At 41.4% G+C, this 60,948-nt stretch overlaps 1 protein-coding gene across 2 annotated transcripts; it reads right to left on the bottom strand.

Moving 5' to 3' along the window:
• Nucleotides 1–5,914: 5,914 nt before the first annotated feature.
• ARSJ (arylsulfatase family member J) lies at nucleotides 5,915–58,128 on the bottom strand. 2 transcript variants are annotated; one of them, XR_012673636.1, is made up of 4 exons: nucleotides 9,210–9,874; nucleotides 8,166–8,293; nucleotides 6,713–6,824; nucleotides 5,915–6,087 (listed from the first exon to the last, which is right to left on the bottom strand). XR_012673636.1 is itself a non-coding variant. In XM_075150289.1 (2 exons), the coding sequence occupies exons 1-2, from the start codon at nucleotides 57,862–57,864 to the stop codon at nucleotides 13,055–13,057; spliced, it is 1,779 nt and encodes a 592-aa protein (XP_075006390.1). In that variant the 5' UTR covers nucleotides 57,865–58,128; the 3' UTR covers nucleotides 11,879–13,054. The 2 variants fall into 2 exon arrangements, 1 of the variants encoding a protein (XP_075006390.1); XM_075150289.1 differs by lacking the exons at nucleotides 5,915–6,087; nucleotides 6,713–6,824; nucleotides 8,166–8,293; nucleotides 9,210–9,874 and adding exons at nucleotides 11,879–14,456; nucleotides 57,488–58,128.
• Between the last annotated feature and the right edge of the window lie 2,820 nt (nucleotides 58,129–60,948).

Here is a 60,948-nt window from a genome sequence, read left to right as displayed (position 1 = left end):
GTGATGGTCAAGGACTTTCAAAGGGTGCAGGAAGGATTCTCCGCCTCCTACCAAGCATAATTTAAAGTAAGGCAGTTTGCCTATGAGGGTAAAGAGAATACCTGTGCCCCCAAAAGAAGCCCATGTAGGTATATCTATCGATATTCTGTGCGGAAGGGGGAAAAAACCTATTGCAATGTTACTATAAAACACCTTTACGCCACTGTAGAAGGGATCATGGAGATGTATTGGTTTCATTACACCGGCGCAAAATCACATCAACAAATTATACCGGTACAAAAGGTACATTTAGAATGGGCCGAACAAGTACAAGGTCAGTCTAACTGACCACGAGGGAAGAGCGGAGAAATTTCTCTCCTAAAAATTAAAGGTCTTCCTTTAATGCAAGTATCCTATGTATGCCTTGTATGGCTCAACTTCTGCAGAGTGAAAGCTAGCTATACGAAACAAGAAATACCTCTCATTTTCATTTCTTTTTATCTTTATTTAAAAAAAAAATTGCTTTCAATTTAAGAATTTTATGAAACCATTTGAATAAAGTACGTTTTGATAAAAGCTACTCTGGTCATTCTGGAGAGAAAATACCTTCAAGAAGACAAAACGGTAATCTGGCACCCTTCTAAACTGGAAATCCTTTGAAGAGAATGAGCCAAGCTCTTTCTTTTTCATAAACAGTGCTACGTGTAGGCCTGCGTTGTGATGACATGCGCCAACGGCTGATGATGAGGAGGGATGGGAACTGAAATTTGCAGGGTAAAAGTTACGAGGAGAAAACCAGCACATACCCTAGGATTTCAATTAGGAGTTTTCAAATACCTCCTCATCTCAGTGGTTCTGGGATGAAGAAATAAATGCAGCTGTCTCTGGAGACACGGCAGAAATTTCTGTAACGTCAGTTAACAGTGTTTACCTAAGTCCATTTTTCACTGATTCATCTCCATGCTGCGTTGCTACAAGTTGGTCTCTGCTCGGGAAGACAGCTTGGCAGGAAAAAGATTCCTCTGCTTGCTCAAGGTCTTCTTACTGACTAGCAAGGGCCAAGTTCTCTAGTGGAGCTGGAAAATGTGCCAAGAAGCGTAACTCGGTCTGTTTTTCTTTTCTTTCTCGGTCATAAAAAGGAGTCGCTGCCCTGCACCACAGAAGATGCAAGTTAGGACAGTGTTATGATTCAGACTGGGTAGGCGGAAGAGAAAAGTATGTGCTGGATGCGCAGGGCATGTTGGCCAACCCAGCCAGAAGAAACCAAACGGAGAACGGTTTGCTGACAACATGAATGAAAAGGAAGCCACTCTACCAGAGGAAGGGGAACGAGACCTCCCCTTCCCACTCCTTCCAAGATGAAAGCAAAGAGCTCCAGAGAGGATCTTACCAATTGTAAGGACTCCCCCGACATCCCAGCCCAGAGCTCTCTGCTTCCTCCTCCCCGCCCCCCATTTAATTTAAAATAAAAAGAATGACTTCACCCTTTCTTTGGGGGGGGGGGAATCTACAACGCACTTCAATGACAAATCCTTACTGAGATGAGTAGTTCTTTGTTGGAGAACAGCACCTGAAGTAGGAGGGGTTTGTGTTTGGTCTCAATCTACGCACACCTTCAAGGGGAACACCTGAAGAATTATAATTATGATCTGAGAGCCAGATCATGAAATTAGAAAAAAACGATTAGAAAAAGGGTGCACACTTTTAATGATCTGGGTAATTAAACATTGGAACCATTTAGCAAGATTGGGGCGGACTTTCCATATGGTTTAACATGTTTGTACTTAGACTGCTTCATAATATGGTATCTTGTAGGAAATTTGTAAACACAGTTTGGTAACACAGATTTTTACTTCAACTTGCAGCAAGTGCATAAATAGATTTAAAATCATTAACAGAAGGGTAATAAAAAAAGATGAAATCACACGATCAGCCACTCTGGTAATCCCACCCACCTTTCGTACAATACAGGGAGATTTCAAGCAATCTCCGAAAGGGCAGGTTGGGTTAGAAAAGAGAAGAAAAGTAATATTCATGAGAGATTTATAATTAAAGCCAAAGATTCATTTCCGTTTGAAACAGATGGTCAGGCAAAGGCATTCTGGATAATTTAGCAAAAGCCTGTGCTTCAACTAGCTAACAAAAGCATTGATTTAATCCTCCATCTAGTTGCACAGGGTAACCTGTTTATTGCGTATTACGGATCAGGAAATACCTGCATTGCTTAAAAACTAACAGGCTTACAGGACCCACAGATCCCGAATTATGAACAGCATTACTGCTTTTCATGAAAATAAATGAAAATTGCAAGTGAAGAGAAAGACAAACAAGACTTATAAAATTCTAGAAAAGAATGAGAGCTTGAGCGCTGAGTGAATCAAGAGAAACCTAGCATGGTTACAATGAATGGTAGATACCTAAAATATCACTGAGATGTTGCAGTGGAAGTAGCGTTGGGTGAATGCAGTATATTTGATAGACGATAAAAAGTAAGTTTTTCTTGTTTCTTTAAGGTAAACTAAGGAACCATAATATGACACAGTTACGGTATTGGATGGAGAAATCTCAATGACAGCACTGGAAACATGCTTTCATACCTTGGGAAGTCTTCTACCTCAGGAGACAGTGCAGAAGAGTCTTGATATTGACATGTCTTTTCCTCTGGGAATAAAAGAGAGTGTCGGTAACATTACACCTATGACATTTTTTCTTCCATCTACCCTCCCTGTAATAAACAAATTGCAATTTTGGTTTACTGCTGTCACATCTACCTTAGTAATTCACAAAATGCCCATTTAAGCCCGTAGTTATCTCACCTGGACCTGTAAACGGGAACTACAAACTCTCAGACCTGCCCTATTTTCATTATTAAAGCTGTTAATGTTTTCCAGCAGTACTCATGCCCTTGCAGTGCAACTCTACTTTTGTTTATATTTTCAGAAAGTACACGGTGAAAAAAAAAAAACCAAAAATTAATGACCTTTGGGGAAATCATTTCACTAGGCAATTACAGACTGAATAAATTCTGGAATTAGAAGACAGTTCTACAAATATATTTGATATTGTCGTAGGGAAAATATCACTCATCTTGCTGGATGCAGCAAAAGATTTTAGGATGCAAATTATTAAGTCAGCCTGAGTGTCCCCCTACCCCCGCTCCTCCCAGCTGAACCATGGGCACAGGTAGTTTAGAATGTGACCTTTGCCTCCCCAGTCCACTGGGATGATGCGAGAACGTCCGAATCTGCTCTTTGTCTCCAAACTCAGTACCCAGCAGCTAAACCAGGCAATCGAGAGGCTACCGTGGTACTCCTGCACACTGATTTAAACACTGCAGCTACGAAACTCCAGCAGAGCACACCTGACGAAGTGTTTGAGGAATGATGACCTTATGGTTTAAACATTAGACTCCAATTCAGGACATCCGGGCTTTTGCCAGCCCTTGCCAATGACTTCCTCTGTCACCTCGGAACGACCTATGTCTTATTTTCTGTACGTAAAACGGGGATAGAAGCAATGCCCTGCCCTGCAAACTGTGAGGGGAGATTTAGTAAATGTACAGAAACTGCTCACACCCCAGAGCGTAGGCAGCGGAAGAAATAACCAGGTACGACTGTCACAGTAGTGTTCCGGTGAGATGGAGTGAATTTCACCACTCGGCAGCGAGAAACCAGCATGTCGCCCTCAGAACCAGGAAAATCAGAATGAGGATTTGTCCATAGCGATGGAAATGGAGTAGCTGTTTTATGGCATTGATTACTCACCTACATGACCTTCAACATGTTCTGCTGGGAAAATGCTAAAACACTCCCGTTATGCATGCTACCTGAAGGCTATATCTGAATAAATATGATATATCTGATTTATATAAGTGTGAGTAACAGTGACTACCCTCTGGAATCATGAAATGGGAAAAAGCGACTTTTCAAAATTTACTCCTTAGAGGAAGACGTCCATATTTTTCCTGATTTGGACATTATAGGCACGGCTGCTGTTAGTATAGTTTGGGATATAAAATATAATTAGAGAGTTTATTCTGTATCCTCTTTATTTTATACATTTTCATCTTCTGTTTTGCACAGGGGCCTTTTAGAAGATGGCTGTAAACTTGAGACAACGAACGGAATTGTTGTGAGAAAACATCAAGTCCTTTTTCCAGGACAGTTTCAAACTTGATTATTTTTTTTTTTCCCTGTATAAGAATAAACAATACCTGAGGAGTAAAAAGCCTCACAGGAAACAACAAAAATAAACACAAACCACACAGCTAGCTCCCTGCCCGGGCTCTTGGCTGGGAGTGCCATCCCGAGACTGAAGCAGCAGGGGATGCTCTCGGCTCAGTGCAGCTTGCAGGGCAGAGTTTGAGCATCACCGCTACCTTCCATCGCAGGAGATTTAGGCTTTCAAGACTCCTGGATGCCCAACCGTTTTGCTACTTGAACCAAGCAATCACCAGGTTAAAATAACTCTGATGGCACAAGCAGAGCGTACACCAAATCGCATTAGCAATGGTTACCTGACAGGCCTCCAACGAGACGTCGTCATTAAAAGGAGGTGCTCTCACGGGAAGCGGTGCTGGGTCCGGCCCATGCAAAACGACATGCAGACAAGATTTGCAGGTGACGCAAAGGCTGCTGGTACACAACATGGAGAACAGGGCAACCGCAAAGTGATGCAGATTACCCGAAAAATTCATAGAATCGTAGAAATTCAGCCTCTTCAACAAAATATGTTTTACTGAAACCAGTTACGGACCGATGCAGAGAACACGTGTAACAAGGCATGAAGGCGTACCAGTAGAATGGTTGGAGCGGGGAGAAACCTTAAATCAATCTGAGAGGCACAAAGGACATGCAATTCAGCAGAAGCAGAGGAGTACTCCCTTCTTCTCAGGAGGTGATATTTCTTCCTTTATATAGCTTGAGTGAAACTCATACTGGAATATTGTATTGACTTTTGATGTCCACATTTTGCATAGTTTACTGAAAAACCGGAGAAGGTGTGCAAAAAAGCCTCAGCTCCTATTCAGGAACTGGAGAAAGTGCCATACAATGATTAGACTCTAAGGACCTGACCTGTTCAGCTTCTAAAAAAATTAAAGGTTGGAATACAGATGTACAACCATAAGAGGAAAACATCAGGTGCCAAAGGACTCTTAGTCTTGGGGATAAAGGTAACATAGGGCTGAAATCTGTAGCCAGCCAAAAAATCAAATTAGAAAGACGGCATATATACTTTTAACTCAGATACTAACTATTGCAAGAGATTTACAACGGGAAGTAATAGATTCTTCATATTTTTCTGCTTTACATCAGAACTGGATGCTTTTCTTCGTGTTTATTCAAGTAACAGTTATCTTCTGGTTAAACAGAATTTACTAGGTTTGAGTAATGAAATGGGAATTAAAGAAAAGTTGCCATAGGAAATGGCAACCTGGCAAGCTTGTGTCTTTAGCAAGACAGTGTATCGTTAACAAGTCTACTGTATAAGCAGACAGGATAATAAGAACAGTTATTATTTGTTTATGAATTTAGCTGAATTTAGGATTGCGTTATATGAAATGCTTTCCTGTGCACCTCTGAGGAACAACCATGACTAATAGGAGAAAGACACGATTTTAGCTGGACTTCAAGGACTGTTTTCTAGTACAAGTCCTCATGCTGGTCTTTGCTGGCATGGACGAGAAGGAAACAGATGTCAGTGAGATCTCAGCCTGCTGAATCTGTAGTAGAAAAAATCTTCCACTGATTTTAATATAACCATCCCAGAAGTTTAGTCAGTGCGTGGAAGGAAGAAAGTGATGGGAAAGAAAGGACAGGACCCAGAAAGGGTACCGTTTCATCTCAACTTGCTCATTATCTGGGGATAACTATTGGATCTTGGCATACTCACACGCTGAAAAGTTTAATGACTTTCCTGTTAGTGACTCGGTAGCTGGGGCTGTGGGAGGCTGAGGAGGGCGGTGCGAGTGGAAGCAGCACGGCGCGTTCCTCCTGACGCAAACCAGGCACTTCTTGTTCTTCTCGTGCTGCCTTTCTACACAGGGGGGTTTCCAAGCAGACTTTCACATCCGATGTCGAAAGCAAAATTAATCATTTAGCCTTTTTCCTTTCAAAGAGAAGGAAAAAAAAAAAATCTAGTGGCAGTAAAAACCTCAAAGAAATCATGTTTAAAGACAAAAGGTTGTGAGTTGCTGAAGTCATCTGGGCTGAAGGCCAGGGCTGTGCGCTCCCTCTGTATCTCTGCAAACCCTTCTTCGTGGAGGTTAACGTTTATTAACTGCAGATACTTTCCTCTGCTGTCCAAATGGAATGGAGATGATGTAAATGTAATTTTCAAATCCTCCCTAGCTACATACATAGTAATAAGAGATCAATTATTTAAGTATGTTAGAAATAGGTCTTGCTAAGAGATTGCAATTTGGTAAAGATAAACAACACCGACAAAAAGCTCCAATATGCTCTTTATCAACACTAACTATATTCACTCCATCCAGAGCAATAAAATGTAATGAAATCTGCTAATGAAAACCCAAATAAAACTGGAACCAATCACTATAAAAAAGGTACGCTGTCAGAGAAAGACTTAAGAGGGTGGCCCAAAGGTAAGACATTACTAGTTATACCCTTGGCCTTAAAGTTTTGCCAATATTCAGAGCTTTGAAGGTTGGGTTTTTTTAGAAGAAAAACAGATGATGACAGATGAAGTATTTCTTTAATGACATTCAGTTCACCCTCCCAAAATGTTCCTTTTAAGCAACTTGCAGTTTCTTCATTCCATGCAGCTCACAGCTTCGTCCTCTTCATTTTCTCACAGGGCCATGTTTCCTCTCCTTCTCTAGCCATCTTAAAAAATAAAAATATAGCTCGGTTATCTAAAAGGAAGGAATTAGTCTATCGCATTAGATTTTGGCAAATCTCTCCAAATGTACTGGATTCTGATACTAGCGATGTCCTTTTCCGAACCGCGCTCTATATACTAATAACGGAGAACCGTTCTCACTTTCAGAGCCCCTTTGACCTTCTCCTGCATGCAGTTCTGTGCTGGCTCATCTTAACCGGCAGAAGCAAAGCTTGCATTTAAAGGAGGAATAAATATGGCCTTGCCAAGTAATTCTCCAAAGGGATCTTTCTGAGCAAATCTAGGGAATGACAACAAACATCACGGCCTGCACTAATGTTAGGTGATTAAACACTTGACTTTTACTGAGACTCTGATGTTTATAAGGAATTCTAAAAAAATATTTTTCAGGATATGTTGGTATGACATTTCAGGACCCTGTTCTCCACTCGTTATGGAAATTCACAATAACAGTCATTAATCAGTTCTGTTACTTCAGTCACAAGCTCAGCTTCAGCAACGTTGCCCTGATTATAACAGAAACGAATGGAATTTATGAAATAACTTCTAACCATACCATGGAATATATCTCTGTGGCAACATTAATTCAAATCCAGGCACTTCATTAGATCTTCTTTCATGCCGTTAACTGTATTAATATCTATTATTATTAACTTGCTTGACAGAGGTGAAAACAAGCATAATTCCGGGAAAGGGAACATTTTTCTATTTTCACACTGGCCTGCCTTTTACACAACCTCTCCACTTCATCAAGACCTTGACATATGTTCCACTGAAATGAAATGAAGTACCTTATTGAGTACTCTGCTGAACAGGAATGGAATGCTGAAGTGAAGCTTGTGTTATCTAACTGCTAAATTAAATCTTACGCTCTTTTTTTTCTGTGGGAATATGCATTCTCTGCCTGTTCTTGGAAACAAGAAAATAAAAGATTGAGAGCAGCAAAAGAAATGTTACTGCTGTCCTGAGAGCACAGCTCATTCAGTCAGTAGTCAACAGGTATATTGTATGTTCCAGCGTCTTTCTCTCAGCTAACGTTATCTTTTGGAAAAGCGGACCTAACATTGATAGTATAATTTATAGTATATGCAGTATGAAGTAAGCTAGATTTTACTTGCTTTGCTTCAACATCGCTGATGAATATTCACTGGGTTTCAGGCAAGATGACAAAAGGAACCTGTAGTTAGTTTGTGAATGTTACATACTGAAAATTACCAAGTATTTTTTCCAGGAGTTACATATAATGCACAACAATAGTCAGCAAAGGCACAATCCTTTGTTCATAGATCTCCATATCTGAAAAAAAAAAATCTTATAAAGCATACCATGTGGGTTTTTTTCCCTTCTTTTTCTTTCTTCAGAGATTTTCTGAACCATCTTTGGAGTAGCAGCTGGTAGATCCAGCACGCCCATTTGCACTGAAGAATGCCACTGGGAGGAATTCAGTATCTCCCTGTAGTTTAAGGAGAATTCAGACATACTCATTTCTTTTGTCTGACTGCATTGTGGAAACTACTCTTATTCTTTGCCACCAACCAAATCTGAAGCTGCTTCAACTTAAAGAAATTTTAACAGCAAGTCCATTCCTAGTTTATTCCCTAAATGCTGCGTCTGACCTCGCATGTTCTAACTTTTGCTGCTGTCTCACTTTCTGTGGCAGAAAGCTAATGCTCTTTATAAAAGGCAACTTTCGAAACGTGAATGGCTGTGTAAAATGTGAGTGTTGGCTGCTGAACGTGTAGTACGTGAAACACAGAGAAAGAAAAAGTAGCTTATTCTGTGCAGTGTGATCACAAAGCCCTGAGTTTCGATGTAGTCTCGACGATACCTCAGATAACCCGTTATGTATAATCCTGCACAGATGGAAACAGAAGTGCTCGTTCATCAGCTCAAAATCCCATCAGCACCCATTACTTCCAGGGAGAAAGAGAAAGATGCTGGGTTTAATGGCCTAATTCACTTTCCAAAAAGCCTCATGTCCCAGCAGATAGAGGAACCTTTTGGTTGTCTTCAGACACTAATGACTCCATTAGTTATGATAATTCATATTCCACGACTGACCTTTACAACCGCATGGACTTTCCCTCACATCTTACAACATGACCCATGCATAAAGACTGCCATTTTAGATTTACTTACCGTTCTTGGCGCTTCCTTCCACTGGTCTTTATCTGTAGCCAGGATAGTGTTTTGTCTCCAGCTTTATGTCAAACTAAATAACACCACCACCACCACCACCACCACCACAATAATAATAATAATAACTTAACACGATAAAATAATCTAACCATTAGAAAAGTAATTCAAAGAGCTTTAGAATAAAATTGAGAAAACCTGAAAAGGACAACACAAATATTTTTCACACTTACACGATTTTAAAAAGCAATTCAGCATGATATACCACGTTCAGGGAGCGCAGATCACAAGGCAAGGCTTTCCTGCTTCTGATTTGTTTTGTTTTGTTTTTTTTCTTTCTTTCTTTCTTTTTTCTTTCTTCCTCCCTTCCCTGCAGTTATCCTTCTCACTCTTCAGGTTGCCTTGGTGTAGAAATAACCATCCAGGATCACAGCTATCAACAATACATGGAAAAGGAAGAAATATTGTCTCCCTGCTCAGGCTGGTCCTCCCAAAGGTGTGGATGTCACCAAGACCGGATCAGACAGTCACTATCAGACCTGCCTTTTTCTTGTACTCATATAGCATGTGGAGAATAGAAGGCTTGAGACAACTTAAAAATAATAAGTAAATCCTCCCCGCCTTTCCTCCCCCACCAGTCTTTTTCTAGATCGCTTAAAAATGTGGGTAGAGAGACCAGTTACTGACTTACACCAAATATCGATTGGTTTTCAATTGCACAAATATATCAGCCTGAGTAAAGTGCTAACTCCCTCGCTATGCCTGCCCAGCAATTAGGACAACCTTCAGAGTATAGGAGTGTGGTTTCAGTAAGTCTAGTAGCCTTTTCTGAACTGTTTGCAGTGTTTACCTATCACACCTTCCCTGAGACCGGGCACGTAACACATTCTGAGACATAAATATCTTGTGAAATCCTGCTGTGAGAGCGTACGAACTACTTACAAGTCTGTAAACAGCAAGTCAGGTTTGAGAGCTCTGCGGTATCACCAAAAACTAGAGACCATTGTATTGTTGGAGTGAAAAAAGTAGTATTGCATGAGAGGAGACAGGGAAATTGCAACACGGTATTTTCACATCAGGACCTTTTCAGCAGAAGATTCAGGAAGGCTTCCAAATTGTGAGTATTTTCTAACCCACTCTGAATCCAACTTTTGCCCTATACCAGAGCAGAGTATCAATTTCAAGGGGGAATCAGCCTAACTAAGAGCCAGTGCAGCCTTCGAAAACGTACTCCCATTGCGTACTCTACAATCACTTGCTCTTACGGCACATTTCTTTCATATACAGGCATGCAAGAACTGATCCACTGTTCTGTTTTGCACTGGCTACTTTCTAGGACTCCCATTTTGCCTGAGAGAGAACAGATATAAATAATTATAGAATAAAATGTTGTCAGAGAATAATGCTCTCTGGTTGCTTCAGTCCGATAAAAGCCAAAGCAACCATAAAACTTTCATGGAAAAGGGCGATCATTGATTCTATGAGGGTAACACTTTATTACAGTGCCTTGTTTCTATTATGCCAAAATAAAATATCTTAGTCCTTCTTTATGTATAGTTTAGCTTACACATCTGATTTTGGCCTTTTTAAAATAACCTTGGAATGTCAGAAACGTTACTATTTCTTTCTCATGCTGAACTCAGTATGCAACACAGGGGTATTTAAAACATAAACATCATGATTTATGTGTTAAGTTGTAAACTAGACAGTATAACGTTTCAAAATCAGTTCCTGCTTCCTTCACTTCTCTCCTAATGTCTATTACTGAAATGTAGATTCTGTCCCAAACTAGAAAAGGTACATCATAAAAAGTCATCATTTCTGCATTTGTCCAATTTGTACATATACCTGAGTATTGACAGCTGATCCAGACTAACTTTAAAAGTCCCACTTTTTCTCAAAGACAAAAAAGACATGTATTTTCTCAAAGACATGAATCTTATACATCACATTTTGGAGTATAATATCTCAAGACGTTATTATCGTTTCTTTTAAGGACATCAATGGTACGTTTAAAAAAAAAAAGTGAGAAATTAGAGAACATTTGAGTTCCTGATTACTCATTGAATAGTCTGGATCTTCAGTAAAGCTAGACAGATTTCTAAGAAAATTAATTAGTCCTCTTAAGGACCACACAATATGAAAAACAACAGTGCCAATATTAAAAACTTAGGCAGATGCACATCATCCTTTTATAATTATTATTTCTAGGTAACTATTCAAGAAGTCCATTTGTATCTTCTCCCCAGTATATTCATTACAAAAATAACTCTAAAATATGACTAACTCGTTTCTAAGTTTCCGTTAATGACAGCTTTATTCTGCTTTATAGCTGAAAATACAGTTTCCTAGGTTTTGGCAGTATATGTCTGCAGTTAGCTTCTTTTCAAAAAAGGTCAGAGGGTGTTGGAGCATTGAACATGATTCAGATTTTAGTGTGCACTGATTTTACGAATGTTTAATTTTTCAGCTGTTATCCGTTTATATAAATGTGATTTCTGAGTCAAGTGAGATGTAGCTGAAAAGCATGCTTATTTTAAATTTTACCAAAATGTTATAGCTATTTAACAAATGAATCATCAATTTTACTTAATATAATTCATCTTGAAACTTATATGTGCATATGTATTGTATCAATTATCACAGATCACCAGGAATATGCAGTCAGTACATCCATTAATCATCCATGCAGACACCTTGGAAAAGGGCAAAGTTTGAATCATGTCTCAAATTATATACATATTGGAAGTAGAAATTCTGTTTCAGAAGTGAAATGTCATAAAATCATCCGTGCACCAAAAATAATAGTAATAAAAAAGCTTATTGAGTTCATTTAAAATAAAAAAGGAAGAATTGCTAACTTTGATGCAAAAAAGAGGCAGACTACTTTTATGAATGCCATAAAAATAAACTATTTTAATAGATACATAAATAAAAGGTTTAAAGTAGAATTTTCCCCCCAAACATAAAGATGGCCTCGCTTCTGTACAGAAACTGAACAATATTCACGTGACTACTAAAATAATCACTTTGTTACATTCAAAATAATTGGAGACAAATACATAATGAAACGATGCACCTGAATCATTCTCCTTTCTCATCCTAGCAGTGTATACAGTATTTTCTTGTTTTACAGTACTCTGAGGATATGGATCTGTTAAATAAAACTCTGAATGATAGAGTGGAAATAAAATTAAAAATCAAAGGAAGAAAAAACCAAACGACCCTAGCACCTAAAGGGATACCTTGCATCACCCAGTAATTACAGTTTTAATGGAAGAGAAATAAGTATTGTGCTGTAAAATAAATTATGTCTTTTACATACTGTTGTATAGTTATCTTAAAGTGTTTAAATATTACATTCACTTTGGTGATGTGTTTTTGTCTATGCCTATAATAAATTATACATGGCGTGTGCTAGCTGTTCATGTGTGTTGAATAATAACCTCCTGGTTTTCCTACAAATGGGGGGAGCTTAGCACATCTAAGAAGTTTTAAAAATATTTCTGATTTATGTAAGACAGACAAAGTCTAATTTAAAGCAGCTTTCCTCCTACCATGCCCCCCTCCCCAGAACATCTAAAAAGTTACCCTGGTGGCTTCATGTTTTTGCTGTGTTGTATCAAAAAATGTCATAGGTTGGTGACTGACACGTTCTGACCCACAGAGGCTCTCAAGTTTTGTTTTTCCTTTTTCTCTATGAATCATCTATCAGTTTGAAAACATCTGCCATTAACATCTCCATACTCTCCAAATATTCCAACTAACGTAGGCAAGGAACCACCGTTTGTCCATGAAAAATGAGTTTACTGAAATTAGGTGTTATCGCCGTTGTTATCTGGAATGTAGCTGTGATGGGTGAGCACCATTCATCCTGTAGAGGAGAAAGTTTGTCACGTGGACGTTTACGTACACTCAAGGCAGAGTGTTGAGACATCTTGTGCTGGTGAAATCAGAGAAAATAATAAAAGATGACAACTTCCATCCATAGTGCAGAGCTAGCATTTCTAGTATATTCTGTCAGAAGTTCAAGAAAGTTGGGCCAAGCTGACTTAGACTTGGCAAAAGAGCTTAGAGTCTATCCACCAGCAAGACGTGAACGGCAATGTAACGATTGCCCTTTTTTCCGATTTGCTTTTTTCTTGTTCTTGTTCTTCTTTTGCTTATTCGCACCTTTACTTTTATCTGATTTCTTTTTCTTCTCGTCCTCCTTAAACCACGGACCCCAGACTCCTCCATTCAGCTTCGGGTTACTCCGCGGGTCCTTAGGCGGGTATCGAACAGGAACCGCAGTCTTATTGAACTGTGAAAGCCTCCGCAACAACTGCTTCACTACATCTGGATACCTGGCAGAGAGGTCCACTCGTTCATAGGGATCAGCGGTTATGTTGAAGAGCCACACTGTTTTCCCAGCTGACCAAGAAACGCGTTCATTGTGCCAGCGGTTGGGGCCCGCGTTACTGAAGGCCTGTGGAGGTACCCAGTCGCTATATCCTGGATTTCCCGTCAGTAGTTTCCAGTGATTCACTCTGATGGCAGACTGAATCGCAGTGTTCCAGATCCCATAGCCAGCTGCCCAGGACCCGTTTTTGGCTTTGGTGTAAATCGGGTCAATGTTGTGTAAGATGTCTACCCGTGGAGAACGTCTGCCTTCGCTAATGGTTTCCCATATATCATAGCCATCCAGCTGGATATCTTCATCGATCTGCCCTTCTGCCAGTGTGATCAAAGTGGGGAACCAGTCTGTGATGTGCACAAGCTCCTTGCACACAGACCCTTTGTTTTTCAGAAGGGGGCTATGGACAAACCCAACAGCACGGATACCTCCTTCCCAGTAGGTCCCTTTGCTTCCTCGGAGAGGCCAGTTACTTCCTCCGGCCATTGGCTGCCCACCATTATCTGAAGAATATATGATAATGCTGTTCTCATAGTAACCATACTTCTTTAAAGCAAGGGTTACGTTGTTTATGGCTTCATCCAAACAAGCTAGCATCGCAGCGTATCTTCGCCTGTTGATGTTATTTATCGATCGATAATGTTCAAAATACTTGCCTGGTGCCTGAAGAGGCGAATGAACAGCTTGGTAAGCAACGTATAAGAAGATAGGTTTCCTAGGGTTATGAGAGGCTAAGATTTGTTGTACTTTTTGTGTGTACATCTGCGTCGAGTAGATGCCGTTGTCATGATCCCAAGCTGCGTTGTCGTTCTCGTACAGGTCATAGCCACATATCCCAGGGCCGTCACATTTGAAGTGAGTGTAATAGTCGCCGCTGCCTAAGAGCGAGCCGAAGAAAGTGTCAAATCCTCTCTGCGTGGGCATGCATTCTCTGCGATAAAACCCCAAGTGCCATTTGCCAACCATGTGCGTCGAATAACCAACCTCCTTCAGCTTCTGAGGTAGCGTGACGTTATCCAGAGGTAAGCAGTTGGGCTGGGTTGGCCGTATAATGGAGTGCTGGAGGCCGGTGTGTATCTGGTACCTGGAGGCAGGGAGGAGACAGGCATCAGGGGAGCGGGGGAAAGAAATGCTCAGGCATGGACACCCGTGCGCATAACTGTAACAGAAAATATTCCTACGCATGCAGCAGTTCCCTCTGGGAATATTTGGAAGCGCGTACGTCAAAACCTAACGAGGTCATACTATTAAATCTGCTGAAACAGGAGAACGGCATCTGTTTCGCTTCACGCCTGTTTAAGAGCGGTTCCCCCACCTCCTTTGGCCAGCGGGCAACAACACCGCACGAGGAACATGACAGAGCAGCATCACACGCTTCCCTCCCTGCTGGCCTCATTTTTAATGTTTTAATTTCCTTGTAGCTGTGAGCAGCGTCAAAGGATCTCGGAGGCAACGCGCTGCCTGTGAACCGTTGTTTGGGCCCTCCTACTTTAAAGCTAGCGCTCAAACTCACAGACCTTTACGGTGTCGCTTATGTATAACGCACCCCCTAGAAAGCAGAACGCTTGCGTTGTGTTTTCTGAGCACGAGCGAGTCCTACAGCAGTGGCTCGGGACCAGCTCTCTCACGGCATGTGCGATACTGAAGGCCCGACGGTCTGATTTCTGCTCATCCATCACGCGATGTGCATACGGGCTATGACTTAGCAGAGATATTACTAATATTATAAGAACTGAGTCAGTCGTCAGCACGCACATGATGGGGCCTGGCTCTGCTCTCTCCTGGAACACCTACAGTCCCAAGCGTTTAGCTCCTGAGTAAGAGGCGTAAGAATGCGTGGACGGCAAGCGTCCTGGCCAAAACTCAAGGACGCATATGCAGTTACAGTGAAAGAGGTTTCTGAGCCATCACTCCAAAGGAAGTGATAATTTCATCACTGGATCTCTTGTTCAGCAGTCATCTTCTGTCCTTGCCTATCTGTTCCATGAAACGTTTCCCTCCATGAACTGAGCTAGTCAAAATACCTATATGTACAGGAGCACAGACGTTCTGAGGTACTTTTTTTTCCTCCACAGAAAGCTTTCACATGTCCCCATTTAACAACGATTATAGAAAATTACGTGGATAAATACAATTTTTACAATGCCTCATAATTTGCTAGTGGTAAGCATATCTACAGCATGCAAATACGCTGGACTTTCGGCATGTAACAGCAGCATATTTAAAGGATAGGATAATAAATTCTGCAGTGCAGTACAGTCTATGTGTAAAGAATACATATGGCCTCCATATGATTAGAAAATGAATTCAGCATGGGCAGTAGTAAGTATCAAAAATCAAGGACAAATCCATTTATATCAGTTTGACACTAAAAAATAAAATCTTACAGCACATTGTAAACCAAAGACGACTTCTCCCTGAGTGTGAGAATAGATTAAATCCTCAGTCATGAATAGAACAGCTAGGTCCACCAACACTGTGAATCTTTCCCAAAAACACTTTTTCATGAATTTGTGGTAGTAGGAGTTGGGACTTCCTGACACATTCTGCTTGTATTGCCAATCTGATTGGCCTCCTGAGCTATCCAGAAAATTAAAAACATTAGGCTCTGCCTGTCCATAAATAACTTAAAGTCTGCTTTTATATGATGTCTTCCTGGCCAAGACCTTAGAAGGCACCATAGATGTCTTTAATGCCTGCCAATCTGTAATAATTGTGTAACTCCCATTTTGTTCTTGAACTTATTTCCACAGAACCAGAAGCTCTAGTCCAACTAATTTATTGCAGAAGCTTTGGGTGTTGCGCCCCTCTGCTTTGAGCCAGCCTGTGCTCAGAACACTGCAGCGCCGCTGCTTTGCTTTGTCTCTCTGGCACTTCTTGAGAGCATTGTTTCTGGTACCAGTTTGTGGATCTGGAGCCCTCCCAGCCAATTGTCCCCAAACTCACAAGCTGGTGCTGACACAGGAGGTACTGCAGTAGTTAAAGCATACTCTCAAAATTACGGGTTTCTGGGATCTACCCTTTGCTTTTGTGAAAGAAATCTCACCCACACACAAATACCCACATCTTTCCCGTGATTCAAATATAATATTCTCCTTTTAAAACACGTAAACGACAGTAAGGAAACCACGGTGGCTAACGGCAGTGCCCCATACTTCAGTTCACTCCATCTTTGAGAGTCCTCAGGGAACTTTGTTCACAAGACATTCAAATTCCTTCCCCTTCTCCTTCCTCCACCTTGTTAAACTCTTTCAGTAAATTCCCCTTATTTGATCCAACTGAAAAAGTCCTTGCCCTCACCCTGCTATTTTAGTAAATAGCTTCTGCTTTCTTAAACGTTGACCGCCTCCTCTATCTTGAGATCAACCCCCAATCCCAGACGGACAGTTTCTCCCCGTATAAGCTAATTTTGCTGGAAATCCGAATTTTCTCTAAAGTGATGTTGTTGTAATAGAGATCCTTCCAACCTTCGCGACACAGAAGCTGAGCCTGGGGGGAACGGGCGACAGAATTTGCGACACGTTGCAAACCAATCTGCCTCTTGACGAAGCCTACACAGAAAGTATGATATCTACACAAAGTTAATTCTCCTAAAGAATTCATAAACAACACGCAGATTCCCCAGCTAGGGCTTTTCAATTCTATATCCAAGCACGAAATCCCTACACTGTTAATCTGACAAATACTGAACCAAAAAATATCAAGAATTAGCCTGAGTTATACATATTCCTCTTAGGAAAATATCTGGCACACAGCACCGCGTCTTATTTCGGCAGTCCCCTCAGTAAGTTATTCAATATGCTGGCTACAACGCACACAGAGCAGCCCTGCTTCAATTCTCTGCTGCTGTCTTTTTTCATGAGACTTTGGTGTGTTTCCCATATGTGCGTGTGTATGCTATTTATGGCACAGCTATGCTTCTGAATATACATATATGCACACAGACAAATCGATAGGCATTTTTATATTCAGGCGAAAAGGGATCCGCAAAATAATCAATTTTAAGTAAAAATATTTCAAGTGTAGAATGTTTCAAAGAAATATCAACCTCTAACTATCAGACTATTCTTCACTATTACAAAAATGGTCACCATTTGTTCACTTTTCTGAGCCACATGCCTTCCTAATTGATCCATTATGTGCCGATATTACTTTTTCAGTGAAAGTATTTTGTTTTCAAAAGACTTGCAGACCATTCATGGGAAAAACAAAGTAATCTGAGCAAAAGACAGTGATTATATGGAAGTAAATGGCATTAATAGCAATAGGAAAAGTGTCTCAACGTTACTGTTTTGAAACTATTTAGTGCAAGAGAAGAAAAAACCGAACAAGGCAAAACATAAAGGAAATAAGAGGCAGATGCTGATTGAGGGGGAGTTCTCTAGAAGATAAACTCACAAGCTCACTAACTGCCATGAAATGTCTGTGAAATACGTTCTATAGATTTCATCGCTTTCTACCACAAGATTAGCTAATTCTTCAGAATAAATTGGTTGAATTTAATCCCAAATGCAGAAAGCAAGTAATGATCATGAATAGTCTGGAATTCATTATGATAATTACAACACTAGTAACCAGTTAAATATAAGCAAATGCTGACAGGCCACAGAATCTAATTTCATAGTTTTTTAGACTTTGACCTTTATGGACAGTATTTACATAAAGGTAATAGACTGATAATATTCTGTACAAAGTATACGGTTCAAGACTTGTGAATACTTGATACGCAGGTACTATGCTCTCTTTCTCCCTACCCCTCCAAGTTTCTAGATCATGGCTGTCTCTGTTAGATACCTGAAATTTGAAATTTGCAGAACAAGGAACTAAGTCAAATTTACGTGAAATGTTTAGCTAATAATATGCATATTGAAAATTCCATTATCCTCACTACATGGGGATGGCTCTTCTTTGCGCATTTTCTACTCTTCTCTCTGTTTTACTAGTGTGGAAGTTGTTCAGATGTTTACAGTAAAAACACTGTGATAACTGTTCCAGCTAAGGCAGCTGTTTAATGGTGGATGACTGTTACACCGCTTTGTTTACTTGTTTGTAGTGGAAACTTTAAAGGAACGGACTCCCAGTGGGAGTATCTTGATGACTTTATCGGTCCTCTGCTTCCTGGATGCTGAGAGAAATATTTCAGAGGTTTCTTAAAATAAAGAAACAAACAAATAAATAAACAAATAAATCCTCCATCCTGAGGTTGAGCTCATGATACTGCTTTCCAACATGATTTCCCTTCCCGTTATAATCTAGAGCTGAGCCAGTGGCTTTTACATTACTCCTACCTTCAGTCTCAAGGTGCAGAGACCATTAAGTTGTTAAAGGTCAACTGTACGTTCAAGTGCCAGAGTCTTTGTGGATGTACATCACCACGGGGACACTAAAGTCAATTTGACCTGAGCTTGAGGAATGCATTAACATTTGGAGGCTTAATTTCCCCCTCTGATGTCCGTAGTAAAGCTAAATTAGTTTCCCAGTTCTCATCTGGAGAGCAAACCAAAGCAGAGAAGTGGATCAATGACAGTAATCTTTGCACATTTTCACTACTATTCCCCTGAAGCGGAGAGCAAGACTTAAGGTCTGCGTAGTAGAAGAGATTCTCCTGGCATGCCTCACATCCCCAGGATGCTTATGCAGTCTTAAACATATGCAGGCCAAACCAGTTTTCCTTAAAAAAAAGTCTCCCTAAGGAGTTTTCTATTGAGTATTTTCCCCCTTAACTTCAGGGTGGGTTCTGCACTGAGAAAGAAGCTGGGATGGTTCTAATTTTGTAATGTGCCTGTACAAAACTATTGATTTTAAGCTTTCATAATTTTAAAATACTGCATTAATTGTCTTCAAACTGAGATTCTTTTAAGGCTCACTGAAGATTAACAAAGAAGCACAGTTTGAAGTTTCTAATTTCAGGAACTTTTGCTAGCACAGTTCTAGTTAGTACATGTGGAAAATGTTTTTTTATTATGCTTGCACAGCTCGGGATATGTCAAAATTTTTTTCTCAATTTTAAAAATAATAAATTCTAGCCTAGGACTTAGAAAAGAGTATTTTAAATTAAAAAAAAAAATTGCCAGAAGGAGTTGCAAACAGAGCGATAGCACTGAAGTATGCATGCTACATTAATTAACGGGATCATTATTGATGATTATGCATTTCCTTGTTAAAAATAACAAAATACAGCAAGTAGGTACCAGTCTACAAAGTAGGCTTAGGGACTGCTGAAGAACAGTCTTTGATATCTCACCTGAAACTGTTTGTATAACACAACAGCTAGAAATATAGCTATTCCAGATGAGTAAAGAATATAGAAATCGGTGACATTTTTTGCTTGGAGGTTCCTAGTTCTCAGTGGTCCAAGTTAGTGGGGAGAAAAAATCCCCAACATCCCACTTGCTGCCAGCAAATCATTAGAAGCAGGACTCAATGACCAGTAAGAGAAAATAGATCTAATAAAGACTTCTTTATAGCGGACTGAGGCTTTAGCATGGAATCCACAAACTCTAACTGTTTGAAAAAGCTGTTACTTGGGGCAGATATGTTTCCTCTTATTTACCTCGAAGTTGTTTTGAGCTCTGTAAGATGCTTGCGTGGGAGAAAGAAGCTGTCCAGAAGCTCTTCTGCTTTCAGCCCTCCAAACAGGCTGGTGAAGAGCGTGGCAGAGAGATGCAAAGTTCCTGATCACACATGGACCGACATGAAAGAATCACACAAAAATGGTTTTTGCGTCAGATATACTTGCCACAACACCAAAATGTTTTATGCTGAATCTGCTAAGGTTTTTAAAACTAAAATCAGAGAGTAAAGGTGGAAAAGGGGCAGGTTGATACAAGAGACACTGGGGCAGAGAGATAGAGTTAAGCTGATTTAAATGAGATGCAAATAAACCTATCGCAGCCTGACATGAATTGCTGCAAAGCAGACGGTGAGTATCAATTCATAGTCCCTTCAGACTGATGAAACGAAAGCCACAGCCTGTAGCCGCAGCGCTTTTTTCTCATTTTGTATTAAGTAAACTTACTGATAAGCAAAATGTCTTCTAAATTTCCGTGTCTTTTTTATTTCCAGTCTTTTCCTAACGTAGAGACGGATGACAAGTCTTACCTTTGCTAATTTCCACTTATCATGCTTCCATGCGAGCAAAAGCAGGCAGTAGGCATCTCCGCATTTGTTGCGGTACCAAGAATACCCGGTCTAAACAAGACCAGGTTAGCTCAGCTCCATCGATCACATTTCTTCAGTATCGATGGTCCATGGCAACTCCGTACTATTCCATGTGATACGTTTTCTAAATGCTAGCATGAAAGTTTTGGTTTTCGTGCAATATAGTCTTCTCAGAAACAATCTTGAGGAGCCTTGAGCCTATACTGTATAAGTTACAGTTCGTCTTTCAAAAACAGCAGCTATGCAGCAGCACAGGGAAAGTGTTTTTTTTTTCTGCCCTAAGTTCTGGATAGATACTTGGTTCCAAAGTAAAGTTACAGCTAAGGCTTCAGTTCAACATATAGTTTAAATAAGAATGTGATTTCAGCCAGGTAGTTGGCTGAAACAGGACCAAAGTAAGCAATCACAGTTTGTGCCATGAACATGAGTGTTGCTATAGGTATGGAAATAACGCTCAAGTCAGCCGTGCAGCATTTCATCCTGGTTAAAATTCTGAACGACACTAAGGAGTGAAGGAAACGCCTTCTACAGAACACGATCTGTCACAAAACGTACCCTTTTGCTGAACAGTATGGGTAGAAAGGGTAGAAAGGATGTCTTGGCTTATGCTGCCTATTTTTCTACCTGCTTAAGATTGCGGGTAAGATATTCTGCATACCTACAATATTGTCCCAGTGGTTTGAATTAGACATGAAATCCTTTTATTGATAGGTGCAAATGGTACTAGAGCTAAGGAGTTACTTCTCTGAGACAGTGGATGCATCTCCTTGTAGAAAAAAGAGCAGCAAAGATTTATTACCCGAGTATGGAGGCAGTTCTTCACTGGGATATGAGTTATGGCTGGAGGGTTCAAATGTGCTCTGCTGCAGCAAATGACATGCAGAATACTGTGCCACAGCCTGACCAACGCTGCTTAATTTTTTTTAGAAATTTGAGGGAGGCAAAGACTGTCCATTTTCTGAAGTAGGCATGATCCCCATAGTCCTGGTTCCCCACTATTCAACGGACTGAATGCTGAACGCACGCTGGGATGCGACCTGGGTGCAGGTCACTGCCTCAGGTTTCCTGCTTTCCTTGGGAAAGAAACAGAGGCGTACGGGCAGGGAAGCCCGAGTGAATCTGAACAAGCCCCACCAGAACATTTTCTCTGCTCAAGTCTTCTGTCAATGTTAAACGTATGCCAGAAAAAACTCTATGAATCTATCATTTACCCATTTTTATCTTCTAGCTTATAACTTTAGATTTGGGGGGAGAGGCAGGTTATGAGCATAGATGGATCAGAGAAGCAAATGCAACTCTAAACCTTTGCAGACTTTCACTGTCTCGGCCCAGATAAAACAAAACTGAAGTTTTCACACGCAGATATACACACATTCGTTTAATCCTCAGCAATATTCCTTGAATTTTTATGTGCTTATAAATCCGAGCAGAAAAATATCCACTTCTAAATCAAGTGTTTACATAAAAAGTCTAACTCAAATTATTTACTGTTTTATCACTCTGGCACTGCTACTGCAAACATTTCACTTGAAAGATTCTGAATCTTGCCCTACTTTCAAGTTTTCGGGGGGCAGTAGGGGGGGTGTGTGTTTTTAAATCAGCTAAGGCTCTTCCATCAAATACAGGAAAAGAAAAAAAAAAAAAGTAGCGATTTATTCATGGGCTAATAATGTTACAGTTTTGTTCCAATTACCTTTTTCCAAGGACCTACAGGAGTTGAGGTATCCTTTTAACCAAATGCCATTTGGATTTTGATGGATTAACTCAACCTCAAGATCATTTGGAAATTCTGATCTCATGCAAGCCCTGACATTTGGTCATCTGAATAACGTCCTTACACCGCTATATCGCTTATACTGCGAATGTATTTTTATCATCCGGCACCTAGAAATGCCACCCAGAGTTACATTAACAAAAATAAACATTTATCAACGGCAAGAACCAGAGGGACTTCCAGTGAACTCCTTGTGGTGGTTCAGAAGACCCCGGCACAGCGACGGACCCCGCTGCTGGAAAGCTGGCGAACCAAGCCAGAACACGTTGGTCTTTGTGGCTCTATATTCCGACCAATTTTGCATCTCAAGGATATGCACCAGCTCTGCTCTCTTTTATCTTCCCAACTCCTGCTGATGCGACTGGCACCCCAGGAGCGCGGCAGAGCTTGGCGAACGGCCGGGAAGAAACTGTTGTCTCTAGAGTTGCTGGCTTTAGAGGCAAAAGAGCCGACTGTGGAACCAAGCGGGGAGAGAAAAGAAACAGAAACCTTCATCTGCGTTTCCTCGGGGTTACTCACCCTGGTTGCAAGGGGTTAGCGCAGGGAAAAATAAAAATCATATCATGAAACTCAAGCAGAAGTTTCAACTTTAAATCACCCCACAAATTAAGTTGTAATTAGTATTTTCGTACACTAATTCCTATTTTTTACGAAACGTTATTAAACTGGCAGCATATCCGCTACTAACCTTTCCTGTCACCGAGACAATTTATCTGCTCAAATGGGAGGACGAAAAGGATAAAGGAGAACGTGGGAGTTGGCAGCAGCTGGAATGCATATGTGTATATGCAGCTATTGTTTTCTTTGCTCCGAGTTCGCTGCAGCTGTGGAAACAGAGCACAACGTTTCCAACTTTATCACTGAATGTTATTCATTTCGAAAAAAAGGGGAAAAAATGTGCGATTGCATAATCGGCGCTCTCGGTTTCATGTCTACACGTAAGTGACATGACAAGAAACCAATCTGACTAAATACTTCGCATGCCAACCACAAAGCCAGACATCGCCACCAAATTCTGGGCTCTCAGCAAAAATAGATCCCATCGGATATTACACCTAATCAACATGTTAGAAGGAAAAGAAATGCACTGCTGTGAGTTCAGGAGTATACTGGAGCTACGCTGGCAAGAAGAGAAGCTCACATAAACAGACTATCCCTGCATATTTCTCTGAAGTTCAGGCAAGCAAATGGCAAAGGAAAACCAATTCATTAGTAAGGGATGAATTTTTTAGTCCTGCTTCAGTCATTTTTACAGGCGGAAAAACAGAAGAAAGTGAAATAAATGCAGTCTAAAAGCCATAAATTGACAGAACAATTCCCCCCTCGGGTACTTCCAAAACTGCTCTGCGGACCCTGTTGCAAGCGCTGCGCGAGGCTGGAGCAAGACCAGCATGTCAGAACAGGGACACGGCACGTACCAGTTTGTAAAGGTTGTTCCCTGTGCTGCAGCACGTAACTCCTGAGCACTGGAAGTGTGTAAAGGCGGCCTTCGTTTTAACCTGTGTTCACTGCTGTGCTGGAGAGAATACCGTCTCAGATGCTATTAATATCCTGGAGTAGGATATTCTTACAGATAGGGGAAATTTCAACGTGTCTCGTTGAAGCATTTTGCCTAAAAGAATACATTAATTGGTAATAACATAGGCATTTTTACATGACCAGAGAAAAAAAAAAACCACACTTGCCATGGACACGTGAGAAATATTTTTCAGCTAAAAATCTCAAGGTTGAAACTCATAATTCTGTGACAGCTTAGGAAAATCAGTGCATCTTTATATAAGGAGAATTTATTCAGTGGATGCACCTAAGGGACATGAAAGATATTCATTATATGGTTGCCTTTCATAAGAAGACATCTTTCATAAGATGTCTTGATAGCAGTCCTTAAGGTAGCAGCCAAACAGTTATTTTCTTACCTTACACTTTAATTAAAGTACCCATTTTGACCATTTATTACTATTTCTGAATTAATATTGTCCTTATGTATTAGTCATATATCCAGTACTTAGAGTCTGCATCAATCTAAATGCTGTAAAATGACCTTGAATTGCCAGCAAGGATGACTGAGGACAAAATGACAAATACAGGTTAACAACTACCGTATCATGGTTTTATATGATATCATTTGAGAGAGATAATTGCTTTATAATTAAAGAACATTATGACATTGAAAAAAATCAGGATTATTCGGAGCTTCAGAGACATCTCAAGTGTTTCAGATACCTTCACACAACATCCAAACTTTTTGAAAGGTATAATTTCCTATTAACCATTGAACAACTACATAAACGTACCATTTCTGAGTGTGACATTGGAGAATGTCATCGTTTCATCGCTCTATTAAGCTTAAGTATATCATAGGCCATTAAGTTTCTTTTGAAACCTTAGATTAGTCTTTAAGACTCTGATTTAAAATTAGAGAGAAATTATTATTGAGAGTATGCTAATCAAGTGGTAAGGGCCACAATCTCTCTTTAGTGTTTGTAATATTGCTATTATCCTGCTCTATGATACGTCTCAAGCTCAACTGTCTCAAAGCACCTATTACAGGAAAGAGAGAACAGATTCTAGCCCTCTTAATCAATATGTAGCTACTTAAATAGAAGGATCAATTCCATCAATTTCAACCGTATACTCTTTTAGATAAATTTTTGCTCAGCGTCATTAAAATGTCAAAATGAGTCCCCGAATTAATGCATGAAACCCCTTTTCTAGTGTAGAGATTCATTGTGAAAGCTGATTAATTAAAAAATATTCTTGGATGATTATTTCTGTTTCATCTCAACTTTGCTATTCTATTTGTTCTGCTTAATGCAGTCTATCGTATAACACTATTTTAAAACATGTACGTTTGCATCAAAAGGAAATTATTATCTCTTCCTTCATCTCCCATATATCACACAGCACTTCAACATAGCAGGATACCCACCTACAGCAATCCGATATAGCTGAGCATTTACCTTTAAAGCTTAATTACACATTTCTAGACACTTGTAATTGATACTGCTGTCACATCAGTTGCATATTAAATGATAAGCTGTTATTCAAAACTGAAAAAGTGAGAGTGCGCAATCCACTTAATCCATTTAAGCAGCATAACTTCAGTTTTACGCAGACTGCAATGCCCACCCAGCCACCTCCTGTTTAAGATCTTTAACACCAGCATTCTTGTCAGCAAGATAACGATGCCCTTCGCTGTTGTCCCCACAGGTATCCGGGGACAGGCACATGCCAGAAATCGTTTCATGTCACTCCAGAACTTCTGCTAGAACGGAAGTAATTTTCCAAGAAAAGCTACAGCCCTGATAATATGAAGAACAGCTTTATCTGGATTTGAGAAAAAAATGCATTTCGACTTTTCAACAACATAGATAGTTTCCTGGGCTGACACTTACTGGCAACAGCAGCGGCACTGAATCATTAGCAAAAGGAATAACCCTGACTTGAAACAGGGGGCTGGGAGCCAAGAGACACGCTTCCTTCTGGGTTCCGCACAGTTTTTAGCCTGAGCATTGCAACCGACCTCTAATTCTTTTGTCCTTCCGACACGTTCAGATTAGTTTCTTAGTCCTTTGTGTTTCTCGTCCCTTTAAGCAGGGATGGCACTACGTCCCTTGCACCGCACAGCTAGCGCTCAACATGGGCTTTTGAGCCTTCTGATAAAAAACATTGGCAGGATGCAAAGGAGCATCACCCTGATGCTAAAACCAGTTTGTAACTGGAGTTGTTAAAACACAGCACTTGCAAGCATCTGCTTATTTACTATGATTACTGGCAGTTATGTACGAATTCTGTCACGTATTGCCGGTTACTGAACTAGACCCTACTGCCTCATTAAATTCAGACTGTTGTTAGTGCTACCGGATTTTCTTTTCTACTTCCTGATTCACTTGAGAAATATTGTATTAAAATCCTTTTTTCAGAACTGACCGCAAGATGCAAGTTCGTTTTTGCTTGAGAAAATGGCTGGTGTTAATAAGGCACTGTGTGCAGTTCCCAAAGAAATAATGTATTAAGATAATGAAGTATTTTATTAACGTGGGTCCCAGATGAAAGGTTCCTGATTGACAACATGGGGAAATGAAACATCTTTGTTTATTCACAGAGGAGATTCAACATGGAAATGAAACGCTTTCACTGCCGTTATCTGAGTGGATGTAGATGTAGGTGTGCTTTTGCAGCAAAGGAAGGAAGGAGTGGGGAGCAGTGTTTCACGGCTGTCAGTCATTTCGGTGACAATTTTTAACTAACACATCAGAGATATTACATACTGTATAATATGGCATAAAAAGGGAAGTAAAGTGTCTGTATTCACAGCACGATGTTTTTCTTACTTTACGGATTTTCAAATTTCTGTAAAGCCATAAAAGCGTGAAGACAAATGGAACTCTTTTCCCATGTATCCTTAAACATTGCGGTCATTAGTTTCTTTCTCTCTTAAAAAATCCGTATGTTGGAACTCAAAAGGAACAAAACAACTACAGCAGGTACCGTGCCCAGCTCACTGCAACCCATCCCTTCTAACATCGGCAAATACCAAAATGCCCCCGAGATTCAGCTGCCGCAAGCTGCCTCCGATCGTGACGAGGCAGCGCAACGCCAGGGGCTTGGTACTTCCTAGGGCTGTTTTCTGCTCCTGTACCAGACGGATCGGAGTTGCTATCTTTGCGCTCTGTCCAAATCAGAATCATAGAATCGTAGAATCATTAAGGTTGGAAAAGACCTCTAAGATCATCGTGTCCAACCGTCAACCCAACACCACCATGCCCACTAAACCATGTCCCTAAGCGCCTCATCTACATGTCTTTTAAATACCTCCAGGGATGGCGACTCCACCACTTCGCTGGGCAGCCTGTTCCAAGGCTTGACAACCCTTTTGTTGGAGACATTTTTTCTAATGTCCAATCTAAACCTCCCTTGGCGCAACTTGAGGCCATTTCCTCTCGTCCTGTCACCGTTACTTGGGAGAAGAGACCGACCCCACCTCGCTACAACCTCCTTCCAGGTAGTTGTAGAGCGCGATGAGGTCTCCCCTCAGCCTCCTCTTCTCCAGGCTAAACAGTCCCAGTTCCCTCAGCCGCTCCCCATCAGACTTGTGCTCCAGGCCCTTCACCAGCTTCGTTGCCCTCCTCTGGACACGCTCCAGCACCTCCATGTCCTTCTTGTGGTGAGGGGCCCAAAACTGAACGCAGGATTCGAGGTGCGGCCTCACCAGTGCCGAGTACAGGGGCACGATCACCTCCCTGCTCCTGCTGGCCACACGACTTCTGATACAGGCCAGGGTGCCGTTGGCCTTCTTGGTCACCTGGGCACACGGCCGGCTCATGTCCAGCCGGCTGTCGGCCAGCACCCCCAGGTCCCTTTCCTCCAGGCAGCTTCCCAGCCGCTCTGCCCCAGGCCTGTAGCGGTGCCTGGGGTTGTTGTGGCCGAAGTTGTTGTAGGCAAAGGCTAGGAAAAACGTCAGGCTGCTCTGCGGAGCAGGAGTGCGGTGAAATCAGAAAGCTCTCCGTTTCGGTGATTAATGGCAGCCCACACATTTGATGGTTGCAAGATGCCAGGGCACGGGGCGCTACGAAGCCCTCTCCCACCGTCCTGCTACACTTTTCCCTTCCCTTCAGTCTCCTACACCACGGAAGAGAACAAACCAGAGCTAATAAGGGACGGAGGTTAACAGCACGCCTGTTTCTAGGCCTCCGTGCCACTGAATAATAAAGTGATTTGGATAAATGCTTCTTTATTTCCCTCCTAAATCCGGCTTAGCAAAACAACTAGCGCTATCTTGGATGTCGCGGCTGCCCTCTCTAATCCTTTCCAGCGATGGGTAATCTCTCGTTTGCACTGCGCCTCGGTCACATCTTGCTTTACTGTTTGCGTTGCCCCAGCGTCCAAAAGCCTAACAGAAACTGAGGCCGCGGTGCAACAGGTCTGGAAATAAAAAGGAGTATGAGATAGGGGGTAAGCGGAAACCGGTGCCTAATCATTGTTAGTCCAACAAAAACCTAGAAACCACGTCTCTTACACGTATAGCAATTAGGTCTAAAACCAGACAAAGCATACATAAAATATTTGCTATAAAATGTTAATATGTTAATGAAACCGTGCCTTATTTAAGACGTTAGTAGGTGATTTTGATCCCAGACAAAATACCATAAGGATGACTCATGTAATGGAGTGAGTTGGATAAGCATGAGGTGTAAATCAGACACACACAAAGTTTTGGCAGTATGCATTCAATATATTAAACAATTAAATCCTAGTACATTCATGAAACCTATGTATCAATGCCATCAACGTTGTACGCCTGCCTTCTGTGGGGCTTTTTCCCCCCTACCCGAAAACATTTGTTTAATAGAGTGATATTAGCATCATATACCCTGTGATAAGTGATTTAAGGACAGATACCCTCTTGAAAAACGTAGATCATTCATATTGAGGTAGGAGGTATACTATTCTATACGTATAACATTCTATACTATACTATAAACATATACTGGAAACATTCAAGGTCAGGTTGGACGGGGCTCTGAGCAACCTGATCTAGTTGAAGATGTCCGTGCCCACGGCAGGGGATTTGACTAGATGGCCTTTAAAGGTCCCTTCCAACCCAAACTATTCCATGATTCTGTAGAAGAACTTCAAGGCAAAGAGTAGCTCGGCAGAGGTGGATGGGATTATCAGCCTGATTCAGACATCAAAACCAAGGATGAAGGTTTCACTGACTTCACAGGGCCCTTGTTCAGATCTTTTATTTTGGTACTCTGGACCTAGCTGCCCCTTCCATACTCTTAAGGCACTTAAATGGGTCACTACCAGACGGACACTTGATAGTAACCCATTTCGTTCTACAGTCAAACCTCAAGATGCTCATACGTGCATATTTCTCTCGTTCAGCTGTATGCTGTTCTTATTCTTGAGTTCACTACATCCCACCCGTGTATATGAGACAGGAAGAATGAGCATAAATTATGGTGTGTTACTAATTGATTGCATATATTGTCATAGCCCATGAATTTCCATCACTAACGTCAAGAGTTGAAAGACAAAATCAACATAATATTGTAAATTAAAAACAATCAAGAAAACCTGAAGTAATTTAAATTGTGATCTCTCAGAATGTGAGGCATTTACTTTTTCAAAGATTTCTTTTGGAGCCGTGAGAAATAAAACCCTTTTAAAAAATAAAAATAAAAGGTACAACTAGTGATTCTTTGAGAAACATTAGTCGTTAAGAAGAAAGGGAAACACATTTAGCATTTATCAAAGTGTTTGTTTCATTAAATAGCTATAGAGCTCTGACTAGGGATGATCCTTTTGTGTGGACAGACCTTCTACACCTGCTTAAATTCCTTGGAGGTAGAAGATGGATTTAAACAACTGTCTGTTCTTGAACTGATGCTTAAGTGCACTTCCAGTCTTTGCAACATCACAGGAATTTTAGAAACCAGTCTATAAATGTTTTTACAGCTAAAGACACCAATAGGTGCCTAATGGGATTCTCAGAAACATATCCCTAAATCTCCATGAAATTAATACAAGTTACAGCATCTAAAAAAAGACCACTGATTCCCAATCTGCATTATTAAGCTTCCTTTAAAAAAAATCTGCTCCTTGAAGATTTTTCTGTAACCCTTGCACTCCAGGCAGGGCAACTGAACTTGTTAAGGTGGGTACAAACTTGTGTGTGCATGGGGAGATCTAATATGACATCCAGGTCCTTAGAGTAGCATGCCAGCTTTTTTATTAAGAGAAAATATGTACACTGTCCAAAATGCTTATTTTGACAAAGGAGATCAGTAAATTGTTCTCTATTTTGACTTGTAATCCTCTTGCCCCAGTAGAACTGTATATCGTATAAGTAAATACATGAATCATGTAGTCCTCCCCCTTTTTTTTTTTCTTTTGCAAAAGGGAAATTAAAAGGGCATACTCTGTTTTCTGTTCCAAACCAAACTTATCATCGTCGCCACAGAAAAGCAACTCCTACCTATTTGATCTTCAACCTTACGGTTTCTTGTGGGAGCCAAGCATTTGTTGAAAAAGTCGACAGTAAGACCATAACCCATCACTCCTTTTCAAGCGCAATTAACTACGTGGAACATCACTCAATCAGAGGCAAATCACTTATGTTCTTTCAAGGTTGTGAAATCATGGATTTCAGTGGTCAATAATCATGGCAATAATGTCAAAATTAACAAAATGCTGTAATGCCAAACAAATGAAGCATCATCATTTAGAGTCTGTTGTTGTGATTTTCAACATTCATCTCTGTGTGGGGAGAGCAATACGGGAATTGTGGGGATTGCAAAGGGAAAGGAGGGAAGGGGGAGAAGGAACAATCAGGCATGCTTCGTATCTGTCATGAATGAGAAGACAAAATATTTCTTTCCTCTTCAGGAGCCAAGAGAGTTCAAGGAGGAGAAAATCAGCACAACTGAACGCACGCACAGTAAGTTGCTGACATTGTATAGTATTGTCTGCATTATGACTGTACAATACCACACAGAGCTGATGAGTTGTGACAATACCACAGAGCTATCTTCATTTGAAAGAACGTGAAGATGTTAATAAAACTGCCAAATAGCAGAACATCACATCTGTTCAGTTTTGTTTGTATGAGACTTTTCCATTCACTACACAAATCTGTCTTCTCAGTGTAGCTCAGGGTCACATAGGAGGGAAGCAGCCCAGAAGAAGCTGTAAACCCTTCAGGGCGCCTGTCAGCTAACTCAGTAACAAAATTCTTATCTGTATTTTCCTATTAGTAATAACAGTATATAACTCATTTACACAGCTCTTCTTTTTCAGTCTCAAAGCGTCCCACAAAACAGATAAATCAACATTCCTATTTTAAATATAGGCACTCCGAGATAGGGAAAAATGACACATCTCACAAAAGCAACCCAGCACCAAAGGCATAACTGTAGGAAGAGCCCTGGTCTTCCCAGTCTCAGCCTGGGGCTCCACAACGAAAGGCGTAAGAAGAGTCCACGATTAGGTTCAGCGGCCCAGAGATGGAAAACAAGAGAGCTCTTAAAAAGGCAGCCTCACACAAGGAAAGGTTAGAAAAGCAAGAACATAGTTGGACGCATGATGCTAACTGATTTTCAGTGACAAACTAGATCAAGTTTGCGTCTTGACAATTTTCTCTACAGATTTTTATCCATCTACATTAACCAAACCTGAAACTTCCCGTACTGCATTTCCTTACTATGCACAACTTGAGCTTAATAAGTCACGGCCAACTTTGCAAATACTGTCTGAGAGCGATGGGCTTATCAGGGATCAATTAACCAGGTTTCTCACAAGAGTGAATGCACACCATAAACCACATTTTCAACTTGTTCTGCGAATGTGCCCCTGCAACTTAACCACGCTGCCGAAATGCACCAGTTCTTCACTAACTCTCCCAGTTGACTTGTTCAATATTCAGCACATAATATATTTTGAATTCTAGTAATCTGGCTGCATGACTGTAAAATTCTTCAACAGTTCATTTTACGCCCAGCTTTTCACGAGCAGTGCTCTATAAATTGCAGGACCAACTTCTTAGCTTTTATTTGTGGTAAAATCAAACATCTGCTTCTCAAAACCAGGCTCACGTATGCGTGTTCAAAATCAAAACGCAAGAGAGATGGCTGAAGAGTCAGCAGCAGCAAAACGGGATAGCAGCAAAAGATCTGTAAAGCCTTAGCTCGCGTTCCTTGGCGAGCTAAGAGTTTGGGCTAAACGTGCATTTTGGTCTGACTTGGGAAAATGAAGTGACTTCTGCCCTTCGGCTATAATCCATCCAACCAGCAGGGAAGCAGTACGGATGGTCATTTGGAGAAACTGCATCAATCGCTCCTGGTAAGAACGGCGACTGCTGCGCCGTATTAGGAAGAAAGGAGATGAAAGAAAGAAGGGAAAGATGAAAAATCCACGGAAACCACATTAGAATCAGAGTAGAATTTAGTGATTTCATTAGGGCTTGATCCAGTTATTAACATTAGTGGAAAATTTAAATTAAGTCTTTCATTACTTTTTGTACACTTTTCCGTACAACTTTCAGTAAATAAGACTTTAGACATAAAGCCAATAGTAGGTATTGTTATATGAGTGCAGTATTCTAAAAACAAATAGCTACTTATCTAAAATCAAAAGAAATTTGAAAAGCATCTGATCTAGACATGACGGTATGCAATAACAGTGTAAAGGACACCATGAGCTAGCTAACAGACAACATAATTACTTCTCAGCTTTTATTGCCTGGAAGTTAAGATTTTTTTCCTGCTCTGCAGGGGGGGGTTGGTGGTGGGTTTTTGGGGTTTTTTTTTTGGAATGTCATTCAAGTTTAAACAGTCCAGTAAATTTTCTGATGTTTCTTCCCTCCTGCTCCTTTTTCATTTCTGCATTATTATGCAGAAAAAAATCTTGCGGCAAACTAGTTTTCTGCACTTGGTCACAATGAGCATAGCTTGGAAATGATGCATTAGCCTAGGAACAATAGAAGAGCAAAGAAGTGAATGATTGTGTTTGGCAATGGCATACACCCTGGGACAGCTGCAGAAAAGCCACGGCTGGACACACTTTCTCTTGAAATATGTAAGTTAGGTTCGGTCGCGGGACGTGAAAGAAAGTTTTATGCTGGCTCTTCAGTTCTTTGTTATGTTACATAAGCTCCCTTCGCCCTTTATTTTCATAACAGTACATAAATATTTCATGAACTATGGGTCTTTGAACTGTGTTTCTCTGACCTATTGACTGATTCTCATTTGTCTCTTTGAAATTGTATCTCGTATGCTACGAGAGATTCATCATCCTCGTCTGTCAAAAAAAAAACAACAAAAAACCACAACAGTAATTCTGTTGTTGCCAATGCGACAGGTCAACTCGAAGGACAATAAATTTCCACTTAATGTTAATATCAGGGTTGCGTGGAGACAACTGTATCCTGCTATATTAGAAGCAGTAAAGCTCAAACACCTTTTAGTTCATTCATTCATATTGGAATATTTGCAGGGTCAAGCTCCTGCATTCAGGTTCCTGGTTCTGATCACAGTCTCAAAACCAGGTTCTTTAACATTAGAAGTTGAGAGTTTGTTATGTCTTTTGCAATTAAAAAAAAAAAAAAAAAGCAAGCCCACCACCACCTGAAACTTGTTTTTCTCTTGGTCTCATGCATCAGTAGAAGGTGGGACACTTTTCAAATCTCCGAAGAAGGAAAATGAGAAAAATACCTCTAGCTGTACTATGACAGAAGGACATAAACAGAAATGGCAAAACAGGAGTTCGATCGAGGAAGGCACAGTTCAGACGTTTACACAACCTCTAATATAGATGCAGATATTCTGGTGGTAAGAAACAGAATCCTGGCACCAACAAAATAAAAAGCACTGTATTTTGCTCATCCACGTGTTTTTCTTTTGCTTTTCTAGCTGAAAAAAATATTTTTCTTTTTTGCTATCTTCTCTTGGGATGGAAAAAAAAAAAGAAAATTCTCATTCTCTCCTTGAATCTGCAATTTCCAAGGTGTGTTACCGAGACAGGAAAAATGAAACAAAACAACAAGCTCACAATGTTAAAAATTTCGAGTGCGTGACTATTATGGAGCTGCTGATTAGCCTATAGATGGAAAAAATAGATTTAAATTAGCTTGCTGAACAAGTGGAATCATGCGAAGCATACTATACCTTTTAATAAAACCTCAAAATGCATATACACTATCTCATGCTCTCACCAGAAAAAATGATATCTCCCACTCACTCCCTCAGGAATGCGCTTACCAAATTCCACTTCTCCTGACTCAGTAACTCCTACTTCAAAATTCTTCCCAATTATGGCCATGTTTTCAGCTGCTTGTTTAAAAAGCGCTGGATGGCCTTTTATAACCTGCAGCTAGTTCATTTTCTAGAAAAGAAACCCCAAAAATGAAACACTATGCCTGCACATTGCACTTTTCCATCCTAAAGTAAACTGGCAGGTAAAGAAGCAAAATTCAGAGAAGGTGGAATCTATCGCTTTGTCTCAAACTTCCCTTGAGACGTAGGACGAAGTACATAGGACTCCAACTCTCTAATAAATAGTGGCATCCTCTTGAGATCTTATTCTCTCTAGCCTCTCTCAGAGGTTGCCCGCCCCAAAGAAAATTTGCCTTGGTCCTAGGAGAAACCTAGTGTCAATGATAACTTAAGCTAATACCCCAGACTGCGGTCTGAGTTGGCAAAGACAAAATTACGTTCCCTTTTGCCCCCTCCGGCACCTGGGCAGTAACCTCTGACTTCAGAAAGGTGACAGATTTGAGCAAGGCAGAAGTATCTTTAAGCCACGTAGCTAAGCTAAAATGAATTTGCCCATCACAGCTCTTCATTTTAGCAAACCAGAATAATAATTCAGTTCTCCTCCTCTCACAGAGCGTTGCGAAGCCAACCTTATGAATGTCTCTAACGCTGCGTGAAATCCTTTTCTTGTCCCGCAAGCGGGGTCCGTTACCTGGTGTGCAATGAGCCAATCTCACACACAAAGCTAGCACACCTCAGTTAGCACACCGTAGACGTTTTACACTCTCCGAGCAAAAGTTACCAGTACTTTTACGTTTACACTTAGTCACTCTTACTTCTAGTGGTTCTTGTCCTTTCTTTTTACTGCGCGTATTCTGTGGGGAAGGGGCTTTGGTTGGTAGGGGGCTTTCCTGCCCGTGGGTGGGTTTTTTACCATGCTAAATAGGATACTTCACCTGTAGTTCAAGTAGTTGTTTCTTTAGTTTTATCGGTGGTTTCTGTTCTCTTAGTGCTTATCTTGGTACTCGCTTATTTGGCCGACTTAGCGTGTTTCTTCCCCCAGGGCTGTGCCCAGTTAACTCTCTGCAGAGGTTGAACAACGTCTTGTGTTTCATGCCTTGCACACCCCCTCGTTCAGCTCACCAGAGCCTTCCTGGGATTCACCACCCTGGCTGCACCTAATCCCTCATGAACAACGTTTTGATCAGACTACACTTTGACAGAAGCAGCTATGGAGGGCCAAAGCAGCTGCCGTCTCCGTGGTTCAGGGACTTTCTCAAGCGTCTGTGATGACAATTACAGATCCTGGATTTCTCGTCCTTTGTCCCTCTGAAAACGGCTTTCAAAAATTCCTAGAGTCCAGGGCGGGAGGGTAGGTATCGGTGCTACGGGGGCTCTCTTGCCCTGCATAAGCGCGGGCAGCACGAGGACGGCGGCACGTTCTCCCTCTTAGAAGAAGTTCTGCTCTTGGCTCAACCGCAGGTTGTCCTCTTGCTTCGCTGGCTCTTGCATGATCATCCGCCTACACAAATTAAGACATGGTTTCTTTCCTTCCTCACTTCCTTAAATAATGAATTGATGAGGTGCAAAATTAGAAGCAAGTGGTATCAGCAAATGCACACAGCCTGTGAACATTTTTTTCTTAAAAACTAACGACTGTGTGCCATAGATAGTAAATAGGTTAAATTATCTATTTCAGTGAAGGGAAGCAATCTGTTCCCTCCCTGTCTGTTTTCTGGCACGGCAATCTCCGGTGGTACCACGTGAGCTCAGAACACGCAGGTTTTTCGCCAGGATCCTCAGTCCCGACAGGGGACAGAAAACAGGAGGGGACATACCGTTAAGCTGCAGTCAGTGTTTTGTGTGTTTGCTTCTGCGCATTTCTCTGGTTTTTGGGTGTTACCTGTCTTCAAGTGCCTACCACTTACCTGAATAGACTGCCTGGGTTTATTTAGATTTATTTAACTAAACAACTAATTTAAGAAAATCCACATTGTTATTTCTAAAAGGTATATCAAATTATAGCTTTAAAGGAATGACATTTTATGTTTAAGAAATTATTTCTATTTTAATAAGTCGTATCTTTTTCATTAACTATGGCAAAACCATGTGTGCGTATTAAATAAAATCTTGTAAATAATGGCTTCACTGGCTCTTAAATTTCGGTTCATCTAACTAAGAAAACAAAGATATATTAATGTAAAAATACACTAATGGAAAAATTATGTTTCTGAAATGCACACCAAATACTAGGAAGGTGCAATCATTAACAATTAAGAAAATTAGTAAATCATCTAATCGGGACTTCACCTCTGGAGATGGATGAAGTTTTACCTCTGGGTAAGGTCATTTGCTTGCTTTGTTTGCGTGTACCATGCGAGAGATGGACCCACGTACTTGACGTAATCAGCACACTGCACTGTACCTCGGGCTCTTCACCGGCTTTCTAAGGCTGTCCTGAGCATCTGAAGAGTCATGATGAGCGTAGAAAATGTACATGTCTCCTCTGTCATTGTGTATCACCTTTCTTCCCCTTCTTTCTGCAGGCATGGAGAGGACATTGCCACGACAGGAGGTGGCATGGGCTGAGCATGTTGCGTTCCTAGTCCCTGCCGCTGACTGAGCACCACTTGCTCGACAGAATGGGAACGCAGAGGAAAACATGAAGCACACCTTCCCACGCGAGTTACATACGTTGACTCAGCGTGGCCCATACACCCAGCACAGCGGTGGGAGACGAAGTACAGTCACTGCTTGTCTTTGGCAAAAAGAATAAAATAAAAAAACATAAAATTAACTTAAAAATTTACATTTTTGAGCCATTAAAATAAGTCTTTGTTTATACCGATTTTTATTTACAGTAAACTTTTCTAGAGTTCATTTCCAAGTAATCTCTTTCCTTTGCTAAGGTTTCCTAAAAGAAATGATTGAAATTTATTATATGAAGTCTGCGGTGTTTGGGCCATTTGCATAAAATATGTTAGTATACTTTTAAAGGATGTGAAGGTAAATTTATGCTCTATGTCTAGTTCATTTAGACTCAGAATTTGAATACTTTCCAATATGAAGTCACTAACTAGTCTGCACCGGACCGCTGTAAACCTGGAGTACTTCCATTCACGTCAATGCAATTGATGTTAATGGTTATTAATTGTATTAACCATTATAATGTATATAACCATTGTATTAACCATTATAATGGTTATTAATTGTGAAGGGCAGCAGGTTTTGATGCATTGGAGGTTTTGGGGCAAGACAAATTGATTGCAATTAAAGCATGGCTGTTAAAGTCCAAACTGCTGAAAGATTTCTTTGAAAAGGCAACAGTTTATACAGGAATATATTTTTAGTTTGGATCAGAGTACTATAGACAGACACAGTTTCTGTATGGCATTAGCAGCTGATAAGCCTAGAGCAGACGGCGGAGGGGAAATATTTTAATTCCATTCCTGCCTGGCCAATGTTGTACCAGCACCAACTGTTTCAGACACTTCTACGGCATGGTAATATTTGCAAGTGTTTCCTTCAAAAATGTGCAGAATTTAATTCCAAGTACGCAGGACTGTTTTGACACAACTTATCAACTGCTACCAAACAGAGCAGATTCAGACCACACTTGTTCCATTTGCTAAATTCAAAATTTCCCATGTGCAAGCCAAGGGAATTAGGCTAGACAAGGGTGGGGTTTTTTGTACACTTCTTTTTTTTTAAAAAAGTCAACTACTACGGCCATGTACATTTGTGCCAGAAGATTGAAAGTTCAAGTGAGACAGCAAATTTATTTTCCGTAGAAGAATGGTGGCAGAGAAAATGAAAACTTTTATGTCTCCCTTGCTAATCTTTTTCTAGATACCAAAACTTTACTTGGCATTCAGTAATCCATTATTTTCCCTTTTAAATTGGACACAAGACACTTCTTTTAAAAACTCCTTCCAATTATGTAGACGATCACTTGGTATAAATCATTTTAAAACCAGAACTCTTCTGCCATAATTTTCATTTGGATGATGATTCCTAATACAGTAGTTGCACTTTACAAACATTAGGTCAGGCAATACATTAAGAAGGCCAACAGGCATCTGTTCTACAGAGTGTTCGATCATCACTGCAGGGAAATGACAGTATTTCTTTTTAGGAGTAATGTATTTTTGAGCATGGAAGTTCTTCTTCTAGGAAGCCTTTTTAAAAGGCTGGGTACTTCTTTAGCACTTATCATTTTGAAACGTGAAGGCTGAAAATCTTCAGCACTCTCTTCTGAAAATTATGAGTAACACTGAATTTTACTAAATTACAGTACTGTGCACAGAATCTGGCCAATCACAAGGATGTTTCATTCATGTTAAAGAAAAAACACAACAAAACCTGCTGATATACAAGAAACCGGAATCCCTGGCTGATCTTGCCCTCTCCAGTAATGCCAGTTTAAATGAAGAAACTGACAATTTCAATTTTTTATTATATAATCTTGATGGTTCCAATCTAGTAAGGGATTATTTTTCCTATCTTCTTCATCATAATCCATGTTCTTTGGAGCGGAAGAGAAGACACTCTTATGCACAATTAAGAACATGCATGTTTTATTTCTGAAACCAAAATCCAATTCACTGATAATAAGCGACAATTCCATTTGACCTGTTGGAGTGGGTCAGAGGAGGCCACAAAAATGATCAGGAGGGTGGAACGCCTCTCCTATGAGGAAAGGCTGGGAGAGTTGGGGTTGTTCAGTCTCAGAAGAGAAGGCTCCGGGGAGACCTTATTGCAGCCTTTCAGTACTTAAAGGGGCCTTATAAGAAAGATGGCAGCAAACTTTTTAGCTGGGCCTGTTGCGATAGGACAAGGGGGAATGGTTTTAAACTAAAAGAGAGTAGATTTAGACCAGATATAAGGAAGAAATTTTTTACACTGAGGGTGGTGAATCACTGGCACAGGTTGCCCAGAGAGGTGGTAGATGCCCCATCGCTGGGAACATTCAAGGTCAGGTTGGACGGGGCTCTGAGCAACCTGATCTGGTTGAAGATGTCCCTGCCCATGGCAGGGGGGTTGGACTAGATGGCCTTTAAAGGGCCTTTCCAACCCAAACTGTTCTATAATTCTACGATTTTGCTGGACATGATTCAAAAGAAAAGAAAGGTCCTATTACTATTAGGTATTAGCTATAGTAGAGGAAACACCTGGAGCATGCCTGATTGGTCATCTCTAATCTTTAAAACCTAACGAGGCCGCAACAGTAATTTTGTAGAAAACGTCCTTGCTGTTAAACACTGTATGTCTACTTCAAAACACCTGAAAGCTTCAAACGGTCTTTTAAGAAAATGCCTTCATATGTCAAGGTCCATTAATTCATGAAATTGGTCTTTCCTCAGCAGAGAAACAAAGTAATGAGAATATTAAAGAGTACAAGTGTACTTGTACTGTTGAATACAGGAGCTGTACCTGCATCTTAGCTTTCTGGCCCTGCATATGATGTAGGATCACTTTGATCTGCAATACAGACAATTTTTTGTGAAGAAATATACTCAAGCAACTTTATCTTGAAGGTCTACGAGCCACAAGGCTCAGCCCCACCTATGGAGAAATTACAACTTGTAAAAGACCAATCCTTCCTCGCTCACTGTCGGAAGTACACAACTGAGATTCGAACCAGGACAGCCTGGTTTCCCAGCTTGTACCTGCCTTGTTCTGCCAGCTTCAGCGCAACAACAGAGATGGGTACAGAGAAGGTTCTGTCCACTCGTTTTGGTAATTTTGCGCCTCATTTCTTCAGAGAAATACAGAAACAAATTAAGATCGGACAATCAACCTGTCTTCATTTAATCCCTGCAGATGACATCCAGCAATACTCCAGCACAGCAGGATGCACTGACGATGGCATGGTTCATTTGACATTGTAATGCCAAAACCCGAGATAACTATTTTGTTTGATGAACCAGAAACACAGAGAAGGGAGAGCAGAAACACAGAGAAGGGAGAGCAGAAACACCTCAAAAACCAAACAAAACAAACACCCGAGACTCCAAAAGCCCACGTCTGAAAAAGACATCATGAAATACCCATATGATTTCCTTAACTAATCCTGAAAATATACCCAGCAAATTCAAGTTCTAAGATGAAGAATTTGGAATAAATATATTTAAGCTACAGGCTTTTTCATTCTTAAAATACATCTGTGAGGAATAAGTAAAAGCAATTGCATTAATTACATTTATAGTGATTATTTTCACACGGGTTACGAATACATTTTTAAGGTGAAATTTATACATTTCGTTACCTGTGCAGACTGTGAATTTGCGCTCGTAGAATTGCTGCATTGCCTTTTGGAGAGGAGGCTTGAAATTCAAAATGAACTTGAATTAATAGCCTGAACTAAACAGAAGGCAATTCACTTGCAACAAGTGCAAAGTAGTGCTTTTAGGTAGGAATAATCAACTGCACAAACTTCTTTTCTCAGAGAAAAAGATCTGGGGCTTACTGATAAGCCAATCTGAAGATGCGTCAGCAATGACTTGATGTTGTGAAAAAACGCATCATCTTATTGGGATGTATAAAAGTGATTGGGTAAGTAAAACATATGATGTCCTATTTAAAGTAAGGCAATTAAAACAGCTGAGAAAAGTTCTTCAGGTCTGTTAGAGCAAAAGGAAATGCATTTGCTTCATATCCGAACATTCAGACCAGAGAGGGGACACACCTCAAACTTGGCTGTTACCTTATTATGGTTTGGGGTGGCTCGAGTACACTTTGACCTGCGCCGTACCAGAATGTGGCTGTTCTAACAGGAACAAACCCATCAGGATAATCATCTTGTTTTAATTTGCAGATGACAGCTCCACTGGTAAAAATAGTACAAGATCTGTTGTTCTTGTGACATCTCCCACCCGTCAGCAGTGGAAAAAAGAGTCATACACTCTTTGATACGCAGATGCTTTGGCCAGATTTTCTGCCGAGGTAAACTGATGCCCGTAAAGGAGTTGATGTACCGCCTTCCAGTTACTGAACAGTGAAGACATTTTAGAAACTTTGGGATTTCGAACAGAGTATCGAGGCAGCACTGGTCAAACTTCAAGTGGAACATTGTGGCCTGTTCCGGGTGCCACTTTTCATGAAAAATAGGCCCAAACATAAAAAGTCCAGAGGAGAACATTAAGAGTCATCAGAGGTATATAAACCAAGATCTATGTGGAAAGACGGAAAGAACTGATTTTACTCAGGCCAGAGAAGGGAAGAGCAGAGACATGGTAATAGACTTCAGACATACAGGAGATTTATCGCCTTTTTGTAGCAAGGTAAGTTCTTCACTTGGAAATTGTCAAGAGATCATAGGCTTAAACTGCAGCAAGAAAGATGGAAGTTAGACAATTTAAAAGCTATATAACTGAAATTATAGCTAAGACTGCCTGGGGAAAGTGTGGAAATCTTTGTTGAAGGTTTTTAGGAACAAATTATTCCCACATATTTTAATAATATTTTTGTAACAATTTCCTAAAGTAGGAGGGACTAGGTAATTTATTAAAATTTCTTAAATCCTTGTTTTCTAGAGGTATCTGTATGGCTACAAAGCAGCCAACGCCAGTTTGTTCTCTCCATTCCTAACCGGCCAGAAGCAAGCCAGCCTGAGTTCAGGAGCCGTACAGAAAACCAGCCAGAGAGCACGAGCTGTGCCTAAGCCAGTCACTCCGGCTGAGATTCTATTAAACATAACCCACTTAGCTGTGCAGCGAAAGCAGCTAGATCCACAGAGAATAGCTGAGAAAAAACCAGTCGGAGCAGCACAGCGTTTAATTTGTTCCTTTAGACGGCAAGTTCCTCCCCGCTACTGGAACGCTGGCAGCGCCTGCGGGAGCCGGGTCCAGCCAAGCCAGCCATCGCGAAGAGGGGCTGAGCCCAGGACGCTGCAGTTGTAAAAAGAACATCTGCTTTTCTGAAAACACCTTGTTCTCGTATCAGATTGCAAACCGAAGTGTAACAAATTTCCCTACGCTGCTAAGACAAGCTGGCAGGAGCAGAGAACTAAATTCCAGGACTTGTAGTAAATCAGTGAAGCGTGGTTTGGTTTGAATAAAGAAGAGTGAACTTAAAAGGTGAATAATCTTGCCTAAACATCATATCACATCACATATCATATCATGTCATATCTAATTAGAACCCCCTGAACTGTTTCCAAGTGCCTTAGGTTTATTTTCTTTTCAAACATTCTTAGGATTAGCACAATCTTTGTAAAGTTCCTTCTTCTCCCTCTTAGTATTACCTTTTCTCTTCCAGTTTTAAAATACTATGCCGATAGCAAGCTACAGGGTAAAAATCAAATATTTGTTAGAAAATCTCCTTCGACAGCAGGCTTCTAAACTATTTTAAAACATTTTCAGAACTGTGCAAGGAGTATTATCTATGATACTCCTTGAAGTGTATTTACTACTGTGATCAACTATAATTAATCCAGCCTTAAAATACTCTGATAAGGCAAGTATAAATGTTCTTACCTTACAGATACAAAAGCTGCATGCGTGCATGCTGGTAACTGATTATCATGAACATAAATTCTGATTGTGTCTGAAAGGTACACCAAGCTTCCTATTCAGCCAAAAAATACCTGAAGAATTAGAGAGAGAACTAAAGGACAGGGTGATACGATTCTTTCTTGTGGAGAAGACTTGGTTTGGCTCCCCCTTCACTTGGTGCCGGAGACAGGATCCTGAGGGAAATGTAGAAAAGTCTGGGCAGCCAAACTGATTGGCCTTGGAAGCAGACAGAAGATTCCAAAAGGACAACCTGGTGTGCCGGTATCCAGGAAAGCCTGGAAGATGTTTGGGAGGCTGCAAAGGTTTAAAACTGATTCTGGAACAACCTGAAAGGCTCAAAAGTTTTTTGGGGCTAGTGTGAAAAAGGCCAAAGAGGCATCCTGAAGGATGGAAGGGAAGTGTTGCACAGAGAACCAGTATTACTATGGACATAATCATTTCCTCTGCTTTTCCCCTAGAAGGACGGGGAATTGCAGAAGGAACTGGCAACCGGGTCAAGTTAATAAATGTCGATTCAATTTCAGAAACCTCCCCTGCTCCAAACCTGTAACAGCAATGCCATAAGAAGGTTCACGGATGCAGATGTGCAAACTGAAGCTTGGACAAGTTATGCTGCCTGCCTGCAGCCATAAAGGCAATCCAAGAGAAGATTTAGACCAGGACAGATGTGGTAATCCTTGTAGTATGCACTAGCTACTATCCCACTTCTCCCCAGCCCCAGTAAATAAACCAGCAGAACTCTGCTGGATACAGCTCTTCATGCGTTATTTATTTCTCTAGCTGTCAGAAAGCAGGCATGGTAAGGCTCAAAGAATTTTACTCAGCACATTTTACACACAGGGGGAGCAGTCATATACTTTAAGTATGTAAGGAAGGCGTTTTGAGTCACCTCCTCAGAGATGTCCATTTATCTCCACTGACTATGTATGTATATATACGTATGGCTATACAGGGTCCCAGCTATGGTGCTTTCATTTGCATGTAAGTTAGGTGCCAGGAGTAGGGTATATGTAACGGCTTGGTTACTCTCTAAGGGGTGAATTGCACAAAAAGAGACGCTTTTCACGGTGCCAGCCATATTATTTTCAACTACCACTGTTTTTCTTAACTACCACAAACCTTTGCATTATGAATACCAAAATTAATGTTTGGCGCGAATACCTGAATTTGAAAACATTCACAATGTTTGGGTTTTTTGTCTTCCATTTGAATGTTCCATATAATAATTTAAATCAATGATTCTAACACAGGAACTTATACTTAATTTACAATTACTATCAACCTAACTGCATTCAGCGTTAATTAGAAAAAATACCTCTTCTCACACAAGCGACCCTACCATCATGCCTATGCTACTGTCATCTTATTTTCTAAAACACATATACATCACACGAGAAACACAAACCAGGGAACAGCTTCCTCCTCGTTAACAGGGAAGGAAGAGGGATTGTTCACCATTTTTCCTCTTATGTGGCGGGTGCCTTCACCTACAGGGAAGGCTTCCAAACACATGAACCTGGGCAAATGATCCCAAGGTCAGACAGTAAAACCTTTGTCATCTGACTGACTGCTTAAATTTTTTTCTCCTGTATCTGCTTCTGACCCTAAATACATTTATTACGAAGATCAATAATTTTCTAAGGAGCAGAAATGCCCCCCAAGCCCCCCCCTCCAAAACCCAACCATGACATGAAATCATTTCACACAGAAACGCGTTACTCTGATTTTTTTCATTTAAGATGTCTCAAACTGACTTGTTTATTAAGAAAAACAAAGCAAAATAGCCCACAAACTTAATTTTGCCTTGCCTAAGCTGACTCACCATGGTTAATGGTAGCAAAATATATGTTTTTGTTACTGAAGTGAGCAGGTATGACTCAGTTACATAGAGGACGCGTGTTGAATAACAGAGCGTCGTCTTCACGTGGCAGTTTTTCAGATTGAAAAGCACTATAAGCACCTGCACAGAAAAGCGACATCTATACAAACAAAAGCGTTTAATCCGCTTACTGGTAAAGATCATGCCTAGTTAACAAATGCAGTGTAGGAGATAACAGCTGGAATTCAGACTATTAAACCCCAGTGCGCTTCAAGGTCACATGTAGTAGCAGCAGGCAGAGTACCAAAAGGACGCTGAAGAAAGCCACTTGGCTTCTCGTAACAACACAGATAAGAGCCTTGAAGTAAATATAGAAGACATTAACACGCTACTTGAGCTACATTTCCCGAGTGGAAAATAGCCAATGTTTTGCATGGCAGAAATATAATGTACTCTATAGAAAGCTCTGAGCTCAAGGCAAGCAGAAGCGTTTCTACTGAAAACGTCTATGAAAGTATTTGACTCCTCCAAACGGGGGCTAAAAAGCCTGCTGCTGCCGGGCTGCGGGCTGCCATCAGCTCAACCCTGGCAAGATTCATTCTGCAAAGCCCCATCACAACCAGATAAAGCAGTCCCAAAATTCCCAACTGATAGAAGGAACAGGAAAACAGAAGCCGGTAACAATGGAAACCCGATACATAAACCTTGTAATTGTCTCAGGTGGCGAAAACATACAAAACATTGAAATCAACCTGGAAACTCTGAGAGATGCTACATGCAGTCGCACCCTGGGAAGCTCATTACTGCCAAAGGTTGTAAAATGAAATCTGTGACAGAGTAAAGACTCAACAGCACCAAAGAGTATTACCTGAGCTCTTCATCATTACACAAGACTGCATCACTTACAGTATATATACACATAGTATTACCAAGATGGCCAAATATTCCTCAGTTTATCACAGAGGCTCATTCTTTTTAATCTTAAATGAAGCCTTAAAGGTTTTGCAATATAAAAGGGCCAAAATCATATCATTACAAAATTAAGAACCAAGGAAATGTTATCTTCCTTCTGCACTGTATACAGGATCGGATTTTCATCTTCCTATTAAAATTAATTCTGTATTGTAGCAGCAGCAGCAACGAAGTTAAGACGACGACAGAAATAAATCTCACAAATTGTACACCCGCCTCAGTGAAGTACAGACCTGACACACGTAAGTCTCTCTATCTTTAGTAATGTATATACTTCCTGCACAGATCCGGTAAAAGTACAGGCGACTAGTCTGAATTTGAGATACAATGCTAAATTTAGTGGCGTTATATTCTTACCAATATGCCATGTTCTTAAAGAAACAAGACTTTAATAGGGCTGTAATAACGATGACTGAGGAGAGCGAGTGTTCAGACTGGTTAAGAGGGCCAGAAACCAAGCAGGCAAAGACTCCAAATACTTTATTTTTTGCCTAGAGTACTTCTACAGGGGGAGAAGCAACAGAGAAGTTGCTCCTTCCTCCCCTCCACCAGAAATTTTATTGCGACAAATTAGAACCATAAAATAATTTAAGTTGGAGGCGACTCGTGGAGGTCGTTTGGTCCAAGCCCCTACAAAATTCCAAGCTCAACCAGGCTGCTCAGGGCACCCTTTAAACTTCTCCCAAGGATGGAAATGGCACAACCTCTCTGAGCAGCCTGATCTCGCCCTGATGCGCCCAGAGCCCGTCGCCTTTCTTCCTTTCCCCGGGCACCGCTGAAAGAACCTGCTTCTGCCTTCTCCGCTCCTCCCAGGAGGTAGCTGAAGACGGGGATGGGATTCCCCTCAGCCTTGCCTTCTGCACAGTAACGAACCCAACTCCCAAAGCCTCACCTCGTGCGTCAGGCGGTGAGAAAACTGAAGAAAAGCATCCTACAGGAGAGTAAATTCTAGAAGCAGACTGCAAATCAGAATGAATTTGAAATGATGGTAGTAAGGTAAGTGCCAAAGTCAAACCCCTCTGCTTTGAGAGAAGCCGGCAAACATACTAGAATAGCTTTCTCTGAAGTCTCTTGAAAACAGGACCACGGAACGGTTAAGGAAGGAGCTGCCATTACGCTGTGGTCATGAACAAATTCACCAAACTAATTTCATCAGTTGGCCCTTAAAAAGAAAAAAAAAAAAAAAGCTATTTTTAAGAGATGAATGGAAATATGAAAAAGTTCATGAAACAGTTTTCTTCTTAAGTTCACTAAAACTGATGACTTGGTAAAGCTAGGGAATTTCCTAACAACAGTCTAGATTCCAATTTCTTGAATATTTGCAATATTTTCTTATTTCCAGGATGAAACAAACAATAAAAGAGAGTTTATAAAGTCAGTGTGTCCCTGCTATGTAATATAAGTTGGCAGGAGGCCTAATTAGACAACCTCCAGAGGTCCCCTCAAACCCAGTTTTCTATGATTCCATGAACTATAATACATGACAAGTAAAACTAAGTATATCAAACGTGATGGTAAGTATTGTTTTGACAAAATTTATTAAACTCAGAGAGGCACAATTTGTGATGTAACAGTAGAGCTATTAGAGTATATTTAGTCTAAAGATACTACATTGCCTCCCCCTACCCCGAGACTAATTTTCTCCGCTCCCTCCAGCTTCACATTTTCCTCAGATTGTAGTTTCTTCAAATTTGTAATTTTCTCCTTCTTCAAAACAGAAGGGAACTCATTTCTTATGAGAGCTTATTATCACAGAGATTGCCTCTACAGTAGTGCCTTGGTACCCACTTACGTTCTATAAATGTTAAGAAAAATTACATGATGTTATCTCATAATGGTACAGTATTCTCTACCAGGGAAGAAACTCTTTAAAATGTATAAATGAAGAGAAAGACGGACTGAATCTGAAAATGGACATCAGATTTATCTAGAAAACACCTAATATTCTGATAAATGGATGTATTAGAATGAAAATGTACTCCAAAAAGCTGAAATGATATTTCAAATTTTTTTTTTTCAAAAATTAAAAATAAAAGCAAAATAAAAGTCAGAGCAATTTAGTTAGAATCCTGCATTTCTGTATAATCAGATTAAAATATAATCAAGAGATAAGGACTGTTTTGCTTTTAGTACTAAATATCAGGTATTTTTAATTATTGGCAAAACCACGTTTGATTCTTTCAAATCTTTTGATGTTCAACAATGGGAAATTGCAGTTTTCCGTCATGGAGACTGCCTGTACGCCATCACTCCGCGCCATAACACAACAAACACTTAAGAGGAAGAAGACTTGATAGCATTAATAAATCGTACTTTGAAACGTCTTTATCACGTGGACCTCTACGCACAAAAGGATAATCGGACCACGCAACGTGTACGGCAGAAGCTGGAAGAGGCATCGCAAAGCCTGCCTTCCACCTCGCGTCACAGGCACGCTGAGACGGGAGGAGGGCGCCTAGCCCTGGTTCTTACCTATCTGCTGAGGGTTGTGACTTTCAGCAAGGTTAACGTTTGTGGGACCTTCTTTTCTACTGTTTTTAATATCGTTTAAAGCTTCCAAAGATTGGAATAAACACTTCCATACTTATGCTTATAAATCTTAATAACGAAATAAATGTCTATGACTTATTATATGCCTTTTAAAGGAGGCATTGCACTGCTTTTTCCTCCAACACATGGGATGGGAATGCACATTTGGAGCCTCAGACGTAAACCACGGTTAGCTCCATCTTCTCCTCACGCTCCTCCCTCCCGGGCGCCCGAGGACCCCCCGGGGCATACGCTTGCTGGTGCCACCTGGTTCTGCAGCCTTCCCCCGTCCTTTCGCACCCCTGCCCGTCTGCAGGATGCGGTTCATCGGCAGATCACAAACCACCACCTACGAACACTACCGCGAGAAAGCTGTCAGGGCACAGGTGTCTTTATTGATCAGGTGTTTAAGCGGAAGAAAAATAAGGTGTGGGTCTGGTTCCTATACATTGATTTTCTGCCCCTAGGTTGAAAACAAAGGCTCTGGGGCCACAGCATACTTACAATATTAACATTGTCTACTTTAATGCGTATTATCTGATACAGTCTCTTTGCATATGCATTTGGGAAGATGACTTCCTAAAGGAAGCATATTAAAAATGCTTCATATTAAAAATTCATTATCCCAGATTTGTTTTCTAACTCTAGCAACGTTCCCCTCCCCAACCTAGAGCTTGATCATACGGCGATAACAGCCTGAATTAATAAGCAGGTGATAGCCGACACAGTTAATTAACGTATTACAATTGCAGTTGAACTAGAACCATGAAACATGTTTAACTTATTTCTTATTATGAGCCAGCAGGTACAATAAAGTCCCCTATTTAAAATTTTTCAATTTCATCACAGACCACAAAAAGTCAAAAGCTATTTTAGTCAAACCTCAATGGTTAAAACATCTTTTATATTAATATTTAAAATTTGTTACCCATTAGTGTTATCTTGATTTCTTTCTGAAGAAAGAAATACTGCATTTCAGCCTACCAAGTTACACTCACAGAGACAAGCTGAGGTCACCGGCCAGATCTACTGGCTTTTAACTAAGAAAACTAATAAATTGGGCAGCTATTATAAAAAGACTACGGATACAGAGAAAGCAAACACATCCTACACAGGATCACTCACGCAGGCGCAATCTTCGTTCACCTTGTAGTATTTATATTAATGCAATGAATTAAGGCTGCTGAAATTACCTCATTCATTCTTACGCACACATTCTAAAACGAAGCAAACTCACTTCGGGATAGAAAATCTGACTATCAATACAAAACAAGGTAAAAAAACCCCAGGGGAAATAGGAAATCTCAAAGATTTACAGCTAGGAATTAATGAGAAAGTGCTAGCTCCTCACATTGCAAGAAACTGTACTAGGCTGGAGAAGAACATGAAAAAAGCAGCATGAAGGGTCATGCACTGAAAAGGCAATTGCTTATGTGTGTTTAACAGTATCCATTACTAAACATTAAGATTTTAGATTTTTAATGGAAATTACCAGATTCCACAACAAATTGTAAACTTTTCATATAAAAATCAATTCATGGCAATTACAAGAAAAAAAAAATAAAATAACTCCCCAAAATTTGAAATAGATTATTGTATTAGTTTGTCAAAAAAAACCAAAACCAAAAACCAAAAAATAATCACAAGTTCCATAAATCTAATGGCTTAGTTTTCATCCACTCATCTCTCTTGACATGTGGTAATACAAAATAAATGCTTATACTTTTCATTTATCATATTTTATTATGATTTTTATTTGCCTGTGCACATATTAATGAAATATTACTCTAAGGATATGAAATACTAAAATAAGAATGTCCTCAATTCTATGAGGATGGCTTTGCTAGGCACACCTCATTGGAACAACAACAAAAAAAGGCACATTTTAAATGGATTCAGGAATGATCAAACATTTTATAAGTTTAAAGATCTCCATTACCTTCAAACAATATTGTATTAACGTGTGCAGAGGCCCTGAGTCAACAAAACAAATCAAAATTGATTTAAAACCAAAAGTGGAGAAAAACTCAAAACCAGAACTAAGGTACACAGAATTATGAAAACAAACCGCTGGGTCTGATATTGTCATCAACATAAGGGTCACAATGACAAACAGAAAGTAGACAGATCTTTCCCTTCTTCTGACCTTTAGCTCATGAATCTGGCAAATCTTTCTATGAAATGTATTTTCATGAAGACATGAATCTAATTTGTCCACATTTTAAGTCCATCTAACTTGACCATCTTGGTCAAAATCCTTCGACATGAAAGTAAACCCCATCTTTTTACTACAGTTTTATTTCCAGACACTCATCTCAGTTTCCCGTCTCGATTCGCTTAAAGGGTCTCACGACGGAAGAGTAACATTGAAAAGTGAGAGTTGTTCTAACAGGAGTCCACCACTCCCACTCATTCAAGTTATTGTTATAGGCAGCAATATGCATCATCAATTACAAAGCAAACATATCGGGAACAATGCTGAAGGAGCAAAATTCCTTAATTATTTTAAGCCTAACTCTTCCATGGGATATAATTTCTCTTTTCCAGTTTAAAAAACAAAACAAAACAAAACAACAAACCACAGGCTAAAAGTCTATAACTTAAACTCCTCACAGTACTGATAATTTGCAATCACAGATTTTGCAAGTTTATTTCCAGCTGTGTTTCTTTAACTTACTGCACTTTGTATAAATTGGACAACGAAAAAAAAGAGTTAATCCATTTCCACTATCTAGTTAGTTATATATATCAGATAACGCTATGTTTGTCTCACAAGCAGCAGACCTAAACCATCAAACAATATTCTCAAATGTTACCAAAAAGCGATGCAAGAAAAAGTTATCACAACCTGTACTACACTTTGCTACTTTCATTCAATCTTCATTTTTTGCATGTTCTTTTTCTTCAACCTTTATTATTTGCATGTAGTCTCCTTTCCAACTCTGTCCCCCAAATGCTCCTTTGTACAGTGCATTCGTAATTACGGTGATATGAACAGACTTCTTATAGCTTAAGACCATAGAGCAGTTCAGTACCTGGATCTAATTTTCTGCGGAACGAACAGAGGAGAGCACAGAGGCAGAACAAAACAAGAAAAGGAAGTCCTTGCATTTAATTATTTATTCATTCTCTGTGTATGCTGCGTGTATATATACACACACACACACACACATATATATGGACAATGTCATCCTAAGTGAAAGACCTAATGAGAACATGGAAAAAGATACCTCAACATCTTTGGCAGCAGTCCCACAAATTGTCCTGAAAGAAGTCAGCAGAAATAAATAATTACATACCGCAAGAGTTATGAAGGCCCAGGGGGGAAAAAATCCTGAAAATTTTCAGAGAAAATGAGGATATGGAAACCAGGAATTTCTAGGAGAAAACTGAAATGAAGCTTTCACACAGACTACTTTCTCTCAGAATGAACGCTGAAATCATTTCTAGCGTTTAAAAATATTTTATGAACACTCTCCTTCAGAACGCCTTCTGTAGTTAATATGTACTTCAAACGAGCCACAGATGAATACGAGCTGGAAGAGAAGCCATCCAGTTCAACCCTTTTCCCCAAGACAGATTCAACTACATTATGTCATTCCTGACATATTTGTCTTGTCTGTTCTTAATGACTGCCAATGAAGAAACTCAGCAATTTCCCAAAGCCTGTTATTCCAGTGTTTCACAATCTTTACCATTTGAAAGTTTTCCCCATTACCTAACCTGAAGCTACCCAAGCAAGCCCCTCATTTCTTGTACCATCCATCGTGACACTGAAAACACATTACGCCCTTCCTCTTTGCATAGCTCTTAAAATACTGAAGCCTCATCATGTCCCTTCGCATTTTTCTCTTCTTTAGACTCGACGACTCCGTTTCTTCTGATCTCTCCTCCACAGTTATCTTTCTGAGATATCTGATCACCCGTATCTGGACGCTATCCAATTATGCACGTTGCTCTCGGAGAGCGATGCCCAAGTTTGGGCACAAGCGCTCCGGCTGTGGAGCAGAAGGGCTGCTTCGCATATCTGCGAGGCTCCCCTGTTTATACAAACTGATATGATGCTTGCCTTTTCTTGTAACAGCGTGACATTGCTGGCTTTATATTCAGTGCCTGATTCACTATAATTCCAGCGACTTTGCTAAAGAAATGCTGTCTAAGCGTTGTTCGCCATCCTCTGCTTATAAAGTCATTCTTGTTCCAGCATAGTATCTTCTATTTATCACTGCTGACTTTAATTCTGCTTTTTTTCAGATTATTTCTCTAATTTGTCAAGGTGATTTTCAATATCACCACAGTCCCTTAATGCTGGCAGTCCCTCCTGTGTTAGTGGCATATTTAATCAGAACATTTTATTTCATCACCCAGGTTCTTAATGGAAACACTGCTCAGAATTAAACTCAGGACCGACGACTGCCAAGTCTCTTTACTTCAGAGCAGATAAAGTATCAGACCATCTCTTGATACTCACGGCGGATATTCTGCACTCCTTCATATTTTGTTAACTACAGAATAGGGAATATATATAATGGAGTGTTACATGCATTTCCCAGTGTTCCCATTAAGCCTTTGAGACCCTTCATTTCAACGCAGAGCATAGACGATAACTTCCCAGTCACACACCATTGTACCGGATCCTTTCCAGAGCAACCAAGCTGCTGAAACTGCAGTTTGGACCATTACGCGCCCAGGAGGCAGGGCACGAGAAGGCTTACCGAGAAGTCTCAACCCCCGGAAGACAATATTTCCGTTTGCTTGCACTGCTTTCAATTCAAAGTATTTTAACTTTCCTCTGGTCTGCTTCTGTTTGTCAAAATAACTCTCAGCACGCTGAGACATCGTGGCTTTTAATGTTGAACTATGGATTGCTATACAGGGATGCCTACAAGAGAATACGTGCTAACGTGCTATATATAACTACATATATTTATAAACGTGTAATATTTCTATAATTAGATAACAGATAAAATTATTTATATTAAAACAACACTTAGATTATGCTTACTGATTGTACAATCTACTTCTGTCTGCTTTGGATAAGCAAATTCTCAATATTTCATTTTATCCCAGGGAAAAAAAGGATTTATTTCCCCAGACTCTCAACATTTCTCAACATCTTCCATCTCCACATTCCATCCATCGTGCAAAGCTCATTCTTGAGATTAGGGTAGGGCTTCCATGATTCATAAGCGTTCACTGTAAAAGGGAGTTCGGATTCCTTAGTGAACTGTAACTCTAGCTGTGCATTGATTTCTACAGAGATCCCTACTCTTGCGTAGGTCAGGAACCTTCCTGAGGCCCAAAGGGATTCCAGTGCACATAATGGTCTAAGATAAGTCTGATGGTCAGCAGAAAACTGGGACCCTAGAAGAGGAAGTAGTTGTCTGCTGCCTACATAATGCCAAAAACATTTATGGCATATTATGTCTAGATTCCTTCTTTTCTTATCAGTCAGTCTTATTTCTCAAATTCCTTTGCTAAATTAAGTATTGCTCCAGCAAATACTACCACACTGCGTAATACCCTCTATAGAATTGGGTCAGCTACCCCAACAGATGTTCATCTAAGCTTATAGTCTTTTTGTCTCACCAGCTCAAAGGAATACTCCTCCTTTTGGTCATAATCATTCAACATTTCCTAAAGAACTCTGGGAAACTGTCCACACACTGCCTATGCTTCAATAATTCTTCATTTAAAAAGGAGATGACTCTTCACGATAACGTAACTTAACAAATTATTTAAATAGGCAAGACCACAGGTGACAAATCAATCTTACACTCTCGACCTCATCTCAATCCACTCTCATACACGCACATGCAGAAAACTTCACACACAAGTAACCTTAGATTTTCTTAGTACGTTACATGACCTGTATTGTTCCATAAATCGAGATCTTCTTCAATCATACTACCAAACTGGTCTACAAGATTACTGATGCAATGAAAAATCATTAAGGCTATTAAGCACACAGACACAACAGCTAACTCAATAAGTGCTTGGCCAGCAGCTGCTGGGCGCAGGCTGAGTATCCTTGTGCGTTCTTAACCCCTTCTTCTAGGGGGGAGAACTGGAAGACTTGAAGTCTGAGCCACTATTTTTTATGTTCTTCTATGTAAATTACAATAGCATAAACAACAGAGATGTGTTTATTTTTAATTTCTTTCATGGATGAGTAGTCTTTCAGTTTAGCTGCGTTCTGTACCACATTCACGTCTCTCTGTACCGTAAGGATACCCCAGCGTGGCTGATGTACGCACACATGCAAGTTTCTTCTCACCTAACTCAGTGCCTGGGTAAGATAGTTTTCACCTCAGCACTAGTTCAAAGCTAGGTATCCTGAGCTATTCTGCTTCAATTATTTAGTTTGTTGAGGCATGCCTATTACTTTCAAGGAGAAAACAATAAAAAAATACTGTATCACGCAATGCAATCGGTCTGGAGGACAACCTATGTTCACTCACATCCTCGGGGGGCGGGGGGGGAAGCCAAACACGCCTGCAATCTTTCTACAATTTATCGGCAGGTCAATGACCTCTTGAGCATATGCAGGCCACTGCCCTGCTCAAACCAGCACAAATCAACACAGGGATGGGCCTCCAAAAGCCACCGATGATCAAATTTTCAATCCAGCTGCAGGAGCTCAGGCCGGAACTGCAGCGGTCCCAGGAGCGGCAGAAGCCAGAGCAAACCCTCTCGCCCAGGTTCACTTCTGCGCCCGGGGTCGCGCAGCTGCGGAGCACGGGCTGAGCCGCTTCCCGAGAGCCGCCTCCCTCACCTCCCCGCGTTGGCCCCAGCGCAGCCGGCCGGGAGAGCACATCACATGTGGCACCCGGCCCACTGGCTCACGCTTTTCTTCTCTGTTCCCAAGATTCAGCTCAGCTGCAACCCCCTCTCCACACCCATAAATAAAGCCCAAAATAAAAAGCTGTGGAAGCCAGCCTTACTATTAGCCTAAAGGCAATAGCTTTTGGTGGAGTGAATGGGGAAAGAGGTAAAATGAAAGAAGGCCAAAGCCTTGATCAAGGACACGAGAAGGCAAACAGAGGGAAGTAGAAGCGGTCAGAAAGACAGGCTCACCAGCTGCTCTGCTGTACGGCACCAAGGGGAAAAAAGAGCTAATTCTACCCCTTCCTTTTAACACGTCGCCTCCAACCTCCTTCCCCCGTGCTCGTTCACTAGCTAGGACAGCTACCAAAAGAAGGGTCTCTTTACTAACACAAGCCTTAGAGGGGCTGCCTGGAGACCTATGAAGAATTTGGAGCACACGAAGCCTCTCTGCCTGAAGTCTAACTTCCACTTGGCAACGTGAGTCAGTGCTCCCTAATGAGTCTGGTTTACACAAGTCCCTCTGTTTCTCATAGATCAATTAGGGAACGTTTGGAACGTGTTAAGCATGGTATGTGTACTGGGAGGCATGGAGCATCCAGGTGATCCTTCAGTGGATGAGGCGGCTTTTAGCCTCGAACTAACGCAGTTTGGAATTCAAGAAATAACAGCGCTTCTCCTGGATTAGAAGTTTCTGAGTCCTGGCATTTTAGTTAAGGTACCTCTACTAAGAAAGCATTAAAAGTGGTTATCACTAGCATTTATCTTCAGCCAGACGGGATAATAGTAACCTCTGAATCTGCCTTGTTAATACTCTACCCAAACCTATTAACCCCTCAACGTTCCCTCCCTTATTTCTCAGTCATGCGAGGCAGTTCTCTCTGCTGCTCCTTTTTCCCAAAGTAGAACATGAAAAAAAATGTTCTAAGGGGTTTAGATCAACAGACCAAGAAAATAAAAACGAAGTATAAGCAAATTTCTTTTTTCCTATAAAAGGTTCCAAAACGAAAGTAGGCAGATTTGCAGAACCATTTCTGCCTGACAAGCCAATGAAAAGAGCAGGGTTCCTCAGAACATGCCTACCTTTTACTATTAGTATATATTTACACACAAACTGCTCCATATTTAACGAAGGATTAAAATAGTTAAACTGCGTTACTGTTATTCCTTACTTTACTTTTATTCTTTTTCGTGTTCAGACAACCTCTGCAGTCTCCAAGGGCCAACCCAGCACCCTGGTTCCCCTGGAACCCAGTCGTCCCATTCCTCCAGCCGCTGCGTGAGTCATTGTTGTGCAGCATGATGTTCCCTTTGTAAAGCTCTGGTTCCCAAACCACCGTCCTCAGAAAGCTGGCTGGCTACATGCTGCTGGCGCAGGTCCTCGCTTCCAACTGCTGCGCGGCTTTAAAGACAACCAAGACGCATTAAACACTGTCCTGATACACATTTCCCTTCTAAGCTGTTACTTCAGTTCCCGCAGGGCAACTCTGCTCTTGTGAATGAGTGAGTAGCTGTCTCAAAATAACTTCTCTTCTAAGATACAGTCCACATAAAGAAAACAGAAAAACCCCAAACAAACCAAAAAAACGTGTGGGGAAGTCTTGCTCTAGATAACGTGTCAGCTCTCCACGCAAATTTCCCTGGTCCAGCAAGTCTGGGAACTAGACTGAGACCAGGAATTATCTCCAGCTCTGCCATATGGAGATGCAAGACACCAGGCCAGTTGCTTGTTTGATTTAAACATGTGTTTCTTTTACCAGCAATATTAACATTGCCTTGTTCCTGTTTATACTTAAGGAAAGGAGAAAACAAACTATGTAACTTTTTTCCTCTCATTTTGTTTTGCTCTTTTAAGAGTTCCCTGTTCCTGTCAAAGCGAGTTAAACTAAACAGAAACAAGGCGTTTTTGTTCCAGAGTAAATGTGTCCACACTTGGAGTTATCTGGGAACCGTTCCTGCAGTTCAAATACATGCCCCCCCCCCCCTTTAATCCTTATTAACCATCACAGTAAGAAGGCCCTTAGGTTGGGTAATTGGTTATTTACTCAACAGACCACAATAAAACACAATCTACCAGAGATGGCAAAGCACACAGTACCAACCCACTGCTGTTACCATTTTGGTGAGGCACCTATTTTAGCGGCTTAAGAGAAAAGTTTCTAATCGTTTGCAAAGCGGCAATCGCACCATGACAAGAGCAACTGCAGCTCAGAGGATCCTGAAAGAGAGTCTGGATTCCCTGCACTCATCCACATGTGACACGCTGGGGAATCATCTCATAAATTCAATATAACCCTCAGAGAGAACTTGCATTAAGTCAAGGTTCAGCGAGACCGGTGACCCAGCGTGCTGCAATGAATGTACTGGAGAAAACGTAACGCTTTCAGTTCCCTAAGACGGACTCCCCTGTAAGCCACTCTGAAATCACACAGAAAATCCAAGCTGATCGCTTCCCAGTAATAGCAACATTACTTGACAACTAGCACGTATGTTTGCAATGCAGTAAATGTAAATGTACTATAGCACTCTGCAGGGGTAGCTCACAGTGCTGAATCCTTATTGGCTCACAAAGCCCGAGTTTCTATTGCGCTATTTCGAACATATTAGAAAGTCTGTTTTGTTCAAGGTTTTTAAGTGAATCAGAAAAGCACCTCTCTGCCTACAGGCTAAGGCAGAGGTGTACCTAGCCAGGTTTGACCCGTGCTCTTTTCAACAGGGACAGCGTTTAAGCTGGTGAGGCGAATGATGAAGTAGTAAACTTACTTTCCAGTGATAAATTGGCTTCTGGACGGTGTGCACATAGGCTGAACATAATAGTTCTCCAGTTTAACCCCTTCAGCAGCTAGCTTGTCCAGAGTGGGCGTCCTGATCTCCGAGCCGTGGTACCCTACGTCTCTGAATCCCTGATCGTCAGCCAGGATGAAGATGATGTGAGGCTGCGAGCTGGGGGCGCCGGCCCCCGGCTCCTCTCCCAGCCCGGTCCTCGTCGCCTCCATCTCCCCGGGGCCGAGTCCGAGGCTGTCCCAGGACAGGTAGCCGTAAGCGAGGAGGCTAAGCACCGAGAGGCCGGCCAGCACCTCCACGGCCAGCATTTTCCTCTTGCAGAGGCGCCGAGGCCAGGTACACCCACCGCGGGCCATTCACCTTGGCTGGAGCAAGAGCGAGACAGAAGAGAAAAATAATAATAAAAATAAAATTAAAAAAAAAAAAACAAACCCCAACAAACCGAAACAGTCTCTGAGGCTGGGGCCGGGGCCGTCAGGGGTCCGGCCGGGCGGGGGAGCGGAGAGGAGCCCCGCTCATCGCAGCCACCGCCAACTTCAACAACTTCAGCCGCTGCAGCGGGAGAGGCGGCGGAGGCCGCCCTGCCCGCCGCTGGAGCCGGTGCCGGTGCCGGCCGGGTGGGCAGGGCCCCGCCGGAGGTCACAGCATCCTCGGCCCGCCTCCGGCCCCGCGCCGGGGCGCCGCTGCCTGCCCGTCCCGGGGCCGGTGCCCATGGCGGGGCGGGTCGGGGCGCCCCGGCGCAGCCAGCGGGACGGGACGGGACGGGACGGGACGGGACGGGACGGGACGGAGCGGGCCGGGCCGCCTCCCCCGCCCGCCCCGCGCACACCGGCCCGCGCGGCGCCCTCCGCCCGCCCCCTCCGGCGCTGCCGGGCCGCTCCCTCCCCGCCGCTCCCCGCCCCTCCGCTCCCTCCCCGCCGCACGGCCCCGCCGGCGGGCAGGGGGACCCCGGCCCTGGGAGGCAGCCGCAGCCCCGCTCCCCCCCCCCACCACGCAAGCCCATCTCCTGCCTTCCCCCCGGCCAGCCCCCCCGGCAACTTCTTCCTTGCTTTCTTCCCTCCCTTCCCCTCCCGGCCTCTCCTTTCTCCCCTCTCTCCGCACCTCCTCCCCTTCCTCGCCCGGGCAGCAGCCCCCGCTTCCCCCCGCATTTCGGAGGCGAAGCCCCCCCGCCCCGGGGCAGCGCCTGCTGTCATCTCCCCCCCGCTGCGAAGGGCAGCCCTTTCCGCCGGCGAGTCCCACGTCTGCCTCCCGAAGCTCCGTGGTCGTTTTGCCTTCCCCCCCCCCGCCCGAAATATTGATCGTTTTCAGTGTTTCTGAAATCGCCACAAACATCTGGAAGGTATGAACGTACCGGGTTTGTTTTCAGCCACAAACCAGTCCCAAATCCCAAACCCTCCAATTCTGGTAAGGCTGTGGCAAATGAAAGGAATGTGCCTTTTCAAAGTACTATCATTTTTAAAAATTTGGGTTAAAGTATGAATGTGCTGCAGTTGCAAAATACAACTTCACCCCCGTGCTGAAAGACACTGAAGCAAGCAGAAACTTACATTCATGCATGATTAGGCTAAACTGAAGTAAATGTGCAGGTTTGACCTGTCTAACATGAGTCATCCCGACAAGAACAACTTTTACTCAAACTAGATTTTATAAAGCATTAACTCTTAAACAGCCACTTGGATGAAATCCTACAGTTACTGCACCTCCGCGCCGGCAGCCCTCGGGAGCTCCGGCTGGTCCCTGCTAACAGCCAGGCTGGCTGGTATCCCTCCCGCAGGAACGCTTCTGTCTCTCGTTCCTTAAGAGCTGATGGATTCTAGCACTGACAGTTCAGTACACTCTTAAAAGTTTCCTCTGCTCCCCATGGCTCTGAGCGATACCGCCTCTGTAGAACACAAGAGTATTTTTGGATGGGGAGGGAGCAGGGGGGGGCTTCTTTCCTCACGGAGCACAACTTCCCTCTTGCACGGCGTGGCATTCCCGTGTGCACCGCGTGGCAAATCAACTCAGCTGGAGTAGCTTCTCTAATGAAAAGTTCCTAACATCAGCATTATCGTACCAGAACAGACGCAGGGGCATGACGATCAATTTAATGGTTCCCAGAGTTAATACTTTTCTCCCAGGTACACCTTCCAAAGGACACCTCAAAGAAGTTTCCACGCGCTAAATGGATAGAGCAGACACGAGCAGCGGCTTCTTAACCGATACTCATAGTGTGCTATTAGATGTCGAATGTTGGCTTACACACTTTAGTTACCTCCAGTAACATTGTCTAACACCAGCGTCTGGATTTTGCCTGCCCAGATGTCTGCACAAACGTAATTCAGTTCGTAACAGCACTTGGTATCCTCGTTCTGGAGAGAAAAAAATAAAGTAATGCTGTCTTGAGGGAACTTTAATTTGGGCCGAATCTAACTGATTTTGTGGAACCTAATGTCAACAGAAATGTCCCCCACTCTAAAATTTCCACTGCAGAAGAGCTATTCAGAAATAACTAAGCGTTGTGCTGCAGTTTACAATGCTGCAGCAGGGAGAACATGGAAGTAAAAGTGGATTTAGCGATTTCAATGTGCTATGTAAGGGCTTGTCCACACTGGAAAGAGATATTGATAAAATTACATCTGCACTGTAAAACCTGCAAAGTTTAACTCCTGAGGTAGAACATCTTTTTCTGCAATCAGAGGAACTTTACAGCACGTTAACTCAAGTTCTTTTCCAAAAAAAAACCCCCTCCAAAACCTTAAACTGAAGAAACCCCATTTCATGTTCTGAAATGACATTCCCTTTAAAAGAATTCTCTATTCACATCTTTTATTCCTGCTTTTTCCCCACGTTTACAAGACCAAAGGAACATATATAGAAACCTAAAACTACAAAGGGTAAAAAACGCAAACTGGATTAGTAATGCTAGTTTGCCGTTAACCCATCTACTGCAAAATGGCAAACAAAATACGACGTCCTTTTAATATAAGCTGTAATAGCACCATGGACCCAGATGAACGTTAGAGCACCACACGAAATATCTGCTCAAATGTATACATATTTTCTAGTAGTTCGATATATTCTTCATTAATTCTTTTGTTTGTTTTAAAAAATATCAGACACCAGTTATCACAGTACACTTATTATATAATCCATGCATTATGATATCCACATATAGTTATCTGTAACTAGCCATATATGATTTTGCTTATATAATCAAAATATTTTCAACACATCCAAAATATTCAGATTGGCAGGAGGCTGGCTAAAGGGGATCACTCCCAAGTAGGTGACCAACGTCAATGAGCAGAACTACAGAATCATCTAAAAGAGAGTTTGGAATTAAGATTGATTGAGTAATAGAGAAAAAAAAAAATCATTACGCGGATGCAACAGAGTTTATCTCCCTGAAGAGCGTGGCTTTAGCAGACAGCAGAACACAGCCTTGGGTTTTCCAGTGC

Source organism: Calonectris borealis, chromosome 4 (assembly GCF_964195595.1).
Source record: "Calonectris borealis chromosome 4, bCalBor7.hap1.2, whole genome shotgun sequence".
Lineage (NCBI taxonomy): Eukaryota > Metazoa > Chordata > Aves > Procellariiformes > Procellariidae > Calonectris > Calonectris borealis.
This window is presented reverse-complemented; position numbering and strand designations above follow the sequence as displayed.

Bases quoted from the DNA above. Each gene is read 5' to 3' on its own strand.
- ARSJ (XM_075150289.1), bottom strand. From the start codon at position 57,864: ATGGCCCGCGGTGGGTGTACCTGGCCTCGGCGCCTCTGCAAGAGGAAA. The intron at 14,457-57,487 runs GTAAGTTTACTA...CCCTGCCTCCAG, and splicing joins AGCCAATTTATCACTGGAAA to GTACCAGATACACACCGGCC.